This window comes from Tamandua tetradactyla, chromosome 1 (genome assembly GCF_023851605.1).
Source record: "Tamandua tetradactyla isolate mTamTet1 chromosome 1, mTamTet1.pri, whole genome shotgun sequence".
Classification (NCBI taxonomy): domain Eukaryota; kingdom Metazoa; phylum Chordata; class Mammalia; order Pilosa; family Myrmecophagidae; genus Tamandua; species Tamandua tetradactyla.
Window position 1 is genome coordinate 65,041,622 of NC_135327.1, and position 70,741 is coordinate 65,112,362.

The 70,741-nt window shown below is 45.6% G+C and overlaps 3 protein-coding genes and 1 long non-coding RNA gene across 8 annotated transcripts in view; 2 read left to right on the forward strand and 2 right to left on the reverse strand.

Moving 5' to 3' along the window:
- The window catches only part of DBNL (drebrin like), a 15,021-nt gene extending 5,226 nt beyond the window's left edge, over positions 1–9,795 (forward strand). For both annotated transcript variants that reach the window (XM_077117985.1, XM_077117990.1), the window contains exons 3-13: positions 3,539–3,651; positions 4,258–4,332; positions 5,096–5,242; positions 5,784–5,861; positions 6,238–6,389; positions 6,532–6,580; positions 6,991–7,063; positions 7,645–7,743; positions 7,822–7,937; positions 8,250–8,355; positions 8,812–9,795. In XM_077117985.1, coding sequence (XP_076974100.1) covers positions 3,539–3,651; positions 4,258–4,332; positions 5,096–5,242; positions 5,784–5,861; positions 6,238–6,389; positions 6,532–6,580; positions 6,991–7,063; positions 7,645–7,743; positions 7,822–7,937; positions 8,250–8,355; positions 8,812–8,951 — 1,148 coding nt within the window. In that variant the 3' untranslated portion in view covers positions 8,952–9,795. The remainder of the gene's footprint in view (positions 1–3,538; positions 3,652–4,257; positions 4,333–5,095; positions 5,243–5,783; positions 5,862–6,237; positions 6,390–6,531; positions 6,581–6,990; positions 7,064–7,644; positions 7,744–7,821; positions 7,938–8,249; positions 8,356–8,811) is intronic.
- A 1,261-nt stretch (positions 9,796–11,056) lies between these two features.
- Positions 11,057–13,508, reverse strand: PGAM2 (phosphoglycerate mutase 2). Its single transcript, XM_077118004.1, has 3 exons — positions 12,995–13,508; positions 12,734–12,914; positions 11,057–11,294 (listed from the first exon to the last, which is right to left on the reverse strand). Exons 1-3 carry the CDS (start codon positions 13,406–13,408, stop codon positions 11,128–11,130), a joined length of 762 nt encoding a protein of 253 aa, XP_076974119.1. The 5' UTR covers positions 13,409–13,508; the 3' UTR covers positions 11,057–11,127.
- A 904-nt stretch (positions 13,509–14,412) lies between these two features.
- On the forward strand, positions 14,413–37,612 carry LOC143648270 (uncharacterized). Of its 2 annotated transcripts, none has more exons than XR_013158479.1 (3): positions 14,413–15,564; positions 34,128–34,328; positions 36,857–37,612. It is a non-coding gene; the product is annotated as an uncharacterized LOC143648270 (long non-coding RNA). The 2 variants fall into 2 exon arrangements; XR_013158478.1 differs by lacking the exon at positions 36,857–37,612 and adding an exon at positions 34,748–36,391.
- On the reverse strand, positions 32,244–42,463 carry POLM (DNA polymerase mu). 3 transcript variants are annotated; one of them, XM_077117963.1, is made up of 11 exons: positions 42,005–42,463; positions 39,469–39,652; positions 38,605–38,703; positions 38,304–38,474; positions 37,500–37,571; positions 35,012–35,132; positions 33,624–33,756; positions 33,384–33,486; positions 33,048–33,293; positions 32,870–32,953; positions 32,244–32,614 (listed from the first exon to the last, which is right to left on the reverse strand). In XM_077117963.1, the coding sequence occupies exons 1-11, from the start codon at positions 42,196–42,198 to the stop codon at positions 32,528–32,530; spliced, it is 1,494 nt and encodes a 497-aa protein (XP_076974078.1). In that variant the 5' UTR covers positions 42,199–42,463; the 3' UTR covers positions 32,244–32,527. The 3 variants fall into 3 exon arrangements, with proteins under 3 accessions (XP_076974078.1, XP_076974068.1, XP_076974087.1); XM_077117953.1 differs by lacking the exon at positions 32,244–32,614 and having other exon boundaries at positions 32,622–32,953; XM_077117972.1 differs by lacking the exons at positions 32,244–32,614; positions 38,605–38,703 and having other exon boundaries at positions 32,622–32,953.
- Positions 42,464–70,741: the final 28,278 nt, after the last annotated feature.

The following is a 70,741-nucleotide window of genomic DNA, read 5'->3' on the forward strand; positions in this document are numbered from 1 at the left end:
AGGTGATGGGCTCAGAAAAGGGGTGGTTATTCAACTGGGGGTGATGTGGAAAGCTGCCCTTTGAGTTGCATGCCATGCCCTGTGCCAGTAGGAGACCCTTTGTGCAGGTGTTTGGAGTCAGATTCCCTTGTCCCCCTTCCTTTTCCCCAGTATGGTGGGAGAAGGAAAGGCCTGTGTCTAGGAAGGAGCCATTTCAGTGGGGCCCTCCCACCCGAGACTCCCCCCACCCAGCCGTCCGTGGTCTCTCTGTGTGCTTACTGAGGCCAAAGCACCCAAACCAGAAAGAGGAAGTAGCAGAAGAGCCATATTACATGTGATTGAATCAATGTGGGTGAGGGTTGGAAACCAGGGGAGCCTGCTGTGGCCCCTGTGGGCACCACTGTTCTGACTGCCAGGGGTGGAAGGATGCTTACGTCACCCTTTGTCCCTTTCTCCCAAGAGGCTGGGTGGGGCTGAGAGAAGGTAGGGGGCTCAGCTTGACACTCCTGACAGGAAGTGCAGGGTATTGTTTTTTTGGGGGAGGAGAGGGGGCAGAGCAGTAGCAGAGAAGGCAATATCCTCCTCATTCTCCTGACAGGACTGTTCTCTTCCCAGCTCCTCCTTTGGGGTTCCATAGCTGTGAGGGCCTCACCCAGGAGCCTGTGGGGGATGCCTTCATCACCTGTCCAGACTCAAGGCAGAGCTGACATTGCAGGGAGACTCCAAGGTGCCTGTGCTCAGTAAAGTTGGGGAAGCTCCGCTCTAGAATAGAACAAGTTGCTGTCATTCTCCTCCTGTCCTTGCCTTCCAACCTCTCAAAGGAAGCCCCACCACCACCACCAGCAAACAACTGGTGGTTTTTCCTAGGGCCTGATAGTACAGGCAGCATGGTCGAAGAAGCTACATTTACATGGAGTTAGCATGTGTTCCTCTTACTCTGCTACTCCTATTTTCAGGATTTGTCTTACAGCCAAGGTAGCATCCAAAAACTGGAGCCCTAGGCTAAACGAAGAGCCAGGGCTCACATCTGCTTTCCAGGACATCTTGGAAGTGGTGCGCACAGCTTGTGGGTTGAGGCAAAAGTCTGGCTGTGTCTCCAAAGACAACCCCCATACCAGTGAGGCAGCCCCCACCAGGGGCTGTCACCTGGTGGCAGCAGCAGTATCTGCTGGGGTTCCCCCTATGAATGGTGTCCCTGCCTTGCTTCTCACGGGTTATAGTACAAGAGAAGGTGGCTGCAGAAATGGGTGGCCTGCAGGTACAGTGGCCACTTTTCATCTGGGGTCTTGGGGTAGCCTCCTGCCCTACTTTCTGCTCCCTGATGTGCTCTCTTCCCAGTCCCAGCTGCCAGCTGGATCTCCACTGTTTCCCAAAAGGGAAGGCCCCTCCCACAGGCTCCAGGGCCCCTCCCTCTTTGCATCTAGATAGAATAGGGTTCTAGAGTAGCCTTTAAAAATGGAGGTTTCATGCTTTAAAGAAAATGGCCTCCACAAAGAAATCCAAGACCCTGCCTACTTCTCCAGGCTCCTCTCCTGTCCAGCCCCAGCCCTGATTGGCCTTAGGTTTCTGTCTTGTGTTCAGCAGGTATTTGTGGAGGGACTCCCAGGTCTCTAGAGGTAGGATAGAGCAGTGCCCATGAGAACCCTTGAAATGTGCCTAGGCAAGGTGGAGAGGCTTCCTGGAGGAGGTCGTGCATGGGGCTCTGTCAGAGGTGTGAACATGGATGGTGTTCTAGTTTGTCAGCTGCCGGAATGCGACACACCAGAGATGGATTGGCTTTTAATAAAAGGGGATTTATTTAGTTAGTTCTTCAGAGGAAAGGCAGCTGACTTTCAACTGAGGTTCTTTCTTACGTGGGAAGGCACAGGGTGATCTCCAGGCTTCTGGGTTCCAACAACTTTCCCCGGAGTGATTTCTTTCTGCATCTCCAAAGGCCTGGACTGAGCTGCGAATGCTGAGATGAGGTGTGCTGAGCTACTTAGGCTGTGCTACATTGCACGCTCTCATTTAAGCACCAGCCAATTAAGTCAAACATCATTCATTGCAGCAGGCACACCTCTTAGCTGACTGGAGATACAATGAGCAACAAGATGAGTTTCATGTACCATTGGCTCATGTCCACAGAACAGAACTAGGTACCTTCACCTGGCCAAGTTGACAACTGAATCTAACTACCACAGGTGGGGAGGGTGAGGAGAGGAGGCATGTGAGAAAAGGGCCTGTGGGTCTGTGGTGGTGGGTGCAGGGGTAGATGCAGTACTGCCAGGTGTCATGAAGGATGGCTGGGCTCAGGGCTAGTGTAAGGCGAGGCCTGGACTGGGCAGGGTCCTGGTGCCTTATGGCAGAGAGCTTGCCCTGGCGCTGTGGCCTAGGGGTGCCTATGGAGGACATGGAGCAGGGTTCAGTGCCTTGCTGGCACAGAGGGCTATAAACCAGTCATTTTGAGGCTGCCCAGAGCTCCATGGGCACTGATTCACCCAGGCTCTAGTCCCTCCTCTCCTCGAGGTGTCATGACTGCTCTTGGGTTCACCCCCTCCCTGCTCCTGCTCATCCCTTGAGCCCGGGCCAGCCCAATAGGGAACATGGGTGTGAGCTTCTTATCTCGTCTTCCTTGGGGTGATACTGTAGTTTCCACTGCCCAAGGGAGCATGATGCTGGTGGCTGGAAGCCTCCACTTAGTGCCCGCCTCCCTAATGGACCCTGCTTCTACAGATGCAGCCATAGCTGGAGTGGCAGCCATGGGGGAGGGTTGTGACAGGAGTCATGGAAATCAGCAGCACCTGTCCCAATGGTCTACACAAGCCCGTGCCAAGCCCTAGGATGTGGCTCTGGGCCCTGTGGGACTCTGGAGCTGGAGTACCTGGCAAGGCATGGGGATGCTGGGGAGAACCCCCAGGCTCTGGTTGGCACCAGGTGCTCTCCAGGACTGCAACTCAGTGTCAGCGGCAAGTGGGTTAGGATAGCAACCTAACCATCCTAACTCACTTGCCCCAGATCCTGCCAGATCCTGCGCAGTTAGCCAACTGCATGGCTGTGGGCACTGCACGGCTGCCAGATCCTGTACTAGTTAGCCAGCTGTAAGGCTGTGGGCACTCCTGTCTGGTCAGACCCCTGGGTGGGCTTCATGACTGAGCATATACACAGTGGGGTGGCGGAGGGCCACTCTCAGCAGACAGCTCCAGACAGTGAAACCAAGGAGAGGAACTCCCTTTGGAAGTCTGATGACTGATTTGTAACAAAAATGACATTTGTTATTCATTTTCAGAATTACCTGTGGCTTTAAGGGAGTGGTTTTTAAACTAACATGTATAAAATGCAAAAAGCACATTTTAAAAAAAACTGAGGTGCTTGTCCCCAGTGCAGACTGCTGATTCCACCCCAGCTCCGATGAGTCACTTTAGTGTGGGCAGGGCCAGGTGTCTGATTTTAACACCATCTGCAGGTGATTCTGCAGTAGGTGGTGTGTGAGCAACCCTGGTAAGGCAGCTGCTCAGCAGGTCCCCTTTCTCTGGTGGATAAGATGGGGCCCTCTAACACCCCTTCTTGTGATTTGCTGCAGAAGGGGGTCTGGAGGAGATGGTGGAGGAGCTGAGCAGCGGGAAGGTGATGTACGCCTTCTGCAGGGTGAAGGACCCCAACTCTGGTCTGCCCAAGTTTGTGCTCATCAACTGGGTATGTGGAAGTGGAAGGGAAAGGAGAGGAATCACCTCCTTTGTCCCTGGATTTGTCCCAGAAAAGTAAGCAGTGTCTGAGGGGGCAGTACTTCAAGGGCAACCAGGCGTGAGAGGCAGGGGCCCCAGTTCTCCTCTAGGTCAGAGGGGGACTCTTTTGTGTGTCCTCCTTTGCCTTTTGTAATTGGGACTTCCAAGCAGTGGATTCAGGTACAGTGTTTATTGGCAGGAGCCACAGGACAGCCTGTTGCTGAGTAGGTGATTAATTTACAAAATTTACACTCTAGGCCAGAATTACTTCCTGTGCAGGGGAGGGAAAGTCATCACAGAAAATGGCTGCCATCACAGCCGTTCAGAATCATCCTGAGGGGACAGGAGACCCAGAAGGCAGGCTGAGAGTTCCTGGGCCCTGTGGGAGAGCTGGAACCAGACAGAACCTACTTGGCCCTAGAGGCCTGAAGCCCCTCAGGATTAAGGACTTATCCCAGTGGCCTGCGCTGGTCGGGCTTGTAGGAAGCTGTGGGTACCCCAGAGAGCAGGGAATTTGGGCGGGGGCCTGGGTCGTCGGGGCTGGAGCTAAGGGTCACCCTGGGTGCTTGCTTTGCAGACAGGTGAGGGCGTGAATGATGCACGGAAAGGTGTGTGTGCCAACCACGTCAGCACCATGGCCAGCTTCTTGAAGGTGAGGGGGCACAGCACCAAGGCAGTGGGGGTGGAAACAGAGGTCAGAAGACTGTTTGGGGGTGGGGAGGCTCACGGCAGAGTCCTGCCCAGCTCTGCTATAAATGAGCGTCTGGACCTCAGCAGTGGGTGTGAATGTACCCCCACCTGGTTCTGCTTACTCCCTTTCCCACATCCTTCCCATCAATGCCACGTGTTCGTTATCAGGTATAGAATGATAGAGGTTTTAGTCTTTAGCCTCTTTTAATTAAAAACAGTATTTGTATCAAACACCTGTGTTAATTCCCACATCAGGTGAATGTTTGCATTTCCTTGATTACTATCAGGAGACCCTGGATTTTGGGTTCTGTCAGTGCTTTTTTCACACTTGCCTCAGTTTCTCCACCTGAGACCTGAAGCTTACTGGGTATATGTAGTGAATGTAAGCAGGGTCCTGAATATGATTTCTCTCAGGAAACGGGCTTGTTTCCAGATGCCATTTAAAGTCTGTTCTCCTTGATGAGAAGCCCAAAATGCAGGTATGGGAGGCTCATTGACTGAGCTAGCAGCAGGAAGCACACAGCTTCTCCAGAAATGAGCCAGACATTCCTGTACCATGCAATGTGGTCCTTGCTGAGGGTCTGTGGGATGCATGAAACACTTGCTCTGAGTTGATCATCATGCTCCCAAGGAGGGAGTGAGTACCTCTATGCCTGGGAGCCAGGCCATGGAGATGGGCACACAGGGTTCAGGGCCAGCCCACCCAACACTACTTCTGCCTGCAGGGTGCCCACGTGACCGTCAATGCCCGGGCCGAAGAGGATGTGGAGCCTGAGGCCATCATGCAGAAAGTGGCCAAGGCCTCAGGGGCCAACTACAACTTCCACCAGGAGAGCAGCCGCTTCCAGGATGCAGGGCCCCAGGCCCCCGTGGTGAGTGCCAGCGGAAGTGGCCTCCATTATCCTGCATTTCAGTGCGGTGTCACCTGGCATGGTCTGTTGCAGGGCTCCTGCATGGGCAGAGCTGGGTCTTCTGCTCACTCTGCCCTAACTCTAGAACCCAAGTTCTCTGGTTTGGAGGTGTTTCTTCAAGGGTGCTTGGCAGCATCCTCAGGGCATCTGGGCCTCCAGATGGTGGTCAGGTCAGAGTCCGAAACAATAGCAAGAGCTTCTGAGACTAGGCACAGCCTGCAGGGTGAGGCCCCTTCTCCAGCATGCCTTGGGTCAGTCCTCAGGGATAGCCTCTGGCTGCCATCCACAAGGGAACCTGGTTGGGTTCCTCAGTACTGTCACTGGTTGGGGTGGGGGCTAAGGCCACTTACCAGACTCCTTGATGTGGTCTTCTACCAGTTCCGGTCCTGCCTTCCACTGACCCCTGCAGCCAGACCAGTATACCCTACCCCCTATCCCCCAGCCGCACATGCGGTTAGACCCCTGGGTCTGGGTCTCTATTGGAGTGCTCTGTCCCCTGCAGGGCTCAGTCTACCAAAAGACCAATGCCATATCCGAGATCAAGAGAGTTGGCAAAGACAGCTTCTGGGCCAAAGCCGAGGTGAGTGCTTCCAGGGGAGTAAAAGGAGCCAGTGCACAGTGTGTGTTCCCTGTGTGCCAGGCATAGAAAAGGTTTCCTGCTTGCTCCATCTCAGCTTTTCTCACAATTAGTCCATATTGGTACCCGTTGCCAGGTGTGCAGGCAGAGGCTCAGGTGGCTGAGGAATAAAGCTGGGTGGCTGGCTGGAGTCCCCACTTGCTACCTTGAGTCTACTCTGCCGCCTGATGGGAAGGTTGCTAGGGAGGCCTGGAGCAAGCCGTGTCCCTACAGAAGGAGGGGCCAGCTGCCTGATCCTGAGCAGGAGGAGGGTCAGGAGAAGGGAATGCAATGACAGGGGTAGGGTGTGAGGCTGAGCAGAGTGGGCTGGCTCCTGCAGAAGGATGAAGAAAACCGCAAGCTAGAGGAGCGGCGGCGGGTGGAGCAGGAGCGGCAGCAGGCAGAAGAGGAGCGGCGGGAGAGAGAACTGCAGGAAGCTGCCCGCCGGGAGCAACAGTATCGGGAGCGAGACTGTGAGGCTGGTCCCCCAAGGTGAGGCCAGGCCCTCTGAACCCAGAGCAGAACTCCTCAGTCCTCCCCAGGGTGTCCTCTCCCTGGGAAGTGGCCCAGGATCTCCCAGTGGCAAGGGGGTCTATGGTTGGGCTACAGCTCTTTCCCCTGCACATCCCAACAGGAAGTTTGAACAGCACCGAGAAGCGTTTTCAAGGACTAGAGAGGAGCAGGTAGGACTTTGAGTCCTGTTGGCTCTTGAGCATCACTCCCTTTGTGTCTTGTGGCTGTTGTAGTGGCAGAGGGGACAATTCCTGGGCTCCCTTTCTCCTAGCCTTGGGCAGAGGGGCCCTGCAGCCACATGGGTAGATTTAGACCCAGGACACATTTGGGGCCTTGAAAGAAAGGGCACTGGAGAGAAAAGCAAAGGTCAGAAGCTTTTGGGTTGACCTTCAGTTGGTCCTGGAAGACCTAGGAGTTTGGCTTCCTGGCCTCCACCCAGCTGCAGCCCCTGCTCTGGGGAACCAGGCAAGCAACAGGCTGAATGGGCTGCCATCTGGGGAGGGCATAGGATAAGAAGGCTCCCCAGGCTCTTACTGGTGGTGGGTGAACATGCCTTCCCCAAGAGCCCACCTATCTGCAGCCAGTGCATCCACGGGAGATCTTCAAGCAGAAGGAGAGGGCCATGTCTACCGCCTCCATCACCAGTTCCCCAGGTAAGATTGGTCAGCCATGAGGCAGGGCATCCAGCACAAGGGAACCTGGTGGTCTTGTGACCTGTCCCTCCCACTTAGAAGCAGATGCTGGGTGTGCTCAGAGGGTTACAGAGGTGAGAGCTGGGTCTGGGGAGTGAGCCTGGGGCCCAATGCCCCAGGAGAAGCAGAGAGAGAGAAGACACCCTTGCGGACCTTGCCCTTACCCAGCTTAGCCCCGTAAGACCCGAGTACAGCTCAGACCAGAGCTGGTTGACCCGGTCCCAGGGGCCTGTATCAGACACCTCTCTGGCACCTAGAGCTGCTGCTGACCATAGCCCAGAGACCACACTGCCCCATGTCTCTGCCCCTAGAGTCAGCTGGGGTCAAACCTGCTCCTGCTTCATTCATGGCAATGTGCTTGTATATTCTGGGGGTACCTGGAACCCAGGGGTGCTCCTGAAGTTGTTGCCTGTCCTGGGCTGATGTGCACATCCCCCTCATTCACTGGGTGACAATCTCAGATTCCTGGTGACATGTATGTCCCCTGTGGCAATGGGCATACCAGTGGCTCTCTCCAGGCCACCTCCTGTGTCCATTTGCAGGCAAACTGAGGAGTCCCTTTCTGCAGAAGCAGCTCACACAACCAGAGACATCCCTTGCCAGAGTACCAGCTCCTGCTTCCTCAGGGCCCAGTACCACAGGCAAGGCCCTGGGCCTGGATGGGGCGGGCTGGGGAGCGACCTTGGGCAGAGGGAGAGCAAGCTCTACTCTATGTTTAGATTTCCATGAGGAACTGGTGCCCAGCGTTCCTCGGTCTCCAGTGAAGGCGGCTGAGGAGGAGCCTGTCTATGAGGATCCCCCAGAGCAGGAGAATCTCTACGAGGAGCCCCCAATGGTTGGTTGCCTGGGGTGGAGTCCGGGGGTGGGGGTTGCTCACACTGTGGGTTTAAAGCATGTGTGAACTATCTTGTTCAGCTTTTGAATCAATGCTGTGATGTACGTTGGCTGGGTGCCTGGGCCTGTGGGATTGGCGAGCCCTCTCTGGCTTTGGTGCCTGGGGAGACTGTGTGGTTGCCAGGGACAGCTGCAGCCCTGAGCTTTGGAGAGTGGCCCTCCTCTGAGTTTGTCCTGCAGTGGACTACATGGGTCGGGGGCTGGGAGCCATGTCAGGGGTGACTGACTCCCCATCTTCTATGGTCCTGCACAGGTGCAACAGGAGGAGGCCAGCTCAGGGCACACTGAACACTACGAGCAAGGACCGGGGCTCAGGGGAAACGGGCTCTGTGCCCGGGCCCTATATGATTACCAGGCAGGTATGTGCCACACCGCCCACTGCTTAGATCACACCAGCACAGCTATAGGTCAGGGGATGGAGGTTCTCAGGCTCCATCAGGAACACTGCCCAGGATGGTCAGAAGGCTGTGGCAGGGACATTGAGTGGCCCAGCCCCATCCCACTCTCCCCCACAATCCCCTCCCCAGCACAGCCCCCTTCCCTGCTCTGGTAACTCTTGACTGTCCATCACAAGAGGCCCAGTTGCTACCATTGCTCTGGAGCCTGATCTCTGACCAGAGACATGGCCCAGCTTGGGAGCAGGTCCCTAGGCTCTCTGTGGCAATCCAAGATGACTGCTTTTCTCCCTTCTGGCTGGCAATGGCAGGGGCGGGGGATTTCCTGAGGAAGCTGGGCAGCCAGGTGAGAGGGCAGGGTGGCAGGGGCCATGGGAAGTAGGGTGCCCCATGTGGCATCAGCCGGCCCTCTGCTTACAGCTGATGACACGGAAATCTCCTTCGACCCTGAGGACCTTATCACAGGCATCGAGGTGATCGATGAAGGCTGGTGGCGTGGCTATGGGCCAGATGGCCACTTCGGCATGTTTCCTGCCAACTATGTGGAGCTTATTGAGTGAGGACTGTGGCTGGGGAGTGAGGCCCACGAGGTTCCCAGGGCACCTCCCCACTAAGGTCCACATTCCCTGTTACTGGAGGGAAATGGCACAAGAATGGGCCCTCCTCCAGGAATAGGATCCCCCTGAGGAAATAAGGGTTCAGGTACCCTCTGCCTGGCTGGCTCAACCTTTGTCACCCAAATGCAGCAATAACTTGGCAATTTCCAAACACGCTTCCGGTGGCCCCTAGCCCTTCCAATAGCCACCCCACATAACCCCAGGATGGTGGTGGTCTGAGCTGGGGGTTCTGAGAAGGTACCCGCCCCCTCTATGCCTATCCCAGCCTGCCTTTGCCAACTGCGCCAACCGTCCTTCCCTTTCACCCTCCCCCTGCTCCTGATGGTGGTGGCAGGTGGAGGAGTAACCTAGGCACAGGAACTGCGAATGCTGCTTGGATCAGGGTTTGCGGCCCTTGATGATGCTGAGGGGAGGGGCTCTCCTGCTGGAGCTCACCCTGCATCACACCTCCACCTTGTCTCAGCCCTTGGCCTAAAGAGCAGGGACAGTGGAAATGGTGGCCTCAACAGGCTCCTTTCACCTGACCCCAGCAGCTTCCTTGTAGAGCTCTTGTTTTTAGGGAAAAGGAACCAAGTGCCCTATACTTCCCCCTCCCCTGCTCTGACCCTTTTAAGGGAACAGGGCTACTTTGGGACCCAGAGCTGTTTGGGCCATTCAGACCCCCAGCCCTGAATTCTCCCACGGGAAACAGGCCCCTCTCCTGGGTGTCTGTGAGTCTGTGCCGTGGGGGTGGAGGTGCCTGACCCTCGGTAACCTTATGAGTCATAAACAACCACATGTGGCTCCACTCAGCTTTCCTGTGTCTCTATCCCTCCTCCCATCATGATGGCCCTCTCTGGAGGGCTGGCTGCCTCTCAGCCTCGGGGGCCCCAGCTACAGCCCTACTCCTGTCAGCACCACTTCCCACCTCCCGTAATTCTTAAATAGACTAATTACAGCTTGGGGTATTGAAGCCTAGCCTAGACAGTGAGTGAATGCCCCATGCATTACTATAGGGCCAGCCTCAGCCCTTTTCTTACTTCTCAGCTTTACTGGGCTAACAGAGTATGTGCCTTATAGGCCACCCTTACGCTTTCAACTCCACCACAGGGCACCTGCCTTCTTCCCCTCCATTCCCGGCAGAGCCCTCCATCTACCCACAGGAAACAGACCCTCTTCCCAAGAACTTAGAAAAGACCCAGGGGAGTGGGAAAGGACATTCCATCTTTTAATTGTTCCCTTAAGAGTAATCAGGTCTGTTCTTTAAGTCCCAGGCTTAGGGTGATTTGCCTTTTACTTGTAGAAAATGGGGAGCAAAAGTAAAGACAAAAAGCCTGGGGTTGGAACCTGGATGGATACAATCTTATAAACCAGGACATGATGGAATGGCTTTACTTAAGATTCCATCACATCCTCAGAGGCAAAGGGCACCCCTTGGAGTGGTGGGGGGTTGCACAGAAGTCTTTCCCATTCCTCCTGCCTCTCTTCCTACTTTAGAGGAGTTGCTGAGGACCCACTTTGATGCCCAACTCCACCCGCCAACAGCTGGGGTCAAGACTGCTTGGGATACTGCCACCAAGTAGTAGGTAGCATGGCCTGTGTGCTCCTCAGGCTGTAACAAAGGGCTGAACTGCAGGCAGGTTCCTTCCATGAAAATGGCAGGCCCAATCCAGCATGAAGGTCCCTTTGAGGTTACAGGCCCTGAAGAATCCCTCTGAGCTCCACTTAGCAGGCCTGCCCGACCCCACATTTCAGTGCTGAGCCACCTCCAGCCACCAGGGTCTTCTCAGTCAATCTTTGGGAGGAAGCTGACTACTGAACACCGTGATGGTTATGGCCAGAGCCACAGCATGTCCTGAACCCAAGCTCCTGGCTTGGGCCCCAGGTTACTCCTAGAGCAGGTTACATGCTTCACGGCTACACAGTTCCCCTGCAGGATGGGTTGGAAGTGCAGATTTGGGTGGGTACAGGCCTGACAAGGGTAGGCTTGTGAGTGGCCACCCAGAGGGGCAGGCATGGTTTGGCGGCCCCTAAATGAAAATGCTGGATGGAGGATGAGTTTCAGAAGCATCAGTCCACAGCACTGGACCTGCAGCGGCAAAGCATGCAGGGGATGCATTTATTGCCCAGAGCCCACCCATCATTTGGCCTTGCCCTGGGCAGCCACAGCTTCCATGGCCTTTCGCACGGTCTCCTCGTCACCCAGGAATCGCATGGGCTTGGTAGGTTTCAGCTTCTCGTCCAGCTCATACACAATGGGGATCCCTGTAGGCAGGTTCAGCTCCATGATGGCCTGGTCAGACATGCCTGGGGATGGGAAGGGGCAGTGCTAACGGACGTGAACCAAGTGCATTTGCTTGCTGAAGGCAGGCACTCCCTGACATTTATGGCAACAGTGCCAGCTGCCCAGCCCCACCCCACCCCCACAGCAGGACCCCAGAAATGAGCTTTAGGAAGGTCAAAGTAGGGCGGGCAACGGTGGCTCAGTGGCTGAGTTTTTACCCGCCATGCCCAAGACCTGTGTTCGATTTCTGGTGCCTGCCCATAAAAAAAAAAAAAAAAAAAAACAGTCAAGGCAAAAGTGGGGTAGGCAGCAGCTCAGGACCTTGCTGTGACCTAGGGCAGCACTGGATCCCCCCAGTAGGAGCTCTGGCCCCACAGATCTGCAGATTTGGGAAGGGTGTGAGCTTTTGCTTTTCTGGATGCTAAGCAGTCTGAGCAGAGGAGCAGGTGACAAGGGGTGGAAGAGAGACACCAAGAAGGCACTGTGGGAACCTGACCCTGCAGTCGGCCAGAGCCTGAGCCTGAAATAGTAGCTGACCCTTGGCCTTTGCATAGGTCAGCCAGTTTGCCTTGCTCCACACTGTCCAGTGCAAGGGGCCCTCAGCAAGTATTCTATGGGAGTGGGAGATGGAAACACACCATATACAGGGAGCCTGCAGGGGGGCCTGAACCCTGGGGCATTGGGGCAGCAGATGCTCAGAAAATAGGGCACCGCCAGCCTCAGGCCCAGGTCTCCAGGGCTGGTAAGGCCATGACGCTGCCCACTCCTGCCCCGCCCCTCTGCCTTTCTTCCCTAGGTGCGTTGTCCCAATCTGTGACGCCAGCAAGCACAAAGGTCGTTCAGATGCTAATTAGATCATCCCAGTGCCTTTTTGAAAACCCAAAAGGCCCAGGCACTGAGATGAAATTCACAGCACCCATCCTGCTGCAGTTTCCCTGCCTGGAGAGCCCCTCCACACTGGTCTGAGCCTTTGCTGTAGAGGTTGGGGGAGAGACCCAAGCCCTGTATCACAGGTCACCCTGTGACAGTACTGCAAGGAGCCCCACAAGATGGCTCAGGGTGACACAGTAGACCAGCATTTGGAGCCAGGGAACCCAAGTTTAAGTCTTGACCTTATCGTTCCCTGGCCGTGTGCCCACCCCTTAGACACAGTGGGCTGGGAGCAGAAACGTTGGGGCCATGCTAAGCACAGCCCTGGGTCAGTGGGGTATACATTCCATGGACCCGTTTTAGGAACACTTACCATCATGCCCTGGCCCATACATATAAATGAAACAGTCTCTCCACTCTGCAAGTCAGTCCATAATTTGCCAGTCCCACCCTGGTGCCCACATTCTCAGCAAGGCAGCAAGAATGCTGCTGAGATGAGGTGGGAGGCACTGGGGGACTCTGACTGGCCACAGCCCAGAGCCAGAGTTCAAAGTGCTCATCCCTACCCCCGGGGTAGACTGGCAGGGCTTACTTTCCAGGTGCTTGACAATGCCACGCAGGCTGTTCCCATGGGCGGCAATCAGCACCCTCTTGCCTGCTTTAATCTGGGGGACGATCTCATCATTCCAGAAGGGCAGGGCCCGGGCAATGGTATCCTTGAGGCTTTCGCAGGCTGGCAGCTCCCCCGGCTTCAGGCCTGCATACCGGCGTTCCTGGGGGGTGAGGAGGACACTGTTTGCACCCCAAGAGTCCCACACCACCGCCTGTTACACCAGAGCCACCCACAGCCTACCTTGCTGATGGAGTTGTAATAGGGGTGTTTCTCGTCCATGGGGGGTGGCGGTACGTCAAAGGAGCGCCTCCAGATCTTCACCTGCTCCTCACCGTGCTTCGCAGCAGTCTCTGCCTTGTTGAGACCCGTGAGGCCCCCGTAGTGCCGTTCATTGAGGCGCCAGCTGCGCACCACAGGCAACCACATCTGGTCCGTACCATCCAGGATGGTCCAGAGAGTGCGGATAGCCCGCTTCAGCACAGATGTGTAGCAGATGTCAAACTCCATCTTGGCATCCTTGATGGCCTGTGCACCCATCTTGGCTTCCTGGGTCCCCTTCTCGCTCAGCTCAGCATCGAACCAGCCACAGAAGCGGTTTTCCTGGTTCCAGGTGCTCTCGCCATGCCGCACGATCACCAGGCGATGGGTGGCCATGGTGGTGGTGGCTTAGGGCTCTGCAGAGGACAGTAGCCACCCTGGTGTCCCAGCTTTATAACAGTCTGCCCATGCCCCACCCCTGGTCAACTGCCATCCAACATTCCAGGCCTGATGGGCAACAGCAGGTGGCCCAGGAAGGCGGCTACTGGAGAGGGCGGCTGAGGACCCAGCCTGAAAATAGCTTCGTCCCACTGCAGTCCAGGGACACGTCCTGACCAGCCCACATTAGCAGGCCTGGGCCACGAGGGATCCCAGAGATGTGAAGTGTGGAGGCCAGGACTCCCCTCCCCAGAGGGCTGTCTTTGCTGCCAATCAACCCTCCAGCAGAGGTACAAAATCCCAACCACTTTCTCTTGGTCATTCATAGCCACTGGGGACCAACTGGCTTCTTAGAAAGGAAACTGGCCTGGCCAAGCGGAGCCTGGAGTGCTTTAGCAGGCTCAACTCATTGCAAGTGGGGGCTACTTTGCACGGGGTGAGGGGGTAGGCTTCCTGACTCCTATCCTGACACCCCCAACCCCCGCCCCCATAGTAGGGCCTCTGCACAGAAATGAAAATGGACAAGCTCATCTCCACAGAGGTATGGCACCACAGAGGCATGGGCACTGCCAGAGAAAGGGCACAGGCAACAGTGTGGGAAATAGGTGGGACAGGGTCGAGCTGGGTCTCCAGGACAAGTGGGGAATGGAATCTGGCAGTTTGGGCAAGAGGTCAGTGCTTGGTGGCCCCCTTTCCTCCTGAAGCCGTTCGTCAAGTGTGTGCTGACTCCTCTCCTGCCAGCCTCAACTCTCAGCTGAAAGACCTACCCTGTGTCCTGCCCTTCAGCAGAGAGGTTTACGTGACTGATCTCCACCTTGAAGATGGACCAGCCTTGTAGGACGGCACTGGGAGGAGCCAGAGGTCCTGGTGATTCAGAGCCTGAGGGAGAGTGGTGTGGAGCCTACACCCAGGACTTTGCATTAAGTCTGGGGTAGGGTAAGGCAAGGTTCACTAGGCAGCTGAAGGAATCAGTGAGGAACTCACGAAGAAATCACAAAGAACCAGGAGACTGCTGCTGCTGTTCTCACCAGAGGGCTGCAGCCAGACCCTTGAACACAGATGGCCAGCCCCTGACAACAGTTATGGGATGCCTTCCTCTCCCACTGCAAGAGCAGGACAGGGAGCCCATCCACTCTTCTGCCATCACTTAACAGTAAAGGAGCCCCTCCTCTCACAGGAGCCTTGGAAGGGAGTGTGTGAGAAGCCCTCAATAGCCCATCACCATTCCACTAGCTTCGGGGAGAAATGCTTTCAACTCTGGACTCAGAGGTTCTGAACCCTCAATGCTGGGACTGAGGCAAAGTTAGGGCCTCTTCACAGTCCCTGGAACTGAGTCTGATGGGTTCAGGTTTTCCTCCATGTCAGCAGGTAGAATTTCCTTCTAGTAGTGTCACCTGCAGGACCCAGGCTAATGGTGCTTTGGGTACTCTGATACCCGGAGAGCATGGCCACTGGGCTCAGCCCAACTGAAGCCATGTCACTGTCTTGATGGTTCCCGTGACCACAGTAGTCATTACTTCACTCCTGACTGTGGGTCTATGGGCCAAGCACCAGAAGAGGCCCTGGGAGTTAAGCAGGGAGTGGGAAAGTCAGGGTTTTCATTCTAGTGTGGAGAAAGGTAATACCAGCAAATAAGCCCATTCCAGGTAGGTGTAAGTACTAGTAAGAAAATAAGACATTGGTTAGGGAGTCAGGGAAGGGAGCAGCCTCTTTCAGTGGGAGTCAGGGTGGCCTCTGTGACATCTGTGTGGAGACTAGCAGAGCACAAAGGAATCTATGTGAGAAGTTCCAGGGAAGAACATTCCAGGTAGAGGAACCAGCAATAAGAGCCTCAAGAACAGCAGAGGCAGGAGTGGAGGGATGGGCTCCCATTTAATGCAGAGGGAACACAGGAGAGCTAGGAACACAATAGGACTGGTTTCAGTGTCCTGTTACAGCCCTGGAGGCCAGGTGGAAGCTGGAAACCTGGCAGCTTAGCTTGGCTGGGTGCAGGGGCACAAAGAGCAGTTCTACTAGGGGAGGCTCTGGAGGAGGGATCACTGGCCCAAGTTGACAGGACACAGAACATGGACAAGCAAAGGACATCTGAGAGGCATCAAGACAGCTCAGGAGAGGTAAGGGCTGGAGAGGCCAGGCCCAGCTTCTGGACCTTGGCTCTTGCTTTACTTTTCTTTTATTCATTCAACAAATACTCAGAGCACTTCTGTGTGCTAGGGTCATTCAAGTGCAGTGAACACCAAACAGGATAAATTAATAAAAACAGAAACAAAAAATCCAAACTATTGAAATCTGAAAACCAAGAAACAAAACCTAAAATCAGCCAGAATGACACATTTCACCAAGGGGATCAACTCTTCAAAAGACTGAATTTCACATCAGAAACCATGGAGGCTAAACGGAAGTGGAACAACATTTTGTAAGTTAGGTTTGTAACATACTCCCCAGAAATCTAAAGCCAGCAAAAATTTCCTTCAGGAATGAAGATGAAATAAGGACTATCTCAGATGAAGGTAAACTAAAAAAACTCATAACCAAACACCTACTCTAAAGGAGATGCTAAAGAAAGTTCATCAAACAGAATGGAGAGGATACCAGAGGGAACAGAAGAACATCAGGAATGTAGGAAGAGTAACAAAAATGGTAAAAATCTGGGCAAATATAAGAGATTATTATTTGCCTCCTGAGTTATTTAAATATTTATGATCTGAATTTAAAGTTTATTGTCTGAAGGGGGTTAAATTATATGTAGATGTTATACATCTACAACATGGCAGGAGAAGGTAAAGGGGCCTACATGATGGTGAGAGTTCCATTTGCAGTAGTAAAATATTCACTCTTAAGTAGACTGAAAAGGTAAGTATGTATATTGTACAGAATAACCATTAAAAAATGATAAACAGAGGTAAAGTCAGAAGAAAGGAAATCAGGAAATGAAAAACAAAATAAACAAAAAAGCAAATAGCAAAATGGTAGATGTAGATCCAAAGATTTCAACAGTTACATTAAACAATAAATGGTCTACAACATACCAGATTTCATTTAAAAAAAAAAAAGAAAAAGCCCAATTCTATGCTGTCTACAAGAAATTCAGATAATGATATACATAAACTAAATGTAAAAGGTAACAGCCCATTCGTTCTAGGTTGCTAGCTGCCGGAATGTAACACACCAGAGACAAATTGGCTTTTAATAAAAGGGGATTTATTTCGTTAGTTCTTCAGAGGAAAGGCAGCTAACTTTCAACTGAGGTTCTTTCTTACATGGGAAGGCACAGGGTGATCTCTGCTGGCCTTCTCTCCAGGCCTCTGGGTTCCAACGACTCCCTGAGGTGATTTCTTTCTGCATCTCCAAAGGCCTGGGCTGAGCTGTGAGTGCTGAGATGAGATATGCTGAGCTGCTTGGGCTATGCTACGTTGAGTCTCTCATTTAAGCACCAGCCAATTAAGTCAAACATCATTCATTGCAGCACACATGCCTCCTGGCCAACCGCAGATATAATCAGCAACAAATGAGGTTCACATGCCATCGGCTCATGTCCACAGCAATATAACTGGGCACCTTCACCTGGCCAAGTTGACAACTGAATCTAATTACCACACCATTCTATGAAGCTAGTATTACCTTGATAACAAAACCAGATACAGCACAAGAAAACTACAGACCAATATCTCTCATGAATAAATGTACCAGAAAACCCTCAACAAAATAACTACCAAACAGAATTCATCAAATAAAAAGGATTATACCCCATGTCAAACAGGATTTATCCCAGGAATGCAAAGTTGGTTTAACATCCAAAAATCAATTAATATACCATATCAATAAAGGACAAAAATCACACAATTATCTCAATAGATGCAGAAGAATCACTGGGGAAAAAAAAAACGCCAAAACCCCTTTAAATAAAAACAGTAAAAAAAAAAAAAAATACTAGGACTAGAAGGGAATTTCCTCAACTTGATAAAGAGTGTCTGAAAAACCCACAGATATCATCATAGTTAGTGATGAAAGACTGATTGCGATAAGGAACAAGCCAAGGATTCCATTCTTGCCACTTCAATTCAACATTGTTCTGGAAGTTCTAGTCACAGCAATTAGGTAAAAAAAGAAAAAGGCATTCAGATTGAAAAGGAAGAAGTAAAACCATCTCTATTCACAGATAACATGATCTTTTATATAGAAAATCCTAAGGAAGCCACCAAAAGTCTATTCAAATTAATAAACAAATTCAGTAAGATTGCAGGATACAACATCAATATTTAAAAAAATCAATTGTATCTCTAAACACCAGCAATGAATAATCCAAGAACGAAATTAAGGAAACAATTCCACTCACAAGTACCATCAAAAGGAATAAAATATTTAGGAATAAATTTAACAAAAAAAAGTATAAAACATCCTCTGAAAAGTATAAAACATCACTGAATGAAACTAAGGGAGAGCTAAATAAATGGAAAAGCACCCTATACTCATACTGTGAAAGACTCAACATTAAAGTAGCAATATTCTCCAAATTTATCTACAGATCCAGTGCAACCCCTATCAAAATCCCAGCTGGTCTCTTTGCAGAAATTGACAAGATGATCCTAAAATTCATACGGAAATTCAAAGGACCCAGAATAGCTGAAACAATCTTGAACAAAGTTGGAGGACGCACGCTTCCTGACTTCAAAAGACTACAGAGCTACAGTAATCAAGACACTAGTAAGGATGGTACTGGCATAAAGCTGAACAAATAGGTCAATGGGATAGAAATGAAACAATTTGATAAACCCATAAAAAGCTGCTCAACATCATTAGTCATTGGGAAAATGCCAATCAAAACCACAAGATACCATTTCACACCCAATAGGATGATAGATTTAAAATGTTTTTAAAAAGACATGTTTAATTATCTGAAATTGAGACTGTTGATGGACTGCTGATTTGGGGCAATATACATGAAGCATAATGAATGAAGGGGGCTGAAGGATGTACTGACTGAAACGTAGATTGGCGAATGATAGCATATACATATGATCAATACTGTGCTGCTACAAAAAGGAACAAAGTTGTGAGGCATGCCACATTGTAAATGAACCTGTGGGACATTTGGTGAGGCAAAATAAGCCAGGAACAAAAAAGCAATTATTGTATGGTCTCATTTGGAAAATATGAAACAGGGGCCTAGATTGTAAAATCTTATAGCAGTCACATTTAGTCCAGGGTGGTAACTGTTATTTCTGGATTTTGAGGGGCTATTTTATATTTGTATAAGCTGGTATTCAGAGTTAAGAATGAAACTGATCAGGCCAGGATTAAGGTAATTCAGAATACAGAGTTAAGGAAGACATTGTCTATATTTTAGAAACTCATCTACCCTTAGAGACCAAAGTAAGAAAGGTTTATTTTGTCCAGAACCTAAATTTTCTGTTACACTCAACCTGTCTGGATTGATCACTTAAACAATCCAAACACAGGGAGCCCAGAATAATAATGAGAGCCTTTAACCCTATATAGCTTAATGTAATGTCTAGATACATCCCAGAGTATATTAAGCAGATAATCAAAAAATATTAGCAAAGTTTCTTGAGGGATGAGAGAAAAATATAGAATTATTAAACTTTACCACCAGGGAAAACCTAGATACTGTGTCAAGCATTAGGGACATCCAAATAGGCCAACCACTTGATCTTGAGACTTGATCTTGTGAAGCTTACGTATGTAGCGGAGAAGCTTAACCTACTATAGGTATGCCTAAGAGTTACTTCTGGAGGACTTCTTTTGTTGCTCAGATATAGCCTCTCTCTCTTTAAGCCCACCTCTGCGAGTAAAATCAATGCCTTCCCTCCTACGAGGGACATGACAGAGAGAGGTGAAAGTCTCCCTGGCAGCATGGGAGATGACTCCCATAGATGAGCCTGGCTCTGACACTGTGGGATCAACAATGCCATCCTGACCAAAAGGGGGAAAAGAAGTGTAACAAACAAGGTATCAGTGGCTGAGAGAATTCAAATAGAGTCAAGAGGCTACAGGAGAAGTCACTCTTATGCAATTTTCAGTTAGACATTGAGACCTACCATAATTTGTCAGGCCCCAACCAAAACCATCCCAGCCAATCCTAAAGAACACTTAGGGCATTATATAAGATTCTACAAAGGTTCCATGCACTAGTGTAACATTCCAGAAAACTACAACCTCCAGAAGGGTCCCTGGACCAGGTTAAATCCTGAAATGCAGAGAGAACAGCCTCTCCAGAACACCAACTAGTTCCATCCCCCTACTGCATAGTATCAACAGCCCCTTCCAACATGAAAAAGTAGGATAGGCATAGCCCAAACACCCCAAAAGAATAGGAGAAAGATCAAAGGTGATGATGGAGTTATCCAAAGAAGGCAGAGTTTAACAAATGCTATAACTGCTGAATCATTATATTGATTTCTTTTAGTCTCCAGTATCTTAGAACAGCTTGCAGTAAAAATCTAAAATGGTGGAATTGTAACCTATACCAAACTCTGAAATCTGTTCTACAATTAATTGTTGCAATGTGCTTTGAAATTTATTACTTTTGTGTATGTTATTTTTCACAAATAAGAAAAAAATTTCTTCTAGCCTCCAGTGTTTTAGAACAGCTAGAAGAAAAAATCTGAAATAATGGAATGGTAACCTATAACAAACTCTGAAATACATTCTGTATCTACTTGTTGAAGTGTACTTTGAAAATCATTGCTTTTTTTCTTTTCTTTGTATATGTGTTATATTTAACAATGAAAAAAACATTTTAAAAAGATACTAATTATATCTGAAATTTAAGAAAAGTCAACTATCCTGCTTTAATGTGTAATAAGTAGATAGTGTTCTGACAGTACTACAGTTTTTCACCACGTCCCAACAAGTTACCTTTGAGCAATGCTATCCTCATTATTAGATAAGGACGTTTGGTTATTTGTTTGTGTTCTACACAGATCTCTGTTTTGTCTAGTGCTATGGATGTTCCTTAAAACTTTAAACATGGAGTTTTTATTCTCTGTGTCCCTGAACAGACTGGTATCTAGCAACTGTTAGTTGTTATTTTGTTGTACTAAAGTTCAAGTGGCTTCAGAAATCATAACATCCAAGATTTTTTGGTGTCTGGATTTGAAAACCATGGTGCAATCTATATTCAGCAATTGTTTCTGCACACTTTTCAAATAAAAAAGCATTTTTAGCAATTAAAAAAAAAGAGGTTTGTGAAGATGTGAAGAAATTAGAACCCTGCACAGTGCCAGGAATGTAAAATGGTACAGTTGCTTTAAAAACTCATCTTTCAGTTCCTCTAAAAGCTAAACATCAACTTACCTTATGACCCAGCAATTTCACTCCTACGCATATACACACTATGTATATAACTCTGTATTCTGAATTACCTTAATCCTGGCCTGATCAGTTTCATTCTTATCTCTGAATACCAGCTTATACAAATATAAAATAGCCCCTCAAAATCCAGAAATAACAATTACCACCCTGGACTAAATGTGACTGCTGTAAGATTTTACAATCTAGGCCCCTGTTTTATATTTTCCAAATGAGGCCATACAATAATACACTTTTCACCCAAGAAAAGTGAAAACATATGTTCACCCAAAAACTTGTACATAAATATTCTTAGCAATATTTTTCATAATATCCAAAGTGGAAACAATCCAAATGTTAACAGCTGATGAATGGATAAATAAAATGGAACGTGCAGAGCCTGCCATGAAAAAAAAAAAAAGGACAACTAAAAGAATAAAATACCTAGGAATAAATTTTAACTAAAGAGACAAAAAACCTATATAAAGAAAACTACAAAAAACTCTTACAAGAAATCACAGAAGACCTAAATAGATGGAAGGGCATACTGTGTTCATGGATTGGAAGACTAAATATAGTTAAGATGTCAATCCTACCTAAATTGATTTACAGATTCAATGCAATACCAATCAAAATCCCAACAACTTATTTTTCAGAAATAGAAAAACCAATAAGCAAATTTATCTGGAAGGGCAGGGTGCGCCGAATTGCTAAAAACATCTTGAGGAAAAAAAACGAAGCTGGAGGTCTCGCGCTGCCTGACTTTAAGGCATATTATAAAGCCACAGTGGTCAAAACAGCATGGTATTGGCATAAAGATAGATATATCGACCAATGGAATCGAATAGAGTGCTCAGATATAGACCCTCTCATCTATGGACATTTGATCTTTGATAAGGCAGTCAAGCTAACTCACCTGGGACAGAACAGTCTCTTCAATAAATGGTGCCTAGAGAACTGGATATCCATATGCAAAAGAATGAAAGAAGACCCATATCTCACACCCTATACAAAAGTTAACTCAAAATGGATCAAAGATCTAAACATTAGGTCTAAGACCATAAAACAGTTAGAGGAAAATGTTGGGAGATATATTACGAAACTTACAATTGGAGGCGGTTTTATGGACCTTAAACCTAAAGCAAGAGCACTGAAGAAGGAAATAAATAAATGGGAACTCCTCAAAATTAAACACTTTTGTGCATCAAAGAACTTCATCAAGAAAGTAGAAAGACAGCCTTCACAATAGGAGACAATATTTGGAAATGATATATCAGATAAAGGTCTAGTATCCAGAATTTATAAAGAGATTGTTCATCTCAACAACAAAAAGACAGCCAACCCAATTACAAAATGGGAAAAAGACTTGAACAGACACCTCTCAGAAGAGGAAATACGGATGGCCAAGAGGCACATGAAGAGATGCTCAATGTCCCTGGCCATTAGAGAAATGCAAATCAAAACCACAATGAGATATCATCTCACACCCACCAGAATGGCCATTATCAACAAAATAGAAAATGACAAGTGCTGGAGAGGATGCGGAGAAAGAGGCACACTTATCCACTGTTGGTGGGAATGTCAAAGGGTGCAACCACTGTGGAAGGCAGTTTGGCGGTTCCTCAAAAAGCTGAATATAGAATTGCCATACGACCCAGCAATACCATTGCTAGGTATCTACTCAAAGGACTTAAGGGCAAAGACACAAACGGACATTTGCACACCAATGTTTATAGCAGCATTATTTACAATTGCAAAGAGATGGAAACAGCCAAAATCTCCATCAACAGAAGAGTGGCTAAACAAACTGTGGTATATACATACGATGGAATATTATGCAGCTTTAAGACAAGATAAACTTATGAACCATGTAATAACATGGATGGACCTAGAGAATATTATGCTGAGTGAATCCAGCCAAAAACTAAAGGACAAATACTGTATGGTCCCACTGATGTGAACGGACATTCGAGAATAAACTTGAAATATGTCATTGGTAACAGAGTTCAGCAGGAGTTAGAAACAGGGTAAGACAATGGGTAATTGAAGCTGAAGGGATACAGACTGTGCAACAGGACTAGATACAAAAACTCAAAAATGGACAGCACAATAATACCTAATTGTAAAGTAATCATGTTAAAACACTGAATGAAGCTGCATCTGAGCTATAGGTTTTTGTTTTGTTTTGTTTTGATTTTACTATTATTACTTTTATTTTTTTCTGTATATTAACATTCTATATCTTTTTTGGTTATGTTGCTAGTTCTTCTAAACCAATGCAAATGTACTAAGAAATGATGATCATGCATCTATGTGATGATGTTAAGAATTAATGATTGCATGTGTAGAATGGTATGATCTCTAAATGTTGGGTTAATTTCTTTTTTTCCGTTAATTAAAAAAAAAAAAAAAGAGAAGGGATAATTGGAGATGAAGGGATACAGACTGTACAACGGGACTGGATATAAAAACTCAGAAATGGACAGCACAATACTACCCAATTGTAATGCAATTATGTTAAAACACTGAATGAAGCTGCATGTGAGGTATAGGTTTTTTGTTTTTGTTTTTTTTGTTTTTTTTTCTTTCTATTATTGTTTTAATTCTTATTCTGTTGTCTTTTTATTTCTTTTTCTAAATCGATGCAAATGTACTAAGAAATGATGAATATGCAACTATGTGATGTTATTAAGAATTACTGATTGTACATGTAGATTGGAATGATTTCTAATTGTTTTGTTAATTCTTTTTTTTAATTAATAAAAAAAAAAAACCACAGGCTAATACAAAGCTGAAATTGTTTTCAAAGCAAAAAAAAAAAGAAAGTAGAAAGACAGCCTACACAATGGGAGACAATATTTGGAAATGACATATCAGATAAAGGTCTAGTATCCAGAATTTATAAAGAGATTGTTCAACTCAACAACAACAAAAAGGCAACCAACCCAATTACAAAATGGGAAAAAGACTTGAACAGACACCTATCAGAAGAGGAAATACAAATGGCCAAAAGGCACATGAAGAGATGCTCAATGTCCCTGGCCATTAGAGAAATGCAAATCAAAACCACAATGAGATATCATCTCACACCCACCAGAATGGCCATTATCAACAAAACAGAAAATGACAAGTGCTGGAGAGGATGCGGAGAAAAAGGCACACTTATCCACTGTTGGTGGGAATGTCAAATGGTGCAACCACTGTGGAAGGCAGTTTGGCGGTTCCTCAAAAAGCTGAATACAGAATTGCCATACGACCCAGCAATACCATTGCTGGGTATCTACTCAAAGGACTTAAGGGCAAAGACACAAACGGACATTTGCACACCGATGTTTATAGCAGCGTTATTTACAATTGCAAAGAGATGGAAACAGCCAAAATGTCCATCAACAGACGAGTGGCTAAACAAACTGTGGTATATACATACGATGGAATATTATGCAGCTTTAAGACAAGATAAACTTATGAAGCATGTAATAACATGGATGGACCTAGAGAACATTATGCTGAGTGAGTCTAGCCAAAAACTAAAGGACAAATACTGTATGGTCCCACTGTTGTGAACCGACATTCAAGAATAAACTTGGAATATGTCATTGGTAACAGAGTCCTACTGCAACAGACTAGATACAAAAACTCAAAAATGGACAGCACAATAATACCTAATTGTAAAGTAATCATGTTAAAACACTGAATGAAGCTGCATCTGAGCTATAGGTTTTTGTTTTGTTTTTGTTTTGATTTTACTATTATTACTTTTATTTTTTTCTGTATATTAACATTCTATATCTTTTTCGGTTATGTTGCTAGTTCTTCTAAACCAATGCAAATGTACTAAGAAATGATGATCATGCATCTATGTGATGATGTTAAGAATTAATGATTGCATGTGTAGAATGGTATGATCTCTAAATGTTGGGTTAATTTCTTTTTTTCCGTTAATTAAAAAAAAAAAAAAAGAGAAGGGATAATTGGAGATGAAGGGATACAGACTGTACAACGGGACTGGATATAAAAACTCAGAAATGGACAGCACAATACTACCCAATTGTAATGCAATTATGTTAAAACACTGAATGAAGCTGCATGTGAGGTATAGGTTTTTTGTTTTTGTTTTTTTTGTTTTTTTTTCTTTCTATTATTGTTTTAATTCTTATTCTGTTGTCTTTTTATTTCTTTTTCTAAATCGATGCAAATGTACTAAGAAATGATGAATATGCAACTATGTGATGTTATTAAGAATTACTGATTGTACATGTAGATTGGAATGATTTCTAATTGTTTTGTTAATTCTTTTTTTTAATTAATAAAAAAAAAAAACCACAGGCTAATACAAAGCTGAAATTGTTTTCAAAGCAAAAAAAAAAAGAAAGTAGAAAGACAGCCTACACAATGGGAGACAATATTTGGAAATGACGTATCAGATAAAGGTCTAGTATCCAGAATTTATAAAGAGATTGTTCAACTCAACAACAACAAAAAGGCAACCAACCCAATTACAAAATGGGAAAAAGACTTGAACAGACACCTATCAGAAGAGGAAATACAAATGGCCAAAAGGCACATGAAGAGATGCTCAATGTCCCTGGCCATTAGAGAAATGCAAATCAAAACCACGAGATATCATCTCACACCCACCAGAATGGCCATTATCAACAAAACAGAAAATGACAAGTGCTGGAGAGGATGCGGAGAAAAAGGCACACTTATCCACTGTTGGTGGGAATGTCAAATGGTGCAACCACTGCGGAAGGCAGTTTGGCGGTTCCTCAAAAAGCTGAATACAGAATTGCCATACGACCCAGCAATACCATTGCTGGGTATCTACTCAAAGGACTTAAGGGCAAAGACACAAACGGACATTTGCACACCGATGTTTATAGCAGCGTTATTTACAATTGCAAAGAGATGGAAACAGCCAAAATGTCCATCAACAGACGAGTGGCTAAACAAACTGTGGTATATACATACGATGGAATATTATGCAGCTTTAAGACAAGATAAACTTATGAAGCATGTAATAACATGGATGGACCTAGAGAACATTATGCTGAGTGAGTCTAGCCAAAAACTAAAGGACAAATACTGTATGGTCCCCCTGTTGTGAACCGACATTCAAGAATAAACTTGGAATATGTCATTGGTAACAGAGTCCAGCAGGAGTTAGAAACAGGGTAAGATAATGGGTAACTGGAGCTGAAGGGATACAGACTGTGCAACGGGACTAGATACAAAAACTCAAAAATGGACAGCACAATAATACCTAATTGTAAAGTAATCATGTTAAAACACTGAATGAAGCTGCACCTGAGCTATAGGTTTTTTTTTTGTTTGTTACTATTATTATTACTTTTATTTTTTTTCTCTATATTAACATTCTATATCTTTTTCTGTTGTGTTGCTAGTTCTTCTAAACCGATGCAAATGTACTAAGAAACGATGATCATGCATCTATGTGATGATGTTAAGAATTACTGATTGCAAAAAAAAAAAAAAAAAAAAAAAAAAGAACGCAAGCAGCGCTTTCCCTCAGTCTCTGATCTGTAACATGCACCCTACGTCGTTTCTGTTTCTAACCTGCTGTTAAGCCAAAGCCATGCAGAGCAACACAGCATGGTTCAGGCAGTCAAAAACACACAAGTGCAGCAGGAGGTGCTCACTTTCTCCCAGCTGCATCTGCAGTATCTGTAGCTCCTGTTGAGCTTCAGCCAAGGAAAACACCGGTGTCTCACAGCAGCCAAAGAGGAGGGCCAGGGGGGCTGAAAGGCAGGAAGCTGGGTGGAGCAGAGGACAATGGAGCCTGGGGAACGCTAACCAGCTTGGGAATGGAGTTAAAATGAAAGCCTACAAACAAAGTTGGGGAGAAAGAGGACACACATTAGAGAGAAAGTGAGAGGGCAGAATAGGTAATAGATTGAAGAGGTGAAACCACTCCCTGACAGATATCTCCCCAGGGCATGGCTATTCTTCAATGGGAGGTTGCTGGAAGGCTACAGTGATCACTGCCATGGCCAAGGGCCATCATTGCTGCCAGAGAGGCTGGCCTGGCTGACCACTCCTCCTCCCCACCAGGGCCATCCTGCATACATATCCATGTTCATCTGGGAGTGACAAAAAAAAAAAAATGTGATATTATTCATTCAGGAAATACTATTTAGCAATAAAAGGAGCAATGTACTAATATATGCTACAACATGGATGAACCTTAAAACATATTAAGTGAAAGAGGCCAGATACAAAAGACCACAATATTATATGATACTATTTATATGGAATGTCCAAAATAAGCAAATATAATGAGACAGAAAATAGATTATTGGTAGCCTAGGGCTGGAGGTAAGAGGGTATGATATAAAGGGCCTGTGGGATGATGACTAAAGGATATGAGTTTCTTTTCTGGGTAATGAAAATATTCTAAAATTGACTGCGGTGATTGGTTGCACAACTCCACGAATATACTAAAAATCAATGAACTGTATACTTTAAAATGGGTGAAATGTATGGTATGTGAGTTATATCTCAGAATTGTTACAAAAAAGCAATAAAAGGTAATAAATGTAGGTTAATAAAAAAAGATATATAAACACTAATCAAAATAAAGCTGGGATGGCTACGTTACTATCAAGACAAAGCAGACTTCAAAGCAAGAAAATCATCAGGAATAAAGAAGACATAACAATCCTAAATGTGTATATGCATTTAACAAGAAAGCTTCAAAATATATGAAGCACAATCTGATATAACCTAAAAGAAAAATGGGCAAATTTAGTTATAGTTGAAGACTTCAATACTCTCTCAGTAACTGATAGAAAATAAACAAGGATATAGAAGAACTGAAAACAATGTCAATCAACTGTACCCTAACAACATTTATAGAACTATCCACCCAACAATAGCAGAACACTCATTCTTCCTAATTGCACATGGTATAATTACCAAGACAGACCATATTCTGGATCTGAAAGAGACTGACAAATGTAAGAGAATTGAAATCATACAAAGTATGCTTTATGATCATAATGGAACTAAAACAGAAATGAGTAATAGAAAGATAAAGTATCCAATTACTTGGAAGTTGAACAATATTCTTCTAAATAATCCATGTGTCAAGGAGGATATCCCAAGGGGAATTAGAAACTACTGTGAACTGAATGAAAATGAAAACACAACATCAAAGTTATGAGTTACAGTTAAAGCAGTGCTCAGAAGGAAATTTGGAGCACATTATGCATATACTAGAAAAGAAAACAGGTCTCAAAGCAATCTAAGTTTCCACCATAAGAAATTGGAGGAAAAAAAAAAGTAAATCCAAAGGAAGTGGAAGGAAGGAAATAATATAGAGTAGAAATCAAAGAAATTAACAGTAGAGAAAAAAATCAAAGAATCAAAAACCTGGTTATTTCACAAGATCAATTTAATTTTTAAGCCTCTAAGCAGCCTGAGAAGAGAAAGAAAGAGAGAGATAGAAAGAGAAAGAGAGAGAGAGAGAATCAGACAGAGACAGGACAGAGGAACAGGAAGGAAGTGGCAAGTGGGAAGGAGGGGAGGAGAGACAGTGAGAGAAGACACATATTGCCAATATCAAGAATGAAAGAAGGGACATCATTACAGGTGACAAAGACATTAAAAGATAAGACCTGTGCCTTGAAAAACACAAATAACCAAAACTCACCCAAGAGAAATAGACTGGAATAATCCTTAACCTATTAAATAAATTGAATTCTTTTTAAAATAGAACTCTCCAGACTAGATGGTTTCACTTGTGAATTCTACTTAACATTTAAAGAAGAAATAACAAATCTACACAGTCTCTTCCAGAAAACAGAAGAGTGAACACTTCCCAACTCACTTTATGAAGTCAGCAAACCCAGATACTAAAGCCAGATAAAGACAGTACAAGAAAAGAAAACTTCAGACCAGTATCCCTCAAGAACACAGACATAAAAATCCTCAATAAAACACCAGCAAATCAAACCCAGCAAACACATAAAAATGAGTTAACAGACAAAGTGGGAATTATCCCAGAAATGTAGAGCTGGTTCAATATTCCAAAATCAAACAATGTTATCTACCATATTAAGAGACTTAAAATCCATATGATCATATCAATTAATGCAGAAAAGGCATCTGGCAAAATCCAACATGTACTTATGATTAAAAGACAAAACAAAACAGCAAACTAGGAACATAAGAGAACCTCCTGAATTCACTAAAGGATACATAAAAAAGAACTTACAGTTAACCTTATACTAAAATGGTGAAAGAGTGAGTCTCTTCCCTAAAATCAGTAACAAGGAAAGGAAAAATGTGCACTTGCATGCATGCAATGCAACAGTGTACTGGAAATGCTAGCCAGCACAGTAAGCAAAAAAAAAATGGCATACACACTGAAAAGTGAGAAATAAAACTCTCTCTGTTCACCGGCAACATGAGCAAACTACAGTGCTAAGAGATTGAAAAGACAATCTGTAGACCAGGAGATAATATTTGCAAATCACATGAAATAACTGACAAAGGATTTGGTGACAGGAAACATAACTCTCAAAACTCAATGTTAAGAAATTAAAAATCCTTTTTTTTTTTTTTTTAAGTTGGGCAAAAGACTTGCATAGACACTTCATCAGAGGATGTCAGGGGGGTGCACAGATGGTTCAGTGGTAGAGTACTCACCTTCCATGCAGGAGACCAGGGTTTGATTCCCAGCCCATGCACCCCCCTTCCCCACCCTAAAATAGCATGTAAAGGTGGCAAATAGGGATGTGAGAAGATGCTACACATCATTAACCATTAGGAAAATACAAGTAAAACCACAGTGAGCTAACACTACACATCTTTTAGAAGGACTAAAATAAAAAGTGCTGACAAGGATGCTGAGTAACTGGGGCTCTTATACCCAGCTGATGGGAACACAGAATGACACAGGCACCCTGAAAAACAAATGGCACTTTCTTATAAAGTTAAAGCATGCACTGACCACATGCCCCAGCAGCCCCACCCCTAGGTATTTACCCTAGATAAATAAAAACTTACACCCACCTATAAACTTGAACAGGTGTGTCAAAACCTGGACACAAACAGGCGAATGGTTAAACTGTGATAGATGTCAAAGAAAAACACCAGATGGTAGTTGAAGTGGCAGGAATTGATTCTGACTGCTGGAGCAGGGAGAAGGGAAGCCAGAAGCAGCCAGTCTCGATTCTGATTAGCACAGAGGTAGCTAGGTTTTTTCACAAGGCACAGGAGGGAAGGGAAATGGGAACCAGAAAATTGCTAAAGGGATCTGGCGATGATGAGCATATGGTGGGGAAGTGGGAGTCAGGAAGTTGTGCATTCTTTCTGAGAATAATTTATTCTGTGGTTTAGCAGTATTGCTTCCTATTGGGTCAGTGCTCAGGAGGATTTAAGGGTCTACCTACCATTGGGGAAGTTCACAAAAGTTTGCATAAGTCCCTAGTGTGCTAACTGGACAGGTAGCAAGCCATGCAGTCTCTTGTGAGGATTCACAAATATCCCTGCATAGAACACTACTCAGCAGTCAAGAGAGACAATGTGGAGGAAGCTCAAAGGCATTTATGCAAGAGGGGAAGAGGCCAGTCCCAAAAGTTACACATAGGATGGTTCCATTTATGTGACATTGTGTAAAAGGCCGAACTATAGAACCAGAAAACAAACAGATGAGTTGGGTTAGGGTAGGGAGGGTGTATAACCACAAAGGGTCAGTGTTTTGGGGTGCTGGCACTGTTCTGTGTCCTGAGGGCAGAGTCAAAGCTCATAAAACTGTACCACAATAAGGGTCTACTTTGCCACACATTGATTTTAAAGCACCGTTTAATGTGGTAAGGGGCCAGGAAGTTCTCACCTGACTTTTCAGTCCCTGTAGATACGCAGGGTGGGGACATCCCAGGTTGGGAAGCCTGGGAGCTGGAGCACACCTGGAGTTGTGCAGCTTGCCTAGGATAACCAATTGTCAGCCACCGTGGCCTTTGTCTAGGGGAGATAATGTTCAATTTGAGACTTGGAGGTGAGGAAGCTGGCCAACTGAGCAGTGAGGCAGGGACTGGCATGGCTCAGAATAGCCTAAGGGCCAGAGTCATAACGATAGGTGATGAGCGCACAGGAGAGTGAGGCAGTGCAGCTGCCACAAGGACGCTGGCTGAAACTGGGTAAGAAGACAACCCCCCTGGAGGGCACTGGGCAAGGAATGAAGCAATTCAACTCGCCTTTGTGTGGAGAAGAAACTTTGGAGGGGCAAAGGTAGACATGGGCAACCCACTGAGGAGGCTGCAAGTGAGGAGACACAGTGGCTCAGACAAGCTGAAGCTCCCCTCCTCTTCCACCACACTGCCTCTCCCAGTGTGCTGGTTTGAAATGTTGTATGTACACTAGAAAAACCATGTTTTAATCCTAATCCCATTTTGTAAAGGCAGCTGTTTCTTCTAATCCCTACTCAGTATTATATGTTTGAAACTAATTAGATCTCCCCGGAGATGTGATTTAATCAAGAGTGGTTGTTAAGCTGGATTAGGTAGAGGCGTGTCCCCACCCATCTGGGTGGGTCTTGATTAGTTTCTGAAGTCCTATAAAAGAGGAAACATTTTGGAGAATAAGAGATTCGGAGAGAGCAGAGAACAACACAGCCAAGAAAAGCAAAGTCCTCCAGCCAGCAACCTTTGGAGATAAAGAAGGAAAATGCCTCCTGGGGAGCTTCATGAAACAGAAAGCCAGGAGAAGCTAGCAGATGACGCTGCGTTCGTCATGTGTCCTTCTAGATGAGAGAGGAACCTTGACCATGTTCATCATGTGCCTTTCCAGATGACAGAGAGACTGACTGTGTTCGCCATGTGCCCTTCCGCTTGAGAGCAAAACCCTGAACTTCATCAGCCTCCTTGAACAGAGATATCTTTCCCTGGATTCCTTAGATTGGACATTTCTATAGACTTGTTTTAATTGGGACATTTTCTCGGCCTTAGAACTGTGAACTAGCAACTTACTAAATTCCCCCTTTAAAAGCCATTCTGTTTCTGGTATATTGCATTCCAGCAGCTAGCAAACTAAAACATCCGGCACACTGCTATAGCACAGGGACCACGTCACAGCTCTGACACTCCAGCAACCGCAACAACAGCTGGTGCTCACCGAGTGTCATGAGGCCAGTAGAGTGTGCCACCGGTAACATCCAGCATACGCCATGTAGAGTTGGCTGAGAGCAGCCCACAGCCACAAAGCTAGGATGCTGGGGTGGACCCAGGCACAAGGCAATGGGCTTCTCCCCCAACTTTCCCCAGCCCCCACCCCGGACACCCCTCACCCATGCCCCGAAACAACACTAGTCAAGGCTCAGCTGACAGGTGGGCAGTGAGTACCTCAGGCCAGGCCCCAGCCACAACAAACCCGGGAATGACCCAAACTTTCAACAGGTGAAAGGCTGAAAAACGGCCCCAGCAGCACCACTCAGCCAGCCACATATGACACCAGCAGCATATTCAAAAAATAGACCTGTCTTTAATTCCTTTTTGTTTCCATTCCACTTTGCTCCCCAGAGGCAGATATGGCCTGTGCACCCTGGACAGGCTGTGGGCAAGGGGAATTAGGTCGGAATTTGGCCCTTCATTCTATGGTGGACACATGGGGACAGCAGCACATCATCTGCCTGGAGACCCTCAGCATCTAAGGCATCCAGAGGGTCTCGCTCCCTGAGATGCAGCCCCAATTCCTGAGAAGAGGGCAGGCAGCGGGTGGGTGGTAGGTGAGGGTTGGTAGGTAGGGTCAGGCATTCCTCTGCTCTGGAGGAAGGTACTTGAGGCCCAGGTGTCTGAAGATGTCTTCCTCTGAAGCTGCAGGGAGGAACTCCTCCTGCAATGGGAGCAGGGCATGGGGCCCAGTGTGGGCTCACATCCAGACCCGGCCACATGGAGGGTGCAGAGGGCCCATCAGGCTGTATCAGGGGGAAGCCCCACAGTGGGATGTGCTCAACTGAGAGGCCTAGACAGGGTTGGACCCAGACTTTGCCCCAGAGGTTTTAGGGATGGAGGTCCCATTTAGGGATGGAGGTCCCAGGACCCAGATCCCTGTGTTTCCCCTACCCAAAGCTAGACCCTGGCAACATACCTGCTTGAGATCAAACAGCGCATGGCTGCTCAGACACAGCCCCTTCTCCCTCCGGCTGAAGCAGCGCAGCTCCCGCTCAAAATGCTGAGTATAAAAAGCAAAAAGCAGCTGCTGTCTACAGGACCAGCTAAAACCTGGCCCCTGGCTCCAGCCTGTACTCTAGCAGCACCTTCTCTACCTTGGAGCCAGTCCAGCCAAGGAGGGCAAAGGGGAACTGGCTGATGGGGGTGACCACCAGGTCCACTCTCACAGCCTTCCAGGCCCCACAGTGTCTCTGGAAACCCCCAACAGCTGCCTCAGGGGGAAGTGGCAAGCGGAAAATGCAGAAATTCCTCTCAAAGAAGTCCATGGTGTGGCTCTGCCGGACCTTGCGGGTGGGGTCCCCAAAGTGGCTGTGCTGGTACAAGTGGTACAGGATGAGGCCCTGCAGGGAGAGAGTAACCAGGATCTGTGGGGCCTGCCCAAGGAGCCTAGTAGCTGCTGGCACCCTAGACCACTCTGCTGCTCCCCTCACCTGGTTCTGTAGGTGGTGCATCACCCTGGGCAACAGCCCTGCCTCCTGGCCCTCCTGAGGGTGAGTGAGCAGGAAGTCCACGTCATGACCCTGCAACTTCCCCCTGATGGGGCAAGGATGACTCAGCCCTCACTCAGGCTCTGGGACACTGGCTCCTCCCAAATCCCTCGTGCGACATCCTGTCTCAGTGGCCCCTTTACTGGGCAGGGGGCTCTGGGGCTGAGCCAGGGTGGACCTTACCTCCGAAAGCCACCAGTTAGCGTGACAGTGGCACCAGGGAGGGCTTGCTGCACGGCCGCCTCCACCAACTGCTGCAGGGCCTGTGCCTCCTCCTGCTGCACTGGGGTGGCCAGGTCCTGGTGATGCTGCAGCCCTGCAGACACCAACCTCCTCAGTCTCCCCGCAACCACCTTTGCCTCCTAAGCCCTCTGCTCCCTTGGCAGAGCTCACACCTGGGGATCTGGGCCAGGGGTAGGACCCAGTTGGAGATTGACACCATGCCCTCCCCACCTTCTAGAATTCAACTTTTATATTGAGATCACTGCAGTTTCCTCAGTTTGTACCCTTCACACAGTTTCCCCAGTGGTAACACAGTGTATAACTGCAGTAAGGAATTACCTTGGTCCACTGATACTTATGCAGTTGATGCCTCAGTTCCCCAATCTAGAATATGGGACCCCGCTGTGGTTAAAAATAAAAAAAAATAAAATAAAAAAAAAGGTGATACCTCACTCTCACCTACAGCCCATTTCCTCTCTGCCATGGAAGAATCACCATACCTTGGAAGCTCAGTCACAGAGAGGGCTAAGTATGAAGGTGCACCTGGCAGTGACCTCGGAATAAAATTTATGGGAGAAGCAGTCAAGTGGAACTGGCAGGTTGTCACATACAATGTTCCACTATAAACCAGCTCTCTGCAGGCCTTGATTCCTGCTGCCTCAACAGGTAACTCTGCTAGGACCCCCAACTGGTCCCTCCTCCAGAAACAACTGTGAAATAACAACCATCTGCCTGCTTCCCACTCTTCCCCAGTCCTAGGAGAGATGTTCAAATGGCTGTGGGAGACTCCTTGACACAGAAGGGCCCAGGACACGTTTGGGTACAGTACCCCCAGGTGGGCAGGGCAGGGGAAAGGGCAAGTCTGCTGATGCCTCCCACACATGAGGCTGTCACACACTGTAGCTTAGGGAATTCTAACACTGCCACTATTTCCCCCATTTCACAGAAAAAGTATTTGAAGCCTAGGGAGATCACCTTTCAGGGCCATGGTCACTTACCTAGTAAGTGACAAAGATAAGACTCAAACCCAGGTCTAAAATACTCTCAATCTATGTTCCTCCCACCACATGGTGCTGCCTCACCAGGCCCACACAGTGGCCCCTTTCCAACAGCCCGGACCCACGGCCATCGTCAGAGAACCAGAGTCCCAGGCCATGTACATCACATACAGAGTGGGCTGCCCAGACTGACAGTGGAAATTAGGAATGCCTGGGACTCAAGGCACCTAGTCGGAACATCCATCCACAGCCCCCCATTCCCCCATCCCTGCACCTTCACCAGTGCCAAGTGTTCAGCTGAGCCTGGAATGAGGGTGAAAAGCCCCACCCAGGGCCCAGCCCTCTCCTTACCTATTTTCTGCTGTTGGGTCAGCTTCTGGGGCTGCTTTCGGAGGTCGTCCAGGGTCCGCAGCCCTTCCCGGTACCACTGGTCAGCGGTCTTCACCCCAACCCCAAAGATCTGGGTGAAGAGCTATGCAGGGGGATTAACACAGGATGGTCAGAGTGCAACTCTCCTCCTGGCAAGATGGCGACGATGATGTTGACCTCTGTCAAGGACGCTTATGCCTGGCCCCAGTGGGGTCTCATGTGCTCACCTCAGCAGCTTTGCTCTATCATTGGCACTTTGCAGAAGAAACTTCAGCTCAGTGAGTTTAAGCAGCCTGCCCAGGGCCACACAGCAGACCACCTAGTGGGACCCAAGCCCAAGAGCCTGGCCCAGAGCCTGCATCTCAACTCCCAGGTTATGACGGGGACATGGTGAGGACACAAGGCCCTACACACCTGCTCACGGTAGCCAGGAGGGCAGGGGGCCAGGGGATGCAAGGCTACATGCACCTGTTCACAGCAGCGGGAAGGACAGGGGACTTAGGGTTGGATGCCACCCACCTGCCCAAAGGTCAGGAGGACTACTTTTCTCTCTACGCCTTAGTTCCCTCCACTATAAAAAGAATTCCCTCCACTCTTCCCAGACCTCATATGGCTCTCATCATAATTCCAACATAACCAAAGAGTCATCCCAAAAAAAACAACAGAGAAGAGTCAACTCACAAGAAAGCATCATGCTTCCCTCAACCAATAGGAGCTGGGACTCACAACCATTGCTATCCTCCACAACAAACAGCAAACATGAAAGGGGGTACTAACAAACAAGAGGGGCATTTGGCAGCCATGTCTCCCACTGGCCAGGTGCTGAAGCCGGGACCCTGCTTGCAGCTCACAGCCAAGTCATCAGGCTTGGCCCAAGGCCGTAGGGTCAGGCTGCTTGGGGCTAACCCCTCATGCGAGCTGCCCACACACAGTCAGGCTATGCATGACTGGTGAGGTGGACATCCCACCTATGGACAGGGGCTCAGGTCCCCTGTTCCTCCCTGACAGTGGATGGCTGTTCAGGGGTGACACCTTCCCCAGGTGGAGCTACAACATGTGAGCCCTGGAGCTCTCAGGGGTACCTTCTGGGGCCACATCTCCTACTGCATGGACAAGGCTGGTGTGTGGAGACAAACAGAGAAGACAAACGCATGTCTGGGAATCTCAAGGCCCCAGATTGTTTTCCCTGAAGACCAGCCACAGCGCCACCCTTTCTGGGGTCTGTAGCCCCCTGCCTTTCCTTGAATTACCTGAACCAACAATTTGAGTTGGATACCTGTAACTTGCAACCAAGAGAATCCTGACTTAAAGGATTCTAATAAAACTAGCCTAATAATACTGTTTATAAAAAGAAACTCCTAACTAGTAACATCCTTTCCTGCCAGTCTGGATGTCTTCTGAGGCTTGGGGTGCCTAGGATAGCTTTGATGTCTCTCTCTGCACTTCTTCCTCTGCCTAGCCCTGGCAGGGACTAGCCCGGGCATGTCCTCCCTTGGCTCCAGTTTGTCCCCTTCCATCCCAGGCCCATGTCGCCTCCTCAAGCAGGGAGTTCCACTCCACTCGGGGTCATAGCCTTCACCCTCCAATCATAGCCGGCAGCCCAGCCCTGCCAGCCCCCACTATCCTCCATCCATCAAGTGTTGCTCACGTGTCTTCCCTCTCTGAGACCCTGTAGCCCCCTGCCTTTCCTTGAATTACCTGAACCAACAATTTGAGTTGGATACCTGTAACTTGCAACCAAGAGAATCCTGACTTAAAGGATTCTAATAAAACTAGCCGAATAATACTGTTTATAAAAAGAAACTCCTAACTAGTAACATCCTTCAGTTACCTCCTTCAGCATCAACGGCCCCTGCCCTCCCAGGGAAACCACAATTCACCAACCTAGAAGTCATGCCTTTGACAACCTCCAACTACAAAACCAGGGGGCCAAAAGGTGTTAGAGGAGTCATGGCCAAGGTAATGCAGCATATAGAAGCATTCACTTCCGCACCAGACAAGAAATGAATGGCAAGGGGAAGATGTGCATAAAGATGGGCAGCCCAACAGCACGAGAGGCAATGGCACAAAGATCACCAAAGAGTCAGAACACTCAGTGCAAGGACAACAGCCCTGCAAGCTCAACTGCCCCCAGGGCTCCCAAGAAAAGGTTACGTTTTGTTCAGCATGCATTTAAGAGGCCAGAGCATGTAAATAGTTTGAAATATTTCATTAGAAATAGTCCAATAAAAACAGATGATGCCAAGTGATCTAGAAAAGTCCTTGTGCTCAAACAAGGTCCCTCCTTCCCTATTCAGTTGCTTGGCATATATGAAGTGGTAGCTTAGCTGCTCCTTCCTTGTTGACACCTTTTCTGACCCCTCCTATACTTTACCGGGACTATACTGTTTCCCAAGAGCCCGTGGGGCTGTCTGTCAACATGGAGCAGGAAGGCAGCTGCAGGGACCCAGCCCTGCCTGCATACACACACCTTCATGGTCTGGTACCTCTCTGAGCAGCGCACTCTCTCCACCTCCTCGCATGCTCCGTACTCCAGCACCTCCTGTGAGAGGAAGAACACATGGGGCTCTGGGCCAATGGGAAAGGAGAGGGAGGACAGGAATGAGGCAACCCCCACACCTAGCAGACAGGGGCACCTAGCAGTGGAGACTGGGGCATGAGGAGGCTGCCTGGGGAGGGAAACCAAAGCTGCTGCTTTGCTGCCTCCCAGTGGGAGGGCAGGGACTATGGGTGGCCAGCTTCAAAGCCCTGGGCTGGAATGGGAGCTAGGAGCAGGTAAAATGACCATCTCTCAGATGAATAACAAGTGCTACCATAGGCAAACAATTGCTTTACACATGTATGTGATACATCCAATATGGCTTCATTTAAAAGCAAAACTGAATTTTGTCACTATGCAACTTCACAACAATGTATACAAAGGAAAACTTAACCAGATGGGTCCCTAGATGCTTCACATTTTGAAAAGAAGCACTAATGTCCAGGATACACTTGCCCCAGTCCTCACAGATGGGACGGGGGTGATGATACCGAAGCCAGCACCACTGCTAGTCCCTCCAGCTCTTCTCAACAGTCCTACTTCAAGGGCTGAGACGACCTTGGTGCCCACGTCTGCCTGCCACAGCTGAGTTCTGAATGCCTGTGACCGAGACTCTGTCACCAAGGCTCCAAGGAGTCCCAGAGAGGGGCCTGTGACCTTCATACCACCCCTCCCCCTCCCATTCAGAACAGGCCACTTCACAGCTGTGCCCTGTTCAGTGTAGTGAACACTCACCTGGACAACCCTGGAGGAGTGGGCTCCAAAATGGGGAAGGCCCTGCAGCTGGCTTAGGGCTGTAATGGGACTGGGAAGGGCCTTGAGAACCGAGGCAGCCCGGCAAAAGGAGAGGAGGCGGCCCTCGCTGCCCTCAAAGCCTGCTGCCTCTGCCAGTGTCTCCAGAGCTTCCTGCAGGGAGGAGTCCTTCTTAAGGGGTAGGTTGAGCCCCTGCCCTGAGGCTACTAACCACCTGTACCATGCCCCCACCCCCAGGGCTGGGACAGGACAGAAGCAGAAAGGCAGAATGGGACAGGCTCACCGAAAGGCTAGCATTGTGGTGAGTGAGGGGCGTGGGGCGCTGGCAGGCATAGGGCAGCATCTGTGCTGGGCTTGGAGCCCTCTTCCTGGGCTCAGTCACCTGTGGGTGGGACATGCACACATCACTGTGAGGCTGTGGGGTCAGCACAGGCAGGGTGGGTTGCCCATGTTGGCCCGGGTGGTAGGCAGGATGAGAGCTTGAACTCTTCTGAGCAGCCACCAACAGGTTTGCTGGGGCCTGCAGCCCAGAGTGAGCCGACTCTGAGAAGGCACCCAAACTGCTGGGGCAGAAGGAAGTGCTGCCTGTCCAGAGGACCAGGAGCAGCAACAGCCATGATAACCACCAGTGCCCACTGATGTTTTTTGGTGCTGCAAATGCAGTATGGGGCTCAGCCCTCTAAGTCCTCTCATTGGGGAGTTCTCATTGTCCCCATATCGCAGAGGTCAGAGAACATGCCATGTCTCAACAGCCCATAGGTAGGGTCAGGATTTGAATGTGGGTAATCTGGCTTCTGGACACACACCCACATCCATCCACTTTGCTGTGCCCAGAAGCCCTGAGCAAGAGCAGAGACTGTGGGCCTCAAAGCAGCCTAAGTTCAGGCTCCTGCTGACTCCAGGAGGAGCTGACCTCAGCTCACTAGGGGTCAGTTTCATCCCTTAGCAAAGAAGAAAAATCTGATGATGCTAAAAGTAGAGCCCCCGAATGTGCCAGCGGAGAGAATGGGAGCCAACCCAGCCTCTCCTTGCAGCCCACTACTGCTGCCTTGTCTGAGGACAACAAGAACTTGCTCCCATCCCAACTGAGACCAGGCCTGCACCGGTGGTTTACTGTGTCTCCACCCCTGACCCACACCATACTCACCTCCAGGTGGTGTCGGTGCTCCACAGGCACTGGCCGCCCAACTGCCATGCTCTCTGTGAACCAGCTCACATCCAGCAGAGCAGGGTAGGTCCAGCCCGGAGGAGCAGAGGCTGCCTTGTGCTCCTGCCAGGCAATGGCCTCAGCCGCCGAGGTCTGTTCCATTACCACATGTGTCACCTCAGGGCTGGGCCGGAGCGGGGAGGAGGGTGAGTACCCAAGCCCTCCCTTGGCCCTGCCATCTTTCCCACTCTACCCTGCACCCCAAACTTTGGCCCCTGCTGACCCCTCTGCCTGGTAAGCACCCATTCGTTCTCCAAACCTCACCTTCTACAGGAAGCCTTCCCAGCCCCATCTCTAGGCATATGGAAACTCCCAGCCCACGGAACCCAGACTGATGCTAGGCACTGTTACCCTCTTCCTCCATTCCAAAGGAGAAGCTCCTTGGGAACAAGGACCAGGTCTGCTAAGTACCAAGCTTTAGGCACTTGGCTTGGGTTCAAGCCATATATCTACCACACACTACATGCTCGTAAGCAAGTCACCTCTCTACACTTTTTCTCCCGCTGGAGAACAGACCTTTCTCACAAGGTTCTGGTCAAGATTAAATGAGCTTATAAGCCAAAGGACCTAGACAGTGCCTGGCACACAATGAACTGCTATGTGGCTGTAATGGCTATCATCCTTCTCTCACTGGCTTGGCACAAGACTGGGCCTTGGGGATGTTTAAGAACAAACGATAAAAGATCAAATGAGAGGGAAGAGGTATAACAGAGAAATTGGGATTTAACAAATGACTATGACTACTGACTTATTATATAGATGTTTCTTTTTAGAGTGTAGTGTTTTTGAATAGCCAAAAGGAAATACCTGAAGTTGCTGACCTTTAAACCAATAGCCCTGATCTCTGATAATGATTGCATAAGTATATCGCAAAAAAAATAATAAATTTTGGTTGCTCATGTTTGTGTGGATGTACTTCTGGAAGTTTTTTTTGTTCTATTGATTTATATCTGTCAATACTACAAGGTCTCAGTTAACCTACCTCTATTATAAGTCTTAAAACTGGGTAGATTGCAATACTAGAGACCATGAAGAGTAATAAATTATATAAATATTAAAGGGTAAGAGGTATGGGATGTTTGTAGGTTTCTTTTAATTTCATTTTCTGCAGTAATGCAAATGTTCTAAAAATAGTCATGGTGAGCAACACACAACTATGTGATGATAATATGAACCACTGATTATATACTTTGGATGGAATGTGAACATAAAAATTCTAAAAAAAAAAAAAAACAAATGAAAGGTCACAGAAACACTGCAGAGCAACTGGTCCCTGATTCATTTGCCTTCCCAACTTCTAACCTATGGGAACCCCAGCCCCACCACTGATAGCTGTTGCCTGTGGAGCCACTGTGTCTTGCTACCCCCGATGCCCTCCCTATAAGACGCTCATTTCTCTGAGTTGAGTCTGGCTCGGGGCAAGAGGAACCTTGGTCAAGACTTGGTCAATAATACTAGTAATAATTATCCACTATACCAGCATGGCCCTCTACAAAGCCTCATTTGACTCTCACAATGATCTTGGAAAACACAGCCTTCTAATTGCTAACAGCATCCTTTTAAGAAGAGGAAAATGAGGCTCAGAGGAAAGTGATTATGAAATAGTAGGGACTGAATTGGAATCTAAAAACCTGAGGTGCCCCTCCACTTCAATCAGCTGTGGGCAAGTCATTTCAGACCTCTGTGTCTCAATATCCTCAGTTGTAAAAAAGCCTCACCAAAAACAAAAAGAAAAGAAAAAAATACATATATATAGAGAGAAAGGCCAAAACAAACTGGAAAACAATATTTGTGACTAGTGACAAAGGGTCTGATACCCTCATGTGTACAGAGATCTCTCTGTAAATATGACAGGACACGGGTAGCCTAGTGTAAAATTGGACAAGAGACAAAGTACTCACAACAGGAGTAAGGTTAGACTAGAAAAAAATCTTGGGAAAAAAAAAATCAAACCTCATCAGTAGTTGGAGAAATGCAGACTGACAAGATACAATGAGATGATGAGCAAAAAATTTAAAGAAATTGATGGCAAAATTACTGATGAACAAAGTGTAGGAAAACTGGAACGCTCACTTTCTGACAGCATTTAGAGAAAACTGACCATTTTGGAGGGCAAAGAGGCAGCATCTGGCAATATTACTTCACAGCATTTATTCTAAAGGATTAAATACCTTACAAAATGTAGCTAAAAGGTTACTTCTCATGGCCTTGTTGATGGTAGGTAGGGGAAAACTGGAAACCAGTTTAATGTCTAATAAGAAAACTAAGTAAACAGACAAACTGATACAGTAGGATAGTATTACGCAGCTCTGAAGACACGCCCCCCTCACCGCTCGCCCCTCGCTGCTCACGGACTCAATCCACTGAGCCACAAAGTGGGGCGGGAGGCCCTGCGCAGGAGCCTTCCCCCAGTACGCGAGCCGCCAGGGGGTTCACAACCACCCTGCGGCCGGGATGGCACCCGAGCGGTACGCACCTGTAGGCGTCGAGGACGCTGAAGCCTTTGGAGAGCGCCAGGCGGGTGAGGAAGGCCCGGCGGCTTCGGCCCATGCGCGACTCGACCAGGTAGATGGCAACGCCGGGGAAGCGCGCTGGGGGTGGCACGGAGGGGGCGGCCCCACTCGGAGTCCCGGGCCGCACTCGACGCCGCTTCGGGAGCACCTGGGCCATGGACAGCGCGGGGGCCGCCAAAGAGGCGGACGGAAGCCGGAAGAAATCAGGAAGAAACCGCGAGGAGGAGGGCAGAAGCCGGGAGGAAGCGGGCAGAATACAGAAGGGAGCGGGAGAAGCCGGAAGGAATGCAGACGGAAGCCGGAATGACGACGGACGTAGACCGGAAGGAAAACGAAAAAAAGCAGCCTCGGCTTTGTTCTCCACTTATGTGAGGCAGAGCCCCGCCTTATGCAAATGAAGCTGTTTAGCGGGGATCACGGAGGGCCGCGACTCTCCCACAGGAAGGGGTGTGCCGAGGCTCCGCCTCTATGCAAATAACAACAGGGACACGCCTTCTATTTAAATTACCTTCGCGGAAAGCCCCGCCCCATTCCGCCGACTGCGGGGAAGGAGGGACAGGCTCACGGGGCGGTGGGGTGAGGGGTGCAGCAGGGTGGATGGGGAGCACTTCCCGGCTGCATCCTTGGTCTCGTGGCTAAGCACAGCGGCCGGGTGGGGGCGCGGGCGCGGACCCACAGCCTGACGTCCCCTCGCCCCCGTCTCGGGGGACCCTCTGTGGGGCAAGACGTTCCCCGCGGATGGAGCCACCGATCGCGGGACGAAGCGACGCTCCGAGGCCCAGACGCTGCCTGGGAATAAGGCTGTACGAATGAGGAGCCGCTTCTCTGCACACCGAGAAAGGGCTGTCCCTAAAATGGCCTGCGGACAACTGGCCGGCCGTTCGGAAAGATAGAAGTGGGCTCCCTCCCTCAACACCAAAATAAATTCCAGATGGGTCAAATATTTCAATCTAAAAAAGAACCAAAAATGTACTGGAAAAAAGTCGAGAGATGTTTTTGTAATCCAAGTATGGCAATAAATTTGAAAACACTAAAGGAGAAAAAATAACAAACTTGGCCTCATACAGACTTAAAATGTCTGTATAAAAAAAATTAAAGTCAAGGCAGACCAGGAAAACGTTTCGGTGATGCACTTTGAAATGAACTCCCGTAAACATAAAATTGGCAACAGATAAATAAGAAAAAGACAAGGATCCAGTGGAAACATTGGCAGAGAGCACACGGAATAGGTGCTAGCCAATAAATTTATGACCAGATGGCCCAATCTGTAGACTCATTTGGGAAAGGCAGACTCAGAGATTACCTTCACCTGTAAGATTAGCAAACAATTTAAACAATTGATATCGTCTGTTGAAGGATTGAAGGGATTGGCAATTTGCTTTGGGGGGGTCGGGTAGGGGAGCTTTCTGGAAGCCAAATTGGCAATGCTATTTAACAAAATGAAGAAAAAAACATACTCATTAATCTAGCAGTTCGTTTTCCGATAATATATCTCACAAGACTACACCCAGAATTGCAAGGATGCATATAGTGGCAAACAGGAAACAGTGGAGAAGACCACTGGGAGGGTTCTAGTAATTACAGTATATAGGTACAACTGGAGAACAGGATGTCTTTGCAGTGAACAAAGTTCAAAGAGAGAAAATGGAAGAAGAAACATCAAATTGGTAACGTTGTATTGATGGGAAGAGGGTGGTAAAGGAGATTACCTCCTATTTAATGTGGATACTTGTGTTATGTGAAACATTTAGGAGGGGAAGAAGTCATGTATTCCTGTGTAAAAATTTTTAAAGAATGAGGTAGAACTGTAAGAACAAAAATATAAGCTAATAATCAAGTTGCTAAAGGGGTATAGAGTTTGATCCCAGTTTTGTAATTTTATATATGATATATAAAATATAAGCCTATTTTTTACATAATACTTATGGAAAAATAAATCCAGACTGTTAAATGATTATGGAGGGAGGGGGGCTTATAAGGAATCTTTAGTTTATACATTATATAAACTATATATAGTTTATAATGCCTGGACTTTGAATAAAGTATACTTTTGTATTAAAAATAAAGAAGTTTTATATGGATTAAAAATAAATAAATAAATAATAGAGGGAACAAATATTAAAATAAATTTAGTAGATTGAAATGCTGGTGATTGGTGAAGGGGAGGGGTAAGGGGTATGGTATGTATGAATCTTTTTCTGTCTTCTTTTTGTTTCTTTTTCTGAATCGATGCAGATGTTCCAGGAAATGATCATGATGATGAATATGCAACTATGTGATGATATTGTGAATTACTGATATGTTAAGACTGTTTGTGTTTCTTTGTTATATATTTTTAAATGTTAAAATTAATTTAAAAAAATTAAAATAAATAAATGAATAAAGAGGTTTTGCCGAGCTGGAGACACAGGTTTGATTCCTGGAGGCTGCCCATGCCAAAAATAAATAAAAAATAAAATAAAGAGGTTTGACTTGCCAAACCCAACCAAAACCATTCCAGTCAATCCTAAAGAACACCTAGGCAATATATAGGATTCTACGAAGGTTCCACGCACTAGAGTAACTTTCCAGAAACCTACAACCTCTAGATGGGTCCCTGGACTAGATAAGTCCTGAAACCTAGAGGGCCCAGCCTCTCCAGTAATTAGGTAGTTCTATTTCCCTGCCCTATAATATTGACAGCCCCTTCTAACTTGAAAAAGTTAGAATGGCCATAGCCCAAATACCCCTAAAGAGTGGGATAGAAAGATCAAAGGTGATGGTGGAGCTATACAGAGGAAGTAGGGTTTAACAAACCAATATGATTGCTGAATCATTAAATTGATATTTCTTTTAATCTCCCAGTATCTTAGGGCAGCTAAAAGTGAAAACTTCAAATTGTGGAATTGTAACCTCATACCAAACTCTGAACTCTGTTCTACAACTAATTGTTGTGCTATGCTTTGAAATTTATTGCTATTTTGTATACATGTTATTTTTCACACAAAAAAAAGAGAAAAAGTTGATAGTGATGATAAAAAAAATTTCTTCCTAAAAAAGATTAAATAAAAAGATGTTTGAAAAGAGAATGCTCACAGCGGTCCTACAGAGTGAGGACTGTCACACCTATTGTCCAGGTAGACCCCTGCCCAGACCCTAGGGGTTCTACCTGCTCTGAACTTGTCCTGTGTCCCTGGAGTCTGGTCAGTCCAGCCAGCTCCTGGGCCTTGGGCACTCGGGGGATGGGTTTGGGGCACGGGGCTGGAACCTGCCTGGAGTCTGGGCAGGAGTGGGGGCCCTCGCTATCTGTTGTGTGGATGCTCCAGGGGCATGGGCCGTCACCAGGAGATGCTCATAATGAAGAAGGAATGTGCTAGACTCCTACAGTGCTTGTTCGCTGCAGAGCCATTCATGGCAGGATTGATGGAGGCTCTGGCAAATCTTGTCTCCTGGGCAAATGAGGTGGGACAGAGGGGGAGGGGTGAATGCAGTGTGGATGGGAGGGAACAGCCCCTTAGATCAGTGGTTCTCAAAGTCAAGCCTCCCACCTGCAGCAGCAGCAGTAGCATCTGGGGGAATGTGACGGCCAGGAGATTCTCCCTGCCCATACCTCCCAAATCAAAAACTCTGGGGCCTATGGCTCCCAGGTGCTTATGATACAGCTAAAGTTTAGAAACCTCTTCCTTAGGTGATTTCTGTGAAGTCAGTGCCAAGGTTGATGACGGTCCCCTGCCATCGGGGGCGGGTTGGGGACAAGGGAGGGGAAGAGCCCTGGAAGAGAGAGGGGAAGGTTGGAGTGTGGCCTGGACAAGAAGGCAGGATGCTGCCTAGGGACATGCAGAGTGAAACTGGTTCCCATCATGGGTAAGACTCTGCAGGGACAGAAGACCCACAGTAAATGTTTGCCCTTGGAAGTTGTGGTGGCTTGGAGTTCTGTGTACATCAGAAAAACATGTTCTTAAACTTCATTCATTCCTGTGGGTGTGAACTCATTGTAAGGAGAATCTTTTGATGGCGCTACTTCAGTTAAGGTGTGGGCCACCTCTATCCAGATGGATCTTAATCCTATCACTTGAGTCCTTTATAAACAGAATGAAATTCAGACAGAGAAAAAGCCACAGGAAGCAAGAAAAGTTGAACATCAATGGAAATGGAAGAGATGGGAGAGGCCAGGAGAGTTTACCATGTGCATTGCCATGTGATAGAGGAGCCAAGGATCACCAGCAGCCAGCCCAGAACACTAGTGTTCTGGGAGAAAGTATCACCTTGCTGATATCTTGATTTGAACTTCTATTATAGCCTCAAATCCATAAGCCAATCAATTCCCATTGGTTAAGCCAACCATTTGCATGGCATTTGCATTGGCAGCCAAGGAAAGGAAAACAGAAGGGGTCCCTTCAACAAATGTGTTCTTGTCCCATGGGCAGTCCAGCCCTCAGTAGATAGGATCTGGGACCTCTGAGATGGTGCTCATCCCAGTGCTCAGGCAGGGTTCCAGCCCTCCAGAGGCTCCTGTCCCTAAGGGGAGTGGGTTTCTCCCCTTAGGGCAGGACCAGGATCCGTGCCCTCCTCCCCAGCTCACTGCATCTCAGGTTGTTTTCTGAAACCTAGATCTCTGTGGAGCTAGAGTAAAAAAATATAAAGGTGGGGGCACAGTGGAGAAGCCCTCCTTCCCAGTGGAAGGTGGAGGAGGACACAGGGGTGACTCCAACCCTGGAAAGTAGGAGCAAGAAGGGGCGTTCCTAACTTATTGAGCACCTAGCCACCATGTGCTGGAACTTTCCGCTCATCGTTTCATGTGATCCTGCATTAGGATAAAAAGACACAGACAAACAGCAAGACCTTAAGATGGGATCCGGTTTCCCTCTTAACAAGCAGTCTGGGCAATTGCAGAGCCAGCTAAAGCACAGCATCTCCTGTCTGGGAAAGAGAGGAGCTAAAGTTTGACCCCATGTCCCTTTTTGTTTTCTTTTTAATTTTATCATGGTAGCATATATATAACATAACATTTGCTATTTTAACCACTTTTAAGTCAGTTAACAACTCAGTGGGATTAATTACATTCAGAATAATGCATTCCCCCCAAGTCTTTTTTTGTTTGTTTTAAACTCTTTATTTTGAAATGACTTAAAACTTATAAGAACACTTGCGAAAATGAGACCAAATCCATACAGAGAATTCAAATATAGCCCCACAAAAACACCCAGATCCACTTATTTTAACATTTTGCCACATTTGCTATATAATTCTATCTCTCCATCTATTTGTACCTATCTGTCCATCTATTTTTCTTCCTACCTATTAATCATTTTTCTAAACACTTGAGTGTAGATTGTATACATCATGCTCCTTGAACACTTAATGCTGCACATTTCCTAAGAACAAAGACATTCACTTATGTCAACACCCTAAGTGCAGTTCCAAGTCCTTTTGCTGCCACGTTTTTTCAAAACCCCTGGAACTCTCTGTGGTGGAGAGGACAGGGTGGGCACATGAATTATCAGTTCCATCTCCCAGGCCAACCCCAAGCCCCAGAGGCTGTGCTCACTGAGGAACAAGGTCAGGGCAATAGGGGACATCAGGACGAGGCAATGCTACAGCCTCTCTCCCTGTCCTCTCCCCACAGCTCTGGCTTCTTCACCATCCTTGGCTTTCTTCTCCTTGGCTCAGCCTGTGGATTCTCTGGAACCACAAAAGGTCCCTGCAAGACAGGAAGGGCTGGCCCCTAGAGGCAGCTGTCTGCCAGCCTCAGGCAGAGCTGGTGATTCCTGGCAGAAGTTGGGTCCACAGCCTGTCCACCCCACCTCCAGGAGGGCACCAGGCCGTCCAGAACCCCAGGCATTTGTCCTGGTGAGGCGGGAGGTTGGACAGCTGCCCACGGGCTCTAGGTGCCAAGCTAGCCAAGTAGATTTTCCACAGATTTCCAAGCAGATTTTCCAGCCTGGAGAGAAGCTGCGGTGGAGGCTCTGTGCCAGAGTAGAGCTCTGGCCAGGACAAGCCCTCCTATACTTCGTCTCATGGTATGGAGGGCATCCATAGTGTGGGGGTCACAGCCCCTTGCTTGCCCAGGTCCGGAACAGACCTTTGGCCACAAGGAGGCCAGGCAGAACCCCGGCCTGGCAGGGGTCAAGTCTGGGAGTGGGGAAGGCAGTTCCCATGAAGGAAATCGCTAAAAGTACATGACAAGGGATGCCTGACCCTCCCTGAGGCTGGGTTCTGCGGCATTCCCCTGGTGACCATCACGACACCCATAGGCTCACATGTGCAGTGAGAGTCTATCAATTCAAACCTTGGATTTAGTTCTGTCTCTTGTGAAACTGCCCAAAGTGGAGAAGCTCACAGTGCACAACGGAAGTCTTTAAAATCAGTCTCTATTGCTGCCCACATTACTTGGTGCTTATGGCAGCACTGAGCCCTCCCTTCCTGCTGACTTCAAGTTCCCTCGTCTCACAGGGCCTTCCCCCTACCTTCTCCCCTTCACAGCTCAGCTTTCCTATGTGGATTGCTGAGGCCCCTCCAGCTTCCTGCGACTTCATGTCCCTATTACCAAGGCTCCAGCCAGCAAGAGTTCCTCTGCCAAGCAGTGGGAAGAGAGGGGGCCTGCTTACATTTAAATGGCTTTCCCTTTGTTGTCAGGCATGGATCCCACAAAAGCTTTCCCTCACATCTCAACCTCAGAGGTTCCCTAATATGCATTCTCCCTTCCTTCCTTTAGCAACAGAACCCTTTGGGCTTTAGTCTTGGTAGCTGTGAGTGGACATCTGACTAAGTCCCAGGAGTTGGGGTCAGGGTCTGGGAAGCAAAATGAGTGCCACTTGCCCTTAAATTCCTGGGATGTACGTTCCCCCTCTCTTCTTCCCCTCCCCTTGATCTCTTTCAGGAGATTGGAGGTAAGGGGCTGGCTGTGGCCACCACCAGCAAGCCAGTGCCCCGAGGGAGATGATCTTGGGGAGCAGTCACTTCCCTACCTCTAGACCAGGAGTCTGCAAACCATCCTTAAGGAACCAGATAGCAAATATTTTACATTTTGCCATCTATATAGTCTCTGTTGCAACTACTCGACTGTGGAAGACAATAAACACAAATGGGAGGAACTGTATTGCAATAAAAGTTTATTTACAAAAACAGACAGCTGGGTGTGGCCCAGAGGCCCAGTTTGGTGACTCCTGATCTAGATTGTTGTGTGTGAGGGAAATAAGCCTCTATCTTATTTTGATCCATTATATTTTGGAATCTGTTACAGCAGTTTTTCCCATACTGGGATGGGCAAAAAGACAACTGGGTGTGACCTGACATGGGTTCGGGTCAAGGCTTCTGTATTAGCTAGGGTTCTCTGGAGAAACTGAATCAGCAGGAAATATCTGTAGATATAAAATTTATAGAAGTGTCTCAAGTAACTGTGGCAACGTAGAGTTCAAAATCCTTAGGGCAGGCTGTGAAGCTAACAACTCCGATGAAGGGTCTGGATAACTCCACAGGAGAGGCTCACTGGCTGAAGCAGGAAGAGAGACTGTCTCTCTGAATCCTCCTTAAAAGCCTTCCAGTGATTAGATTAAGCATCACTCATTGCAGAAGACACTCCCCTTGGCTGATTACAAATGCAATTAGCTGTGGATGCAGCTGACTTGATTATGATTTAATTCTATGAAATGTCCTGAAAGCAACAGACAGGCCAGCACTTGCCCAACCAGACAAACGGGCACCACCACATGGCCAAGTTGATACATGAAACTTCCTTCCTTCCAGGACTGTGGGTGTCCCCAGCATCCCCTCACTACTGCTCAACTGTGTTCCCTGCACAGTCTCAGGGTCCCAGCTGCCCTCACCTGATGATGCTCGACTCTGCCTGCCTCCCCTTCTCTTTCTTCCCCCTCCAGCCCTTTCCTGCCATCTTGCAGTCTCAGGGCACGGGGCTGAGGGGAGGCAGGTATCTCTGCCTAGGCCTCCTCATGGCCCCTTGTGATGTCTCGTTCTACATCCACTCCCAGCTGCCCATCGCAGCAGAATGCCCGCTGAGCCAGTCCCTCCAGCTGTCTGGCCTCTCTGAAACCCTTTGCTTTCCTCTTAATGTCCTCTGTCACACTCCAGGAACACTGGGCTCCCTAGGAGCTCTTGTTCTCCCCTGAGGAGGCAGGGCAGCTTTGAAGGACACAAAAATGATTGCTTAAAACACAGTTTGAATCTTTGATGGACCCCAGAAAAGCCATGTCCTTTAATCCTCATTCAATATTGTTGGGTGGGAGCATTTTGATTGTTCCCATGGAGATGTGACCCACCCAATTGTGGGTGGTAACTTTTGATTAGATGATTTCCATGGAGGTGTGTCTCCACCCACTGAAGGTGGAGTTGCTTACTGGACTCTTTTAAAAGAGGAAACATTTTGGAGGGAGTTCCTTTTTGTAGAGCCACGAGAAAGCCAGCAGACACCACTATGTTTGCCATGTGCCCTTCCAGCTAAGAAAGAAATGCTGAACTTCATCGGCCTTCTTGAACCAAGGTATATTTCTCTGGATGCCTTTGATTGGACATTTCTATAGACTTGTTTTAATTGGGACATTTTCTCGGTCTTAGAAGTGTAAACTACCAACTTATTAAATTCCCCTTTTAAAGTCATTCCATTTCTGGTATTTTGCATTCTGGCAGTAGCAAACTAGAACACTGGGCAACTGTGCAAAAATGTATGTGCAAGGAATTTCAACCAATGGCCCCAGGACAGACTGACTCTGGGACAGACTGCCTGCCCACATGCCATCCCCAGGGATGCAAGAAGAAAAGCCATTGATTTAAAAATTGGTGGGCCCTTCTAAATGGTCATTGCAAAATGTTCACTAGGACCTCAAGCAGCCAAGAGAGTAGTCATAACTATGTCTTTTCCCTCTAGGCCAGAGGGGGTTCCATGATGAAGGAGGGGCTCCCTGCTCTGCAGGGCGGAGGCAAGCCCTTCACCAAGTGGAGGCAGCCCAGGCAGCGAGATGGCAGGATGGCTGACAGGAGTGTGATTTTCTTCCTGATTGTGATTGAGGTCTTTTGTCTCTGAACTTGGGCATTTGTTCTGAGTTGCCAACTGTACTGTGTGTGAGTGTGGGTGTGAGGTATGGGGGAGTGGGTGTGGGTATGTGAGTGTGAATATGTGTGAATGGTACAGTATGTGTATGAGGGTGTGAGTGTGAGCATAAGAGTGTGTATTAGTGTGTGACAGTGTGTTTGAGTGTGTGTTGTATGAGTGTATGTGAGTGCATGCATGTTGTGTGTATGAGTGAGTGAGTGAGCATATTTTTGTGCATGAAAATGAGTGTGTGTGCATTGTGTGTGAGCAAGTGAATATGTTTTGTGTATGAGCGTGTGAGCACGTGTGTTGTGTGTGAATGATTATGAGTGTGTTAGTGCGTTTTGTGTATATGTGTATAAGTGTGTGTGTGTTTTGTGTGTATATGTGTGTGAGCATGTCTGTATGAGTATGAGAGAGTGCATGTGAGTGTAGGGCTGGGGGATCCAGCAGGTGTCCCTGGACAGGAAGGGGAATAGAGAGGTGGATCTGCAGGTCTCACTGGGGCACCATACAGGCATGTCTGAACCCTGGGATCTCCTGCCAGCATCCTGGGCATCTCAGGCCTGAAGAAATGGGCTGGAGGAGGGAGCGCTCTGGATGAGAATAGCTCCAGGCCAGAGGGGAAACAGAGCTTCTCGGAGGAAGTTTGGAGGTTTTTGGGAGAGGGGAAACATCCCGTTGAGTGGAGACTTTTAGAGGATCTGGGTCATGCTGGGAAATTAGTTTTTCCCAACATTCCATGGGGCTGGTTTCTCCATATGGGTCTGAGGCAGCACAGTGGGATGATGGGGAGGAGTCGGTCAAGAAGGGTGGGACCTGGCTGGGAAGGCACATGGCGACATCTGCTAGCTTTCTCTCTTCTCATTTCAAATGGCTTCCTCAGGGGCATTTTCTTTCAGCACCTCCAAAGGCCTCTAGTCTGTGTCAACCTCGAAGCTTTTTCCAAAATGGCCCCTTCTTAAAGAACTCCAGTAAGCAACCCCACCTTAAATGGGTCGAGGCACATCTCCATAGAAACTACCTAATTAAACAGTCCCACCTACAACTGAGTGGGTCATATCTCCATGGAAACAACACAATTCTTTAATCCTCATTCAATTCAACAATATTGAATGAGGATTAAAGAACATGGCTTTTCTGAGTACACAACAGTTTCAAACCGGCACACACGTATTTTCTAAAATGCCTAGAAGGGACGTTGATTACATGGATGGGAGGGAGGAAATAAGTTTTCACCCTCATCTTGTGGCTGGGGAACCCCTGGCTCAGGTAGGCAGAACAGATTGCCTGAGTGCCTCAGTGAGCAAGTGGCAGAGCCAAGATGTGTTTCCAGCTCCTCCAGCTCTGAGTTCTATGATTCTCTTTGGAGACATTGAAGATGCATGCCCTCCCTGTTCCATTTCCTTTCCCACCTTCCATTCACCTCCCAGCCCTGGAACTGGGTAACTGCTGCAAGCCCAGAGAGATTTTGTGAGCTGGGGGAGTGGGACCCTCCGACTGGATCAGCTTCTGAAAGGCAGCTGCCCACTGCCACTACCCAACCCACTCGGTTAATTCACCCCCAGCCAAGCCACTGGGCAGGAACTAGAAGCCACCTAATGCGTGGCGAGAGGCTCTCTTCTCCTCCCTGCACCCCCAGCAAGCAGAGACCTCAGCCTCCGTTTTGGAGTGGGCTATTTCTAGTAAACCTAGGCCAGGAATTTCCGGACCCCTAAATCCCCAGTCTCTGCCCCCCATCCTCCATGCTGAGTCTGCCCACCCCAAAAAGAGATGCACAGATGACTGCTTGGCTGGCTCCACTTCCTCCCCCAGCTCCCTACACTGTGGTTATCCCTACCCACCTCATACTTGCACTTTGGTTGATTTTCACCCGGATGTACGAGCTTTTATTTTTTCCAAGACAAGTCTCATTGAGCTGTTTCCTGTCCACATTTCCAGACCTGAGAAGTCCCTGAGGGATGACAATGTAGTTCTCACTGACATTCATGAGCTCTCCCTGGGGAGCACCTCCTTTGAAGTCCACTTTAGGGCTGGTCACGCCCATCCTCTGACTTCTTCAGTTCTGAGGGTCCAGGACCCTCTGCCTAGCTCTGGGCTCCTCCCTCTCTCATATCTTGTATCTAGTCTTCCTATGGGTTGCTTGCCAACATTTCGGAATTGCAGGTGTCCGAACTGCTGAGGTAGAATGCCTCATCACAGCACTGGACGGGGAGGGCTGCTGCCCCTTAGTGCTTCTGCCCCATCAGCACTGACCAGAATCTTCTCTGAGCTCTTCCACCCCACTACCTGTGAGCCTGGGTCACCTGGTGTAGTTGAGCCTGGGTCACCTGGCATCCTTGTTTCCTAAGGCTGCCATCACAAATGAACATACCATTTATTCCTTTTTTTTGAATAGCAGCTTTAATTGTAACTGCCCCAAACTGGAAATAACCCCAGTGTCCATTGACAAAGGAATGGATATACCAGTCGTGGTATATACAGTAGAATATTCCTGATATATTCCTCAACAGCATAAAGGAATGAATTATGAATTCTGGATAAATCTCAGAATAATTATGCTGGGTTAAACCAGCTAGACAGAAAGAGAGATAAAGTACATAGTATATGTTTCCATTTGTATACATTTCTTAGAAAATGCAAGCCAGTCTATAGTAACAGCAGATCAGTGATTGCCTGGAGGGAAGAACAGAGGAAGAGATTATAAAGGAGCACTAGGAAACTTTTGGGGTGATGGATATGTTCACTTCCTCAACAACCGAGATTGTTTCAAGGGGGTATCCATGTCAAAACTTACCAGAGTATATATTTTAAATTTGGGCAGTTTATTGTGTCAGGTATTGCCTTCAATAAAGCAGTTCTTAAAAAAAATTAGTTTGGGAACAGAAGATCAAACACCATCATGATAGCGTTTTGCAAGTACAGCCTTGATGCATTGGCCCAAAGGCTGGCAATCGCTAGACCAAATGTGGAAGGGAAAAATCTTTGCTGGCATCTGTTTCACCAGAGCTCAGAGTTGATGAAATAGGCAGAACAGAGGCACAGGAGGCCATCCTGTATCCCCGAGAAATCAGAAAATGTTTTCGCCACACACAAACCACTTCCACGCCACCAGAGCCCAGTTTCATCAATTATTTTTTTCAGTTCACCGAATGGTACCCCAGAGATATAAAAACGTTAATGTACTTCCAGGAAGTGGGCAAATTACTCTGCTCCCCAGCACAGGCTCTTCAGGTTATAGTAGTTCTTGCAGCAGTTTCTAGCGTTTGCCCTCTGTGTCCCCAGTGAGATGCTGGAAGGTGGTGCCAGTGAAGGTGCCTCAGAGTTCTCAGATCTCAGACTCTTCACTGAGGAGCTGCTGGGTGGATTTACCACATTCAACTTCTGTCAAGCTTGTGACTGATTTATCCACCATGCTCTCAGCTTCCTTCTGTTCTGAGGGATGTAAGCACTGCCTTAGAGGCAAGGTTTAATAGCTAGTAAATGGATTGTAATGCCTCTGCTAAAAATAAAATAAAATAATCCATCTGCTAAGTAAGAGTAACATGATGCTTTTTAAAAAGTCTCTTCTGTGTTGAGCAGGTGTTTCTGTTGTCCAGGGAGGTCTTTCCTTATTTCCTTTATGTTCTGACTTGAGTCTAGGAAGGAGTGACTTCCCTTCCCGTCCCTTCCATTTCGGCTCTTTTGTAACAGCCCCCTTCAGCGCTCCTGTTTGTTTTTTCATCACTCCACAGTCTCATGCTGCTTTTTCTGGGCTTGTGTTCTGCTGGCAGTGGGACTGTTGGGGGTGTTCCCCTTCCCTGTCCCTTCCCCCCACCCCATCTCTTGGTGAATAGTCTGCCACGGCTTCCCTACCTGGGTCCCTGCCCTGAGATTCCCCTGGCTAGGCAGCGGGGAGCATGTCACACCTCACTGTTGCTCTGTCCCTGTCTTCCCACAGCTGTGGACCTGGCTGGAGGAGCTGCAGAAGGAACTGCTGGACAACGTGTACATCGAGTCAGTGGAGGCCATGCAGGACCTCAGCGGCAGCAGCAGACCATCCTAGACCGTCCCTGGAAGAGGACCTGCTCCTCAGCCTGGCCTCAGAATTTTGAGGCAGGTGGGAAAAGTAGATGGCAAAATCTCTATTGGATTGCTGTAGAGCACCCCCTTCTCCTTAAAGCAGAGATGTAAACTTAGGGCAACCTCATCTTCTTCCTTTTCTCTCTTCCCCTCAGTCTTCCTTCCTCACTTCTTCCCTCCCCTCCCTTCAGCTGAACTCCCTTCCCCTCCCCCCAGAAATTTATTGTTTCACGGTTCTGGGGTTCAGAAATCTGAAATCAAAGTGTTGGCAAGCATGTTTCTTGAAGATGATTGTATAATGATATAGCTTTCGCAGTGCAACTATGTGATTGTGAGGGCCTTGTGTCAGATGTTTCTTTTGTCTACCTTATGGAGAGATGAGTAGAATGGGGATTGAAGATGGATAAACAATAGGGGGAACAAATGTTAAAATAAATTTAGTAGATTGAAATGCTGGTGATCGGTGGGGGGGAGGGGTGGGGGGTTTGGTGTGTATGAATTTTTTTCTGTTTTTTTATTTCTTTTTCTGAATTGATGCAGATGTTCTAGGAAATGATTATGATGATGAATATACAAGTATGTGATGAAAAATAAATTAATTAATTAGTTAAAAAAAAGAAAGTGTCGGCAGGGCCATGCCCCTCCTGAAGCTTCTACGGGAGGACCTTTCCTTGTCTCTTCCAGACTCTCGTAGCCCCAAATATCCCTTGGCTTGTGACTGCATCATTCCAAACTCTGCTACCATCTTCATGTCTTTCATCTGGGGAAGTGTATCTGTGTGATTTCCCCTTTTCTGGTAAATCTCCTGTTGTTGGATTTAGGGACCACCCTAATGTGGAACAATTTACTACAATGGTGCACTGCGGGAACACAGATTCAGGGCACAACAGAAACTTTTAGCAAATGACCCCTTTATGGTACCAAATAAAGAGTCCAGAAAGGGCACATCTCCTTGTCACATACTTAGCACAAAGAATTCAAAACAGCAAGGGAAGAAGTTCCATCTTGGATGGTCTTATAGGGTGGCCAAAAAACCATTCCAAGTGGGGATCAATAGGTGACAGCTTCGAATACTCCACCTCACACTGAGGAAGATACCAATCTATACTGTTTGTGTGTAGTTTTTATCCACCTTAAAGGAGGAGGCCTGGCTCCTGAGAATCCCTGCCTTGATTAGCATCTAGGGCTGCCTGTTCCCTGTTTGGGTTTAAGGGCTGACCAGGCCTTTTCATTAGACTTCTGATTAGATGTGTCTTTTGAGGGCTACTATTCAGCCTGTAACCGTGGGTTCACAATTTTGACCTCTAGTAAGCTCTGTGATCCGGTGCATATGGTCCTACGTCTGTGATGCTCTGTTCCCTCATCTGCATAGATACTTGCATCTGAGACACAGGATTAAGGTTTTTGACAGGATTAGATAATAATATGTCTTACTCAGGGCCTGGCATATTATATAATAAAAAGAGATGTTTTACTTTTGAGAAACCATTTCTGCCTTTTAAAGAGAGTATGAGCCCTGGCTGGTGTGAAGTCCTTTACTTGCTTGATGGGCTCTGTATAAGAATACAGAGGATGGGATACTTCCTAGCTCACTTATGAGGCCACCTTCACCCGCTACCAAAGCTAGATAATGACATCACAAGAAAAGAAAATTATAGACCAATGTCCCTTATGAATATAAAGGCAAAAATTCTCAGCAAAAGACTAGCAGAATAAATCCAACAGCATGTTTAAAAGATTATACACCATAACCAAGAAGAATGTAAGGGTAGTTCAACATAGGAAAAATCATTTAATGTTGTATACTTCATTAATTGAATGAATATTTTAAAAAACACGTCATCTCAATTGACACAGAACAGGTATTTGAAAAAATTCAGGACACCTTATTGATAAAAACATGGGAACTTCCTCAACATGATAAAGGGTACATATGGACTTCCGGGCCAAGATGGCGGCTTAACAATGTGCGCATTTTATTTCATCCTCCAGAACAACTACTAAATAACCAGAAACAATACAGAACAGCTCCCAGGGCCACGTCAGTAACCAGACACACAGCATACCCCAGTCTGGACGAGCTGGACCGGCTGTGAGCTCCCCCAGAACCATGAGTTCCCCAAGCCATGGTGGCTGGCACCCCTCCCCAACAGGCTGCTTCCCAGAGGGGAAAGGAAAGAGACTTTACCAGCAGCAGGGGCTGAGCCCAACCAAACACCAGGTGTGGAATTAATTAACAAATTCTGACTACTAAAAATAGGCCCCCAGCTCAGGTGAACCTGGTCAAAGAGGAGGTCGCTCATTTTTGCCCCAGTGCCAAGGGGGCAGGGCTGACAAAAAAACAAAAAAGAAGGAAACAGATGTTTTTGTGGCTGTGTTTCAACAAAGGCTTGACTGCCGTTGGATACAGCGGCAGGGCTTCTCAGGCTGCAACTGCCCTAGGCACAGGCAGAAACAAGCTCATTTGAGGGCTAGTCTGGAGCCTGTGCCTTCCCCAGGGGAGGAGTGAAGTCCAACTCAGGTGGAATCCCTCCCTCAAGGAATTCGGACACCAGGGCTTGGTCATTTGAAGCCATTAAAACCAGGCTACAACCTCTCCTCTGTCTCCACCATGCCCCCAGCAGGAAGAGTCTGCCAATGTTTAAGTTACCGCATCATCTTATGCTGGTGGAACCTGCAGGCAAACAAGCACCACATCTGGGGTAGGATAAGAAAAACAGAACCCAGAGACTTCACAGGAAAGTCTTTCAAACTGTTGGGTCTCACCCTCAGGGAAAACTGATGCAGGTGACTCTTTCCTCCTGATAGGAGGCCAGTTTGGTCTGGAAAAATCCATCTGTGGTATATAATACCTAAGTAGACCCTCCTAAGTGTGGGGGGGAAAGGCACCATACAAGCAGAGCAAGAAAAAAGAAAAAAAGAACTGAGAAATTCTCCTCTGTTAAACAAAACTTAAGCTGAACTGAATGTCAAAGAACAGACAGACAACAAATTCATCAAGCAAGAAAACCCTAGGTAAAAGAGGTGAAAGCAATCTCCGGAATAAACTAATTAAGGTAATTAAATGCCTAGATACCAGCAAAAAATAACACATCACACTAGGAAAATTGAAGATATGGCCCAGTCAAAGGAACAAACCAACCATTCAAATGAGATACAGGAGCTGAAACAATTAATTCAGAATATACAAACAGACATGGAAAACCTCATCAAAAACCAAATCAATGAATTGAGGGAGGATATAAAGAAGGCAAGGAATGAACAAAAAGAAGAAATCAAAAGTCTGAAAAAACAAATCACAGAACTTATGGGAATGAAAGGCACGGTAAAAGAGATGAAAAAAACAATGGAAACTTATAATGGTAGAATTTGAGAGATAGAACATAGGATTAGTGAACTGGAGTACAGAACATCTGAAATCTGACAAGAAAAAGAAAATATAGGAAAAAATGGAAAAATATGAGCAGGGACTCAGGGAATTGAAAGACAATATGAAGCGCATGAATATTCATGTTGTGGGTGTCCCAGAAGGAGAAGAGAAGGGAAAAGGAGGAGAAAAACTAGTAGAGTAAATCATCACTGAAAATTTCCCAACTCTTATGAAAGACTTCAAATTACAGATCCAAGAAGCGCAGCATACCCCAAAGAGAATAGATCCAAATAGATGTACTCAAAGACATTTACTAATCAGAATGTCAGAGGTCAAAGAGAAAGAGAGAATCTTGAAAGCAGCAAGAGAAAAGCAATCCATCACACACAAGGGAAGCCCAATAAGACTATGTGTAGATTTCTCAGCAGAAACTATGGAGGTGAGAACACAGTGGGATGATATATTTAAATTATTAAAACAGTAAAACTGCCAACCAAAAATTCTATTTTCAGCAAAATTGTCCTTCAAAAATGAGGGGGAAATTTAAACATTTTCAGACAAAAAATAATGACTGAGAGAATTTGTGACCAAGAGACCAGCTCTGCAAGAAATACTAAAGGGAGCACTAGAGACAGATATGAAAAGACAGAAGAGAGAGGTGTGGAGAAGAGTGTAGAAAGGAAGACTATGAGTAAAAGTAAAAAGAAGGAAACTTAGATATGACATATAAAATCCAGAAGGCAAAATAGTAGAAGAAAGTAGTGCCCATACTGTAATAACACTAAATATTAATGGATTAAACTCCCCAATCAAAAGACATAGACTGGCAGAATGGATTAAAAAACAGGACCCATCTATATGCTGTCTCTACTCAAAGGACATGAGGGCAAGGACACAAATGGACATATGCACACCAAAGTTTATAGCAGCATTATTTACAATTACCAAGAGATGGAAACAGCCAAAATGTCCATCAACAGACAGATGGCTAAACAAACTGTGACATATACATACGATGGAATATTATGCAGCTGTAAGACAGAATAAAGTTGTGAAGTATGTATCAACATGGATGGACCTTAAAGACATCATGCTGTGTGTGATTAGCCAAAACAAAAAGGACAAATACTGTATTGTCTCACTGATATGAACTGACATCAATGAATAAACTTGGAATATTTTCTTGGTAACAGAGACCATCAGGAGATAGAAATAGGGTAAGATATTGGGTCATTGGACCTGAAGGGATACAGATTGTGCAACAGGACTGAATATAAAAACTCAGAAATGGACAGCACAATACTATCTAACTGTAATATAATTATGTTAAAACAGTGAATGAAGCTGAATGTGAGAATGTTAGAGGGAGGAGGGCTGGGGGCACAAATGAAATCATAAAGAAAGATAGCTGATAAAGATTGAGATGGTATAATCTAGGAATGCCTAGAGTATATAATGATAGTGGCTAAATGTACAAATTTTAAAAATGTTTTTGCATGAAGAAGAACAAAGGAATGTCATTACTGCAGGTGCTGAAAATAGATGGTAATTAATATTTTTAAATGTCACCTTCTGTGTGAGACTAAAGCAAAAAGTGTTTATTTGTTACAAAATTTATATTTTGACTAGTGCATTTCCTAATATAACTTATGTAGATAGTTTGATTGAATGCCATAAGTACTTGGAATCTCAGGTAGGACATGAGATTTTGTTGGTTTGTCCAGAGTGATGCCCTGATGAATCCCAGAGTGATTCGATCAGTGAATGGAAAAGTATTTGCAAAGCCCCGTTCGGGGAATGGTGAGAATGGGGAGAGGTTCAAATTCCCCAAGTTGAATTTTTGATATTCTCACAAGCAGTGTGGACAACCAAAGCTATAGGCAGAGACCCCAGTCTTGGGGTTTGTTCATATGAAACTTAACCCCACAAAGGATAGGTCAAGTCTACTTAAAATTTAGGCCTAAGAGTCACCCCCAAGAGAGCCTCTTTTGTTGCTCAGATGTGGCCTCTCTCCAGCCAACACAGCGAGCAGTCTCACCACCCTCCCCCTGTCTACGTGGGACTTGACTCCCAGGGGTGTGGATCTTCCTGGCAACGTGGGACAGAGATCTTGGATAGAGTTGAGACTCAGCATCAAGGGATTGAGAAAAAACCTAGAATGAGCTGAGATTTAGCATCAAGGGATTGAGAACACCTTCTCAACCAAAAGGGAGAAGAGGGAAATGAGACAAAGTGTCAATGGCTGAGAGATCCCAAACAGAGTCGAGAGGTTATCCTGGAGGTTATTCTTATGCATCAAGTAGATATCATCTTGTTATTCAAGATGTAATGGAGAGGCTGGAGGGAACTGCCTGAAAATGTAGAGCTGTGTTCCAGTAGCCATGTTTCTTGAGGATGATTGAATAATGATACAGTTGTCACAATGTTACTGTGTTATTGTGAAAACCTTGTGTCTGATGCTCCTTTTATCTACCTTGTCAACAAATGAGTAGAACATATGGAATAAAAATAAATAATAGGGGGAACAGATGTTAAAGTGAATTTAGTTTGAAATGCTAGTGATCAATGAAAGGCAGGGCTAAGGGGTGTGGTATGTAAAATTTTTTTTCTGTTTTCGTTTTATTTTTCTGTTGTGTTTTTATTTCTTTTTCTGAATTGATGCAAATGTTCTAAGAAATGATCATGGTGATGAATATGCAACTATTTGATGATATTGTGAATTACTGATTATATATGTAGAACGGAATGAGCACATATTAAGAATGTTTGTGTTTCTTTCTTGTAATATTTTTAAATTAATAAAAAATTTTTTAAAAGTGTACATCTGAAAAACATAAAGCGCCCATCATAATCAATAGTGAAAGGCTGAAAGCTTTCCCTTTAAAATCAGTTAACAAGACAAGTTGTCTGCTTTTGCCACTGCTACACAACATTATATTGGAAGTTCTAACCAGAACAGTTAGAAATAAAAGACATCCAGTTTGGAAAGGAAGAAATAAATTTCTTATATTTGCAGATGTCATGATCCCATATAAAGAAAATTAAAAAGAATCCACAAGAAAGCTCCTGAGCTAATAAATTCATTAAAAATGTGAGGAACAAGATCAATGCACAAAATTCAGTTGTATTTCTACATACCTGCAATGAACAATCTGAAAAGGAAATTAAGAAAATTCAATTTGCAATAGCATCTTAAAAAAAGGAAGTACCTAGGAATAAACTTAACCAAGGAGATGGAACACCTGTACACTGAAAACTACAAAACAATACTGAAACAAATTAAAGAACACCTAAATAAATGATGGATTGAGAGACCTATTCTTTTATTTTTTTAAAAATATTTTTGTTGACAAATCTTCAAACACATATGATTCATAAATGGTGTACAATCAATGGCTCACAATATCATCACATAGTTGTGTATTCATCACCATGATCATTTTTAGAATATTTGCATCACTCCAGAAAAAGAAATAAAAAGAAAAACTCATACATTCCATACCCCTTACCCCTCTCTCTCATTGACCACTAGTATTTTTATCTACCCAATTTATTTTACCCTTCTCTCCCCTATTATTTATTTTTTATCCATATATTTTTACTCATATGTCCATACCCTGGGTAAAAAGAGCATCAGACACAAGGTTTTCACAATCACATAGTCACGTTGTAAAAAATATATCATTATACAATTTTCTTCAAGAATCAAAGCTACTGGAACACAGCTCAACAGTTTCAGGTACCTCTCTCCAGCCATTTCAATATACCATAAACTAAAAAGGGATATATATAATGCATAAGAATAATCTCCAGGATAATCTTTAAACTCTGTTTGAAACATCTCAGCCACTGAACTTTATTTTGTCTCATTTCTCACCTCCCCTTTTTGATCAAGAAGGTTTTCCCAATGCCATGATGCCATGTCCTGGCTCATTCCAGGAGTTCTCTCCAACATTGCAAGAGAGATTTACACCCCTTGGAGTCATGTCCTACATGGGAGGCGGGCAGTGAGTTCACCTGCCAAGTTGGCTTAGAGAGAGAGGCCACATCTGAGCAACAGAAGAGGTTCTCTGGGGGTGACTCTAAAGCATAATTATAAGTAGGCTTAGCTTATCCTTTGCAGGAATAAGTTTCATAGGAGCAAGCCCCAAGATTGAGTGCTCAGCTTATTGATTTGGTTGTACCCACTGCTTGTGAGAATGTCCGGAATTCTCCAAGTGGGAAAGCTAAATATTTCCTCCGTCCTCCCCAGTCCTCCAAGGGGACTTTGCAAATATTTCTTTATTCACTGCCCCAATTACTCAGAGATATAATAGGGCATCATACTAATCTGTACAAACCAACAAGATTTCATGCCTTATTCAAGATTCCATGTACTTATGTTGTTCAACTAAACTGACCACACAAGTTAAATTAGGTAATGCGCTACCTGAAATATAAATTTTGAACCAAATAAACATCTCTCCTTTTGGTCTCACACAGAAGTTGAAGTTTTAAAATATGGACATCATCCTTTATCCTATATTCTGATATACCACAGTCCTATCCAGACCAGCTTCATTCACAGAGAGACCTATTCTTAAAGTTCCAGTGCTACCTAAAGCCATCAACAGATTCAATGCAATCACTATCAAAATTTCAGCAGTCTTTTTTTGCAGAAAAAGAGAATTAATCCTAAAATACATATGGAATTTCAAGAGATACCAAATAGCCAAAGTAATCTTGAAAAATAAGAATACTTCCTGATTTCAAAAATTAATTCAAAGCCATATTAATCAAAACAATGTGGCAATGGTATAAGGATAGACATGTATAGACCAATGGACTAGAATTAAGTGTCCAGAAATAAACCCATATCTATGGCCATTAGATTTTTGACAAGGGTGTCAAGTCCATTAAATGAAGACTAAATGGTCTCTTCAACATATAGTGCTGGGACTACTCTATTCCTACATGTAAAAGATAGATGTTCGGCCCCCAACCCCACACCATGAATGAAAATGAACTCAAAATGGATCACTGGCCTAAATATAAATGTTAAAACTATAAAACCCTTAGAAGAAAGAAACAGAGGTAAATGTTCATGACTTTGGATTTGGCAATGAGTTCTTAGATATGACACCAAAAGCATGAGCAACAAATGAAAAAAATAGATAAATTGGATTTGAACAATTTTAAAAACTTTTGTGCATCAAAGGACATTACCAAGAAAGTGAAAAAAGACAATCTATAGAATGGGAGAGAATATTTGGAAACCATATACATGATAAGTGTTTGACATCCAGAAAATACAAAGAGCCCCTATAATTCAACAACAGAAAGACAAACAACCCAATTTTTTTTAAATAGTCAAAGGACTTCAATAAACATTTCTCCAAAGAAGATATACAAATGGCTGAAAAGCACATGAAAAGAAGCTCAACATTATTGGTCATCAGGGAAATGAAAATCAAAACCATAATGCAATACCACTTCCCACCAACTAGGATGTTTATTATTTTTTTTTTTGAAAAAGAAAATAATGAGTTGCTGTGGAAGTGGAAAAATTGAAACCCTCGTGCATTGAGGGTAGGAAGGTAAAATGGTGCTGCTGATATGGAATAATTGGCAGTTCCTCAGAAAATTAAAAATAGAATTACCATATGCCCTGGCAATTCCACTCCCAAGTTTATACCCAAAAGAATTGACAGTAGGGACTCAAAAAAATACTTGTACATCAATGTCCATAGCAGTATTATTCACAGTAGCCAAAAGGTGGAAACAACCCAAGTGTCCATTGACAGGCAAGTGGAAACAAAATGTGGCATAATCTATACAAAGGAATATTATCCAGTCATAAAATGGAATGAAGTTTTTAAAATATTTTTATTGACAAATCTTCACACATATACAGTCCATACATGTAGTACAATAAATGGCTCACAATATCATCACATAAGGAATGAAGTTTTGATACATGCTATAACTTGATTGAACATTGAAATTATGTTGAGTGAAATAAGCCAGGCACAAAAAACAAACTCTGACAAAGACAAATAACACTGTGTTGCAAGATGTAGTCGGTTGAACAGCACCTCCCTCCAAAAAAGATATATCTAAATACTGATCCCCAATACCTGTAAATGTGACCTTATTAGGATAAACAGTCTTTGCACATGTAATAAATTAAGGATCTTAGGTTAACATCACTGAGATTAAATCTAAATTCAATGATAGGTATCCTTATAAGAAGAAGACAAAGATACACAGTAAAAAAGACACTACAAATATACAAATATACAGCTCCATTTCTATGAGGTACATAGGATAGGCAAATCCATGGTGACAGAAACCAGAATAGAGGTTACCAGGGCTGAAGGAGGGGGAGGTGGATAGAGAGTTATTGATTAATGAGTACAGAGTTTCTTTTTGGGGTGATGACACATTTTGGATATAGATAGTGGTGATCATTACAAACAATGTACATATGATTAATGCCACTGAATTGTACACTCAAAATGGTTAGAAATTTTATGCTAGATATAATTTACAACAATAAAATTTTTAATTAATTTTTTAAAACTATTACAAGAAAGAAACACAAACATTCTTAACGTATGCTCATTCCGTTATACATATATAATCAGTAATTTACAATATCATCACATAGTTGCATATTCATCATTATGATAATTTCTTAGAACATTTGCATCAGTTCAGAAAAAGAAATAAAAAGACAACAGAAAAATAAGACAAGAACAGAAAAAAAAAATTATGCATACCATACCCCTTACCCCTCCCTTTCATTGATCACTAGCATTTCAAACTAAATTTATTTCAACATTTGTTCCCCCTATTATTTATTCCCACTCCATATGTTCTACTCATCTGTTGACAAGGTAGATAAAGGGAGCATCAGACACAAGATTTTCACAATCACACAGTCACATTACCACAATAAAATTTTTAAAAGATAATTTTAAAAAGAAAGGGGTGAATGGATTGGAGATTCAGGGGTAGCATCTGGAATGGGAAAACTAAACATGAAAGGCACAGAAGAATATCCCCATGAGAATTTGGCCAGAGGACCATGGAAAAGAGGTGTGCCAACAGAGATTTATAAATGTATGCATTAGTTTGCAAGCTGCTGGAATGCAATATACCAGAACTGGAGTGACTTTTTAAAAGGAGGAACTTAATAAGTTACAAGTTTACAGTTCTAAGGAAGTGAAAGAGTCCAAATTAAGGCACAAATGAGAGGTTACCTTCATTCAAGAATGGCTGATACTGTTTAGAACAGCTCTGTCAGCTGGGAAGTCATGTGGTTGGCATCTGCTGGTCCCTTGCTCCTGGGCTCCATTGCTTTCAGCCTCTGTTCCTGTAGGGGTTCCTCACTTTGCTTCTCCAAGGCTGGCTTTCATCTCTTGGCTTCTCTTGGCTCTCTCCAGGTTCTGGCTTGCTTAACATCTCATGGGGATGGCTGCTGGACTCCAAGTATCTCCAAACATCTGTGTCTCTCTTCTCCAAGTATTGGCAGCTATGTCAGCTCTGCTCTGAAGTTTCTGTCAGCTCTCTCTCTGTTGGTTTTGAGGTTTCTCTCATGTCTGATTCTCTCCAAAATGTTACTTCATTTAAAGGAGCCAGTAAACTAATCAAGACCCACCTGAAATAGGTGTAGTCACATCTACATCTAATCAAAAGATTACACCCACAATTCAGTATGTCATATGTCCATGGAGATAATCCAATAGAAACTTTCCACCCTACAATACTCAGTCAGGACAAGAAGAAATGGCTGCCACTACAAGATTGAATCAGGACTAAAACATGGTTTTATGGGGGTACATAATACTGTCAAAACTGCATATATGTGTTCTAGAGTGTGAAATACACTCTTCCCTAAAATATCTTTAACTATCAAAATTTGGGTCCAGGTAACAAAGAATGGAAACAAACTCTGACAAAGACAAATAAGACTGTGTTGCAAGATGTGGTGGGTTGAGTAGAACCGCCCCCCCCCCAAAAAGATATATCTAAATACTGACCCCCCCAATACCTGTAAATGTGACCTTATTATGATAAAGGGTCTTTGCAGATGTAATAAATTAAGGATCTTAAGATAACATCACCGAGATTAAATCAAATTCAATGATAGGTATCCTTATAAGAAAAAGGCAGCGATACACAGTAAAAAAGACAATGCAAAGATGGAGACAGAGGCTGGAGTGATGGAGTGATGGAGTGATGCAGCTAACACACCAAGGAACCCCAAGCAGTTTTGACAACCACCTCAAGTTAAGAGAGAGGCAAGAAGAGAGTCTCCCTCAGAGGCTCCAGAACCTTGATTTAGGACTTTTTAGCCTCTAGAATTGGGTGAGAATAGATTTCTGTTGTTTTAAGTCACCCAATTTGTGATAATTTGTTATGGAAGCTATAGAAAATTAATACAGCATGATTCAGGGAAGAGGAGGTGGTCATAGACTCAAAGGCTCAGGGGACCAGGGAAGCCATGGAAGTATGTGGGTAAGGTGCAGCAGAGGGCAATCTGAACTGGGAGAAGCAATCCACCATGGGTACTGAGTGTCCCTGTCCCATTCTTCCTGGATGTTCCAAGAATGCATGGCTTAACAAAATGGTAAAGCGAGATGTTTCAGGTCTCCACCCTCATCCCCCAACCCCCACAGAAGCTTTGAACAACCAGTAAGAACTGGCAGAAACATCTTTCACAAAGTTCCAGAAAACAGTAAAAGCACTGTAGTAATAAGGTGAGTGCCAAATCAAAAAAAAGGCAGCTGGTTTCCAGGCGAAGATGGCGGCTTAACAATGTGTATGATTTAGTTCATCCTCCAGAGCAGCTACTAAATAACCAGAAACAGTACAGAACAGCTCCTGGGGCCACGTCAGTGACCAGACACACAGCATGCCCCAGTTTGGACCAGCTGGACTGGCTGCAAGCTCCCCCAGAAATGTGAGTTCCCCAAGCCATGGTGGCTGGCACCCCTCCCCCACAGGCTGCTTCCCAGAGGGGAAAGGAAAGAGACTTTACCAGCAGCAAGGGCTGAGCCCAACCAAACTCCAATTGTGAAATTAATTAACAAATTATACTACTAAAAATAGGCCCCCAGCTCAGGTGAACCTGGTCAAAGCGGAGGTTTCTCACTTTCACCCCAGCACCAAGGGGGCAGGGATGATGGAAAAAGAAACAGAGGTTTTTGTGGTTTTGTTTCTACAAAGTCTTGACTGCCTTTGGATACAGCAGCAGGACTTCTCAGGCTGCAACTGCCCCAGGCATAGACAGAAACAAGCTCGTTTGAGGGCTTCTCTGGAGACTGTGGCTTCCCCAGGGGAGGGGTGAAGCCCAACTCAGGCAGAATCCCTCCCTCAAGGAATTCAGACACCAGGGCTTGGTAATTTGAAGCCATTAAAACTGGCCTACAACCTCTCCTCAGACTCCACCATGCCCCAACAAGGGAGTTGGGGGGGGCGTCTGCCAAAGCTAAAGGTATCACATTATCTTATGCTGGTGGGACCTGTAGGCAGACAATCACCACATACTTGGCAGGATAAGAAAAACAGAGCGCAGAGACTTCACAGGAAATTCTTTCAACCTGCTAGGTCTCACCCTCAGGGAAAACCGATGCAGTTGACTCTTTCCTCCTGATAGGAGGCCAGTTTGGTCTGGGAAAATCTGGCTGGGGTCTATAATACTAAAGTAGACCCTCCTAAGGGGTGGGGGGGGGGAGGCACCATACAGGCAGGGCAAGAAACAAGAAATGAAAAATTCTCCTCTGTTAAACAAAACCTAAGCTAGTGGTCCAGAAAAAGCTGAACTGAATATCAAAGAACAGACAGACAACAAATTCATCAAGCAAGAAAACCCTAGGTAAAAGAAGTGAAAGCAATCTCCAGAATAAACTAATTAAGGTAATTAAATGCCTAGACACCAGCAAAAAATAACACATCACACTAGGAAAATTAAAGATATGGCCGCCCAGTCAAAGGAACAAACCAACTATTCAAATGAGATACAGGAGCTGAAACAATTAATTCAGAATATACAAACAGACATGGAAAACCTCATCAAAAACCAAATCAATGAATTGAGGGAAGATATAAAGAAGGCAAGGAATGAACAAAAAGAAGAAATCAAAAGTCTGAAAAAACAAATCACAGAACTTATGAGAATGAAAGGTAAGACAGAAGAGATGAAAAAAACAATGGAAACCTACAATGTTAGATCTCGAGAGGCAGAAGATAGGATTAGTGAACTAGAGGGCGGAACATCTGAAATCAGACAAAGAAAATAAAATAAAGGGGGAAAAAATGGGAAAATATGAGCAGAGACTCAGGGAATTGAATGACAATATGAAGTGCATGAATATACATGTTGTGGGTGTCCCAGCAGGAGAAGAGAAGGGAAAAGGAGGAGAAAAACTAGTAGAGGAAATTATCACTGAAAATTTCCCAACTCTTATGAAAGACTTAAAATTACAGATCCAAGAAGCGCAGCATACCCCAAAGAGAAAAGATCCAAATAGACGTACTCCAAGACACTTACTAATCAGAATGTCAGAGGTCAAAGAGAAAGAGAGAATCTTGAAAGCAGCAAGAGAAAAGCAATCCATCACATACAAGGGAAGCCCAATAAGACTATGTGTAGATTTCTCAGGAGAAACCATGGAGGCAAGAAGACAGTGGGATGATACACTTAAATTACTAAAAGAGAAAAACTGCTGACCAAGAATTCTATATCCAACAAAACTGTCCTTCATAAATGAGGGAGAAATTAAAACATTTTCAGACAAAAAAAATAATGACTGAGAGAATTTGTGACCAAGAGACCAGCTCTGCAAGAAATACTAAAGGGAGCACTAGAGACAGATATGAAAAGACAGAAGAGAGAGGTGTGGAGAAGAGTGTAGAAAGGAAGACTATAAGTAAAGGTAAAAAGAAGGAAACTTAGATATGACATATAAAATCCAAAAGGCAAAATGGTAGAAGAAAGTAGTACCCATACAGTAATAACACTAAATATTAATGGATTAAACTCCCCAATCAAAAGAAATGGATTAAAAAACAGGACCCATCTATATGCTGTTTACAGGAAACACATCTGAGACCCAAGGATAAACATAGGTTGAAAGTGAAAGGTTGGGCAAAGATATTTCATGCAAATAACAATCAGAAAAGAGCAGGAGTAGCTATACTAATATCCAACAAATTAGACTTCAAATGTAAAACAGTTAAAAGAGACAAAGAAGGATACTATGTATTAAAAAAAGGAACAGTTCAGCACGAAGACATAACAATCATAAATATTTATGCACTGAACCAGAATGCTCCAAAATACATGTGGCAAACACTGAAAAGAGAAATAAATACATCTACCATAATAGTTGGAGACTTCAATTCATCACTCTTATCAATGGACAGAACATCTAGACAGAGAATCAATAAAGAAACAGAGAATTTGAATAATACAAGAAATGAGCTAGACTTAACAGACATTTATAGAACATTACACCCCACAACAGCAGGATACACCTTTCTCTCAAGTGCTCATAGATCATTCTCAAGGATAGACCATATGCTGGATCACAGAGCAAGTCTCAATAAATTTAAAAAGATTGCAATCATACAAAACACTTTCTGAGATCATAAAGGAATGAAGTTGGAAATCAATAATAGGCAGAGTGCCAGAAAATTCACAAATATGTGGAGGCTCAAGACACACACTTAAACAAACAGTGAGTCAAGGAAGAAATTACAGAAAAATTAGTAAATATCTCGAGGCAAATGAAAATGAAAACACAACATATCAAAACTTATGGGATGCAGCAAAGGCAGTGCTAAGAAGGAAATTTATCTTGCCCTAAATGCCTATATCAAAAAAGAAGAAAGGGCAAAAATCTAGAAATTAGCTGTCCTCTTGGAAGAAGTAGAGAAAGAACAGAAAACTAACCTCAAAGCAAGCAAAATGAAAGAAATAATGAAGATTAGAGCAGAAATAAATGAAATTGAGAACATGAAAACAATTGAGAAAATTAATAAAACCAGAAGCTGATTCTATGAGAAAATCAATAAGATTTATGGACCCTTAGCAAGATTGACAAAAAGGAAAGAGAGAGGATGCAAATAAATAAGATAAGAAATAGAAGAGGAGACATAACCACTAACCCCACAGAAATAAAGGATACTATGAACAACTTTATGCTAATAAATACAACAATGTAGATGAAGTGGACAACTTCCTAGAAAGGCATG

Coding starts and splice junctions, on each gene's coding strand:
- PGAM2 (XM_077118004.1), bottom strand. CDS start 13,408: ATGGCCACCCATCGCCTGGTGATCGTGCGGCATGGCGAGAGCACCTGG. Junction 12,915..12,994: donor ATTACAACTCCATCAGCAAG/GTAGGCTGTGGG, acceptor CTCACCCCCCAG/GAACGCCGGTATGCAGGCCT. Junction 11,295..12,733: donor CATTGTCAAGCACCTGGAAA/GTAAGCCCTGCC, acceptor TCCCATCCCCAG/GCATGTCTGACCAGGCCATC.
- POLM (XM_077117953.1), bottom strand. CDS start 42,198: ATGGCCCAGGTGCTCCCGAAGCGGCGTCGAGTGCGGCCCGGGACTCCG. Junction 38,475..38,604: donor ACCACAATGCTAGCCTTTCG/GTGAGCCTGTCC, acceptor TCCTCCCTGCAG/GAAGCTCTGGAGACACTGGC. Junction 35,133..37,499: donor AGAGGTACCAGACCATGAAG/GTGTGTGTATGC, acceptor CCCCCTGCATAG/CTCTTCACCCAGATCTTTGG.